The sequence below is a fragment of the Benincasa hispida genome, chromosome 2 (genome assembly GCF_009727055.1).
Source record: "Benincasa hispida cultivar B227 chromosome 2, ASM972705v1, whole genome shotgun sequence".
Taxonomy (NCBI): Eukaryota; Viridiplantae; Streptophyta; class Magnoliopsida; order Cucurbitales; family Cucurbitaceae; genus Benincasa; species Benincasa hispida.
Window position 1 is genome coordinate 18664556 of NC_052350.1, and position 72089 is coordinate 18736644.

Consider the following 72089-nt stretch of genomic DNA (forward strand, 5'->3'; position numbering starts at 1 on the left):
AATAATAAAAAAAATGAGCAAATTTGTCTAAAAATAACACTAAAACCCTTTCTTGAAAAAAATCAAATTTAAAGATATTTTTTAAATATATAGCCTAAAGAGGATGTTTTATGTAAAATCTCTATTTAAAAATGTACCAAAATGTCACTATCTATCAATGTCATTTTACTATAAAATCTCTATCAATATCTATCATTAATAGACAATGATATTTTACTATATTTGTATATATTTCTAAGAGCTTTGCTATTGAAAATAATTACCCATAAAATAATTGAATTAAAACTTATGGGAAGCAAATTGGGAAAATTGTTATTTCTAACCTGAAAAGGTTATTTAGTTGACAAAAATAATTTATTTTTCAAAAACTTCTTATTCTAACATCTTTCTTACTTTTTCAGATTTTAAATGTAGAGTCTCAAATAATAAAAATATTATTTTGTCCCTCATTCAAGTGCCTCCAATTTCACCTCTACCTAATATAACTTTCCTTACCCAACTTCAGTTTTAAAACTTAAACTTCAGTATTCTATTTTGTTTGAGGTAGATTTGTTGTTATTTTAAAGGAAAATTTTCATTGAGATTTCTCGTAATGGAAATTTTTTTTTGTAAATTTCAATTGTTACGGAAAATTCATGAAAGTTTTTTTTCGACACAAAACTAAGAATGATAAATAAAAAAAAAATTAAAAATTAAAAATTATTTTTTAAAAGAAACAAACAAATAAACCTAATCTATCCCTTGCGGGAATTCCCATAAGTTTAATTGGATTTGAAATTGGTTTAAAAAAATTAAACTATAACTTAAGGGAATTGGATTAGTTTAACCGAAACTAACAAAGTTTAAGTTTTCTTTTCTTAAAAAAGTTTAAGGGAAAAAATGAATTGGCTAAAAAAGATCATAGTATCCCATAAAGATGCTCATCGAAAATTTTCCAGTAAGCTTGTATTTTTTTTAATTTTAATTTTACAAAATAGATTTAATTGAATTGAATTAAATATAAATTTAATTCTTATGAAAAAAGCAATCTTTCCTTTTGGTTCAAGTCGAAAATTGTTGTCAAGTTTTGTTGATTGGTTTTCCTCCTAGAAGAAATCTTTGACTTCCAGTTTAAGTCAAGAACAGGAGTTGGAGTAGAATTGACATATCGATTCCTTTGACAATTCTTTCCTTTTAGTTTATATCAGAGGTGGTCAGGAGGGGTTGCAAAGCAGTTCTTCTTCTGGCACCATTCTTCCCCTTCTTATTATTATTAGCTACTTGATTATTCAATTGCTTTTGTTGCACTGTCTCTCCTCCATTTGAATAATGGTCGTTTGTTTGATGTTTTGTTCTTCATTAATTACTCATATATCTCTTCCTCAAAAATCTTCAATATAAACATAGATTCACAGTTAGGTCTTGTTGGTGAAAAACTTAAATGAAAGAAAAATAAGCTTTTGAGAAACCCCACATTGCTAAATTTGTAACTTGGAGTCTCCTTCATAAACCCGAAAAATAAGCTTTTGAGAAACCTCACATTGCTAAATTTGTAACTTGGAGTCTCCTTCATAAACCAGAAAAATAAGCTTTTGAGAAACCCCACATTGCTAAATTTGTAACTTGGAGTCTCCTTCATAAACCCCCATCTCTAGTTATGGGTTTGGGCCTTAAGGGATACCCATGTGAGAAGACAGGTCGATTGTGGCGGGTGTGTGTGAAATTATTTATAATAATAAATCAAATTTATTTAGTCTTCAGTTTTCATTTGGAGACAAATCTTGAACAGGATGAACACCAAGATTCTAATATTATGTAATTTTATACCAAATTTTACCTCTTTTCAAAATTTCTCCAAATTATGTTATGTTTACCAAATCTTATATCAAATTTCTTAATTAAAAGTGTTTTCGACATAAAAGATAGTAAAATATGGGTTATATTACATTAATGTTTTGAACATTCAATTTTTTACCAAAAAAAAAAACTATTGTACTTTGTTTTTCCATTAATGTCAATGGGTATCTACAATTTTAGTTTGGGGCTTCACGCCTATTTATGTTCCTTTTTAAAAAAGAAAAAAATGTTGAAATTCTTTCACTTCCTCCTTCTTTCTCCTCCCTCTCTTTTCTCCTTTCTCCTCTATCTCTTTTCTCCTTCCGGTAAGAGCAGCAGGTAGGAGATGGATGGCTAGCGACGGGAGACGGATGTCGTGGGATGAACAAATCCAGCGATGGGCATGCAGATCCAACATCGAGCGAGTAAAACCAGCATCGGGCAAACTGATCTGGTGTGGGGAGAGTAGATCTAGTGCAAGGACGAGCAGATCGGCCATGTGGGCGAGCAGATCCAAGGCGGGATGAACCGACGGCGTGGAGTTCTGAAAAAATGACGGTCGACGGCACGGGTTCTAGACGAAATGGACGAGATGAAGATGGGGAGAAGAAGAGATGAAGATGGGGACATAAACCAAAAAATAAATATACATATAAAAACTGTGAAATATATAATCCTTATTTTATATAAACGATGATAGTTTTTTATTTTGCTTTCTTATTTTTATGATATATATGCTTATATATATGTTCTATGTTGAATATTAAGTCCATTTGTGATTTATGTATTGTGGTAGATATTTTTATTTATTTTTCGACTACCTTTAATTTATGATATATACTGTAATATAAATGAGATTTATGATATATACTGTGATTTATATCGTATTGTCAATGGATATGGTTATATTGAAACTTTCTAATGGTATATCTATTTGAGTATATTTATATTTCATATATTGGTTAGAATATATGCAACCATCTAATACAATGTTCTAATGTATATATAAAAATAATCATGAATCCACTAGAAAAACTAAAAAAAATTGCCGTGAAATCAGTTGTATTTGAGTACATATCAAATATATTTACCAGTATATTCATATATTTGTTATAATATTTCCAAATAAAAAATGGAATATAATATAAGCACAAGTGATATATCACATAATATTCAAAACAAACAGTGGAATATATCACATAATGTCAAAAAACAACATGAAAAATAAAATAAAAAATAGAATCATATTAAATGTCATTTTCTCTCCCCATTATAAAACGAATTTTCTCTCCCTGTCATTAAGGGAGCTTTGTGGATTGGGAAATTATATAAAAATCAGACGTAAAAATAATAAAAAAAAAAGGACAAATTTGTCTAAAAATAACACTAAAACCCTTTCTTGAAAAAATTTAAATTTAAAGACATTTTTGAAATAATGAAATAAAGAGGATGTTTTAAATAAAATCCTTATTTACAAATGTAACAAAATGTCACAATCTATCAATGTCACATACAAATAGATGTCTATTAGTGTCTATCCCTGATAAACAGTGACATTTTACTATATTTGTAAATATTTCTAGCAGCTTTGTTATTAAAAATAATTACCCATAAAATAATTGAATTAAAACTTATGGGAAACAATTTAGGAAAATTGTTATTTCTAACCTGAAAAGGTGTTTTAGTAGACAAAACTAATTTATTTTTCAAAAACTTCTTATTCTATCATCTTTCTTACTTTTTCAGATTTTAAATGTAGGGTCTCACATAATGGAAAAAAAAAATCATTTTGTCCCTTATTGAGTGTGTCCAATTTCACCTCTACCTAACACAACTTTTCTTATTCAACTTCAGTTTTAAAATTTAAACTTAAGTATTCTATTTTGTTTGTAGTAAATTTGTTGTTTTTTTTAAAGGAAAAAATTTCATTGGGATTTCTCGTTATTGAAAAATTTTCTATAAATTTCAATTGTTACGGAAAATTCATGAAAGTTTTTTCTTCGACTCTAAACTAAGAATGATAAATAAAAAATTAAGAATTATTTTTTAAAAGAAACAAACAAACAAACAAACCTAATCTATCCCTTACGGGAATTCCCATAAGTTTAATTGGGTTTGAAATTGGTTAAAAATGAAAGTTTTTTCTTCGACTCAAAACTAAGAATGATAAATAAAAAATTAAGAATTATTTTTTAAAAGAAACAAACAAACAAACCTAATCTATCCCTTACGGGAATTCCCATAAGTTTAATTGGATTTGAAATTGGTTAAAAAAAAATAAATATAGCTTAAGGGAATTGGAGTAGGTTAACCGAGACTTAAGTTTAAGGTTTCTTTTTTTAAAAAAGTTTTAAGGGAAAAAATAAGTTGGCTAAAAAAGATCATAGTATCCCATAAAGATGCTCATCGAAAATTTTCCAGTAAGCTTGTATTTTTTTTTTTTAAATTTTAATTTTACAAAATAGATTCAATTGAATTAAATTAAATATAAATTTAATTCTTATGAAAAAAAAATTACTAAAAATTTTGGCAAATCAACACTTATGAAATTGGACTTTGCACAAACAGTGTTGTAGTTGAAACAGTGATCCATATTTACTATTATAGATTTGTTCTACTTGTGTAACCAAAATTTCGTTTCAAAGCCCCCCCTCTGTTTCAGCGTGTCTACCAATAACCACTAAACTACTCAAGACAACTACAAATAAATATAAATTAACAAAAAAAAATGAAAATAATAAGCTATTAAATTTAGGGCATCAACCTCAACATCTTGACCTATCATGGGGTCAGTACTGCTTTATCAAGCTCACTTTAAGCTTCTTGTTTTACCTCAAGTCAGGAACTAGCTTAACTTGCTAACTAGGATAAGTCTTGTTTCTAATTGAGCCAAGACTATCTTTCCAACGTTCACCAGATGTCCACCAATATTCAACGATGTCATCCCAAACCTTAGAATGTCATAACGCTTCATCTCGCATATGGACACATCTATCGAGAACCGACTCTCAAGTCATTCATATTTACCGGGACCAATGGGACAATCATCAACATGAACATCGTCATGGCATGACGACACTTACGACCATACCGTGTTGTTTGAGGATATCGTGCTGGAACCCAAGCATATATGCCAACCTCCAATCTTCCCGAGAAGGCATAATGTTGGCACACCCGTGTCACCCAACACTATCCTTGAGTAACTCCTTCTCACAAGAAGTTGTCTGAGACTTTCATCCTGCGACACTTGCCCACGTCATGCCACACTCGTTGTCATGTGGTAGCTCACTTAGGCACCAAGGCCCAGGAGTGGTGGAGAGCCAATACCATACCTCCCCCATAGTGCATTATGAACATTTTCTTATTTTCCATCCATGCATGTGGATTATGGCGAACGGTCACTCATCAACATAGAGCTTTCATTTGAACTTGGATTGACATGAAATTCGACATGCTTGCATATTTCCTCACTATGCATCTAACTCTAGAGCCGCTCGTCCAAACTCACAACGAGACCCTGACTCCCAAGATCATGGCTCGGGACCCCATCTAACCCCTACTAAACTTGTCATTGACACCACCAATGACACTAGTGTTTGTCTTCTTGTTTGATGTTCAACCTGATTGTTTGTTCACTCCTCTTTGTATGTTGGATGATGTATTTTCCTCCTCAATCACATCATGAGACTTCACTTCTCTTGCTCTTTCTTTCGCCTAATGGATGGCACCCTTTTAGATGTCAGCATGCTTACTTCTTGTCTTGCCCACTTTGTGGGAGTCTCAACCCACTCTATCATACTAGGGTTGAGACACTCTCCCACTTAATATCGTCATCGTCCTTGATGACGCTCTTTATGTGTTGACATACTCTCCTCCACTTATTCTCGTCATCGTTCTCGATGACGCTCTCCCTTATAGTAAGGTCAAGACATTCTCCCCCACTTAATCTCGTCATCGTCCTCAATGAAGTTTTTCCTTTTAATAGGGTCAAGATGTTCTCCCTAGTTGATCTCGCCATCATCCTCAATGTCGTCTTTCTTCTTTAGAGGGCTAACTGACTCTATTCTTCTTTTTCCCACGCTTCAGACAACATTAAATTGGCACAATACTTATGAGGTTGCTCCCTTTTGTGGAATTACTTGCGCCTCACTCAAGGACTTGGCCTGAAACATCTCATCAAGACATTGAACTACACTTGGGCACTGTTGCCCTCGCTTCAAGCCCACTTGGCTTCAACTTTCCTATTATCCAAGAAACTGACAACTGAATTCCATGCTGAGATAGTTAACTCTTCTCCCTTCGTTCTTCTTCGAAGATGACTTCTTCTCTTCGAGCCAATCTTTGTTACTAAGCCACCTGCTATGGAAAAATAAGTTGCAAGGTCGCTTCAACTACTTTCTCTTCTTCGCTCGCTTGATTCGCTAGACTGACACTTCTTTACATGAACTTTTTCTGACTGCTTTATCTTCCTCTTGCGAAGCCAACTATCTATCTTACATGGATTAGCTTAAGGGACACGCGTGCCCATGCCTTTCGGAGCACACTTATGGGGTAAGTAACCCATGTTCTCGAGTTACTTCCCTCTTGATGGCTCTTTCTTAGCCGCAATCCACTCTTGGGACGTTTCTCTTCTTTTTCTTCCGCTTTTTCACTTTTCTCGATGTCGTCTCTGGCTCTTGACTTTTCTGCTTGCAACCATTAACATTATCCCTCTGACAGCAATGGTTTTTTCGAAGGCACCCTACTTCGTTCACCTTCTACTTCTTTCTTTTCTTTCCCTGTGCACTATAGGCACTTCTTTCGCATGGCCCAATCTCTTACTCTTTTCTCTTGGATGGCCTAGAGGCCACCTTGCCTCACTTGTACTCTTACCTTGATCGTCTCATCTTTGCTTACAGTTTCCCGAAGGAATCAACACGGATACTGCCAAGGCTAACCCAACGGTCTCCACTCAACTTCTTCTTGACTTGTATAAATGCCACCCATGCTTTTCTCTACCTCAAAAGTGACTATCTGAACTGTCTTGAAGGGGATTAAAGTCTAGGTATCACCTAACCCATCTCCCTTTAACTTCGCTTCTTCCGCAAACAACAACGAACATACTTAAATGTGCAACTTCTGGCTTATGAAGGAATCCAGGCAAGTGAACATCAGTTCCAAGACTTCCTCTTGAACTTTGCTTTACCACTATCTGAAGAACACTTTTTGGTTTATGTCAACTCAAGGCAAACAAACATAGACAGATTCTCTTCTTTTCTAACATTGCCCCACTTGATGTCTGACAACATCTTGCCACCTTTCTTTCTCTTACTTTTTTTTTCTAGCATTCAGTCACAGACCACTTCACATCAACGAGTCACTAACGTGCAACTTCTCCCTAGCAGTTCACTCGCAAATGAGCACTTTATGATAAGCTCTTCTTCACGTGTCGGGAGCATGGGCCACTTTGTTTATTTGAATCGATTTGTTTGTTTATTTTTTTTTCTAGGACAGAACACGAAACCATCAAACTCCTTGGCAACGGTACTTGGTTCTTACTCTCTAACGGGTTTGACTCCTCTAACCAAGTAACTTACTTTTGGCACTCACTGAGATTCAAAGTGTCAGGCTTCAACCCTTTTTCTATCTCTGATACGGACTAGCACCACTGCCTTGCCAAACTGACACTCTTGACACATTTGTGAAGTCACTCTGATAACAACCGGGTTGTCTTATTGAATACAAAGAACAAAATGCATTTCGACCCCGTCGTAGTTAGGCTAAGCCAGAAAGAGAGAAAGAGGTTCAACTCAACGCTTACAGCGTGGCTCTGATACCAAATGTCACAGTCATACTTCTTCAACCGTGCGGCTCCATAATCTTTTCCCCGAACATGGCCAACGTAGAGGCTAATTTTATCCAATACATTTTTTTTCTCGAGTCATCTTACTCTATCAGAATTTAAAGCGAGGTTCTTTCATCCTCATCCGAGCTTACATAATCATTGTCGTACGACTTGCATCGAACATCCATTCGACTAGTCATACCTGTGAGCATTCTTTCACTCGCCAGTGACATTGTCTTAACTGTGTGTTCTCAACTTAATGCTTGCAACTTAACTTGTCTTGGCAATGTACGTCGCCCCTTCGTACATTCCAACATCTCTCCTCCACTTTAGTTTTCGACCACTCGGTCACCCCACTTCTCATTTCGAGTCGGTACCTTTCCCGGATGAGTTCTGACCTATCACGGGGTCAATACTACTTTATCAAGCTCAATTTAAACTTCTTGCTTTATCTCAAGTCAGGAACTAGGTTCATTTTCCAACCGGGATAAGTCTTACTTCTAACCGAGCCAAGACTAACTTTTCAACGCTCACCGGGTGTCCACCGACATTCAACGATGCCATCTCGAACCTTAGAATTACATAACGCTTCATCTTGCATATGGATACATCTATCGAGAATCGACTCTCGGGTCATTCACATTTACCGGGACCAACTGGACAATCGTCAACACGAACATCATCGTGGCATGACGAAACTTGCGACCATACCGTGTCATTTGATTGCTATTTGATATTGAATGATTTTTATTGCCAATGATACCAATTGTTATCTGGTTGTTATTTGATTACTATCTAATACTGGTTTTCAATCATACATATTGCTATATGATAATAATCGTCGAACTGTTAGTGATACTAATTGCTACCTAATTCTTGATTACAACAATCAAATAGCAATCAATGATACCGATTACTATTTGATTGCTATCTAATTGCTATTTGATACTTTGTACTTTGTGATTACTATCTGATTATCATGCAATTTCTATTTAATGTGTGGAGCCATAATTGGGATAATTGATATAATAATTATTTGATGTAGTTTGATATGAGATTTGATAATTGAGGATTTGGAGAACTTGAAAGATTTGAAATTTAGAAATTTAGAATTGAATTAGAAAATTTTGATTTATTGGTTTTAATATGAAATTTGAAGTTTGAAACAATATATATCTAAGAAGAAAAAGGGTAAAAGCACACGTGTTTAGAATTGATACACTTGGAATATCATGCTTATAAAATGAAACACACATGTTTTACTTTAAAGTAAGTTACTGAATGAATGTTGATTGATATTAGATATATTATCGACACACTCGAAATGTTAATTATTATTAGATATACGGTTAATATATCACATTTTATGTGAAACGCACATGCTTTACTTCAAGATAATATACTAAATGCACATTGATTGTTGTTAGATATACTAAATTTGAGAAAGTGAATAAAAAAAATGAACAATCTGCCAAGTACGACAGAGAGAACAAAATCACAAAGAATTGTGAGAAAAAGAAAGGACGGACCGAGTAAAAATCACACCGAATTAAGAAAAGAACATAATACGATTCACGCAGGATCTAGAGGAGAGAAAAATTATGTAAAAGAAAACCACAACAATAATTGAAGAAAAAAAAACATTCATGTATGACATTATAAAAAAATAAAATAAAATAAAAGGAGAGAGAGAGAAAGAGAGAAATAAAGAGAAAGAGAAATGCAAAAAAGCAAAAAAAAAAATATTAAAAAAAAAAGGAAAAAAACTACGCAAATGATAACAATGAAAGGAAAAAAATCTGACATTTTTTTTCCCTACAGATGCAGAAGTTTAAAAACTCAAGCTACAATTACAAATACATAATTTGATTACCCAATATAAATACTCTAATAAATTTCTAAAATTTTAATTTTATGCTAATAAGTCATACATATCTAACGTACACCCACAATTTTGTATACATTAGATTTCACACAATTTTAAATTGTGTTACAATTATTAGTTGAAGAGTTTTAATTAATACAACCCAAAATTTAGGGATATAATTTGATATTTGCAATATAATTTATCTACCATTTGTAATGATGAATTGAAGTTAACAGAATTACCATTTTGCAAAAATCTGTTGGCATTACTCATCTTAAAACAACTTTTGCAAAAATTCATGTTTGTTTTGTACAATCTAGAACTAATTTAAAACTTAAACCATTTCACTCGCACACTAAAAACCTAATTGCCAAAAATGAGGCTTGGTCAATATAATTGGCATAACCATCTTCTCTACAAGAATAGCTACATGTAATTAGAGAACTTAACGAGCAATATATAATGAGTAGAAGTAGAACAATATTGACCTAATTATAATTGCAAACTTAAAAGTTGAATATATGCCAACCATTGTACAAGAGTGGAACTCTAGATCTTTCAAAACTTGGTCACTAAATGAGAACTAATTTATTTAATTATTTTCCTTTTGCTTTTGCTATCAACCCCACCCCAAATGCATGAGAGAAACCTCAGAATTTCAACATAAAATGAATGCAGAATTTGAAAGCACATTCCAAATCCCATCACACAACACAAGAGGGAGTTAAAAGAACATCAGATTATGTGCAAGCAATTCCAGTCCATACGAAAAACTATTTTGCTTCTTCTAAACGGGACACTAAAACATGCCTCTGACCAACAATTATTTGAATGTTTGTGATTTCACACCTTTCAACGCCCTATTTCCTAACATTCGAATTGATTTTGGAGTGAAGTAAGAAAAGTTTGGTCTCAGGAATCATCAGCCCATGTATTGAAAATTTAAATCACTATTCTCAACACATCAACCCAAAATCAAAACGGTGGTAACAAAATTGAATTCATCCCCTAACCATATTATACTTCGGAAGTCCCATCCTAAGAAAACACAAAGGAGCCTATAAAGTTGTGAAGAATCGAACCCACCCAAATAGCTAGAGCTAGCTCTAGCTCGCTAACACCATTGGAGAGATAAGAAAACTGATACCAAAATACAAGGCAGAAAGAACTCTAAAATTAAAGTGCAGTTGGACCAAAAAAAATAATTTACTCTGGGAGAATTTGCTCATTATCTGCATCAGCTTCCGTCTCAATTTGTGGCTTTGTTGGACCTGCGCCTGGTGCCTGTTTCTTCTTAATACCACTAACAATATCGTCAATTCTCAGCAGCATGCAGGAAGCTTCTATAGCTGTCTTAAAAGTTTGCGCCTTTACATTATACACATCCCAAATCTGGAAAGGCCAACATGATAAAATTGAGTTAGGCCAGTCATAGAGTAAAACAATTCAATCCAATGATCAGAACATCACGGATATAGGAGAAAAATAAAACTCCTTTGGCATGGCTATCTTCTGAATTTATTATTAAAATTCAAGCAAGTGCAGGATACCAGTTACACTTCTCAAACTCAACAACGTGAGAACAATGGTTACACCACTATCATGAGTTGTTGAGTTCAGGTCAGCTCTCTTAAGAGAGCATAGATTCTCAACCAAGATAGTTGAAATGACGGCACTCCTATATTTACAATTTTCAAATCTCGTGAATTGTGTTCCCATTTTCAGAAAAGGGGCGATAAAGAGGTCTAATTATAACATCACTAAAGCTACCCTAGGCAGAGGGAAAATTGCCGGCCAGTGAATAGAAATCATACCTTACGCTCTTTCATGTCAGTGATTTCACCAGTGTTTCCATCTATGCCTGTCCATGCGTTTTCACCATTGGCATGCTATAAAAGTGGCAGGAAATTGGGAAAATCAACATATTGTTATTCTAAAAAATGAAGTGTCCAGGCTCCAGCATATGTTGTCATACACAAAAAGTTCAATACCTTTCCTTGCAATGCTGTCATGGTTCGTATTACATTCACCCCACAATTCTGAGCCAAAGTTCGGGGTATTGCTTCAAAAGCTAGGGCAGCAGCTTCGTAAGGCCACTGTTTTAATCACATATTCAAGAAAATGAAATTTAGCCACAAAAGCTAAGGCCGCAACAAACATCACAGTTAACAATGAAAATCATGCGGGGTGGAGGTGTGCAATAAATCATGTGAAGAATAACGACTCCCTAAATTTGGCAAAGTCATGGGCCGGGGCCCCACTTGGTACAAGGCCAGGCCAAAATTAATCCACAACCAACAATCATGATAGTTTTCTGTTAGAAAGGTAATAACCATATTATGCGTACCAAAAACTTAGATTATGAGTATTCCACATTCCAATAAAATAAAGAATTAGATACCCAAAGATGGATTAGAATTACCTTTTCTATGCCTTCAACAGAAGAACTCTTCTGCTTCAGCGTAGCAGATACAGTCAACTCAGTAGCACCACCTCCAGGAACAAGTTTTGGATTTTTTATTATGTTCCTTGCTACAGACATGGCATCCTGAATCAAGAAAACAAAAGACATGCTCAGTGAGGGGAAAAAACATCAAAAAGATCCTCCACAACATTGTATCATTAAATTACCTGCAAATTTCTTTCTACTTCATTCAAAAGATCTTTACTAGCACCTCTCAGAAGCACAGTACAAGCTTTTGGCTCCTTGCAATCCACTATAAACGCAAAGAATTCATCCCCTATCTTCTTAACTTCAAATAATCCAGCACCAGTGCCAACATCTGATTCCTGCAACTCATCGGGTCTATTCACAATTACAGCACCGCATGCCTTCGCTATTCTATTATTGTCAGTCTTCCTCAACCTTCTAATTGCACTGATGCCAGCTTTACTCAGATAATGGCAAGCCAAATCACTGAGGCCCTTCTCTGTGATAACCAAGTCAGGTTTGAATTTGATTATCTGTGCACAGATATTCTCAATGTATTCTTCTTCCATTTTCAGTAGGATTCCCCAATCTTCTTCTTTGACCAACTCAGCATTTGTCTGGTTTTCACCTTTTTTGTATTCTAGGGGGCAGTCAAGAAGAATAATACGTGGATTGACAATCTTCCTTCTCATTTTTCCAGGGGCGACAACATCTTTGTTAAACATCACTCCTTTAAGAACCTTTGAATCTTCTAACTGACCACCTGGAACCTTCTCAACCTTTATGTACTTCTTGATGTCAACTTCACGTAAGCCTTGGCCAAGATCAACACCAACGATTGTAGTGGCATCAATTGCTAAATCCTGGAGGTCGAACAATGACATAGCTGAATATATAAAACCACAATATTCCACTAGCCAAAACGTTCTTTAATCTTCAATACTATGAAAAGAGAAACCCTTGAAATAAAAAATAAAATAAATAAACTAGAAAACTTACACGATCTACTTTTTTTAAAATGAAAAATCAGTATTTCAGTGAGAAAAAAGATGAAATAATACAACTAATCCACAAAGCCATAATGGAGAAGGATCATCGTCCAACTTCTAATCATGATTCATGTGTAAGATGGAAAATATATAAACAAATGAAATCATACAACAATGTCACGAGGCAATGAATCAAGATTCTTACAGCAATCAAATCTCCAAATTGACTAGTGAACTTGGTGCCTATGCAGCTTTTGACAAGCCCCAACATAGCAGTGCCTGATACATGATAGTCATTAGTAAAGTAGGGATCTTTCCAATTAATGTTACATTAGTTTTTTATGGGGAAAAAACCACTAATTGTTTGAGAGGAAATATACTGAAGCATCTGGTTTTAATATTGAGTAACTGCAGCATCTGGAGTCTAAGTTAGTAGACATGAATACATGATTATATTGAAGGCCATTTCACTCAACAGCTCAAAGGTAAGGGCATTCAAGTAACTTACGATCCTTCACATCAATGTCCATTGCTATTTTATCAAGCACGGCAAGTGCATCCTCTAGAGCTTTATTATAGGCTATAACAAAAGAAATTCAAGTTCGTAAGGATCACGTTATGATCAATATCCGAGATGAAACCACTGGCTAGAAAACAAAAATTACCCCGGCAAATGACTGTTGGGTGATAATTTTTCTCAATGAAGGCCTCAGCAACATGGAGCATCTCCCCAGCTACAATGTTGAGAATTAAAAATTTTAAATCAAATAGAGCCAACTTATCATCACTAATGTACAGGTCAAACCATTGGGGGGGGGAGCTTCCCACGGGCATTCCAAATGAATCCCCCATATGAAAATAAAGTTAAAAACACCTCACTCAGAATAAATCAATGGTTAATTGTTCAGGGTTTGTTACAAAAATTAAAGCATTACACATTGGTCTAACACATACCAAGCACAATAACTGATGTAGTTCCATCTCCTACTTCCTCATCTTGTGTCCGGCTAAGTTCGATCATCGACTGTCAGCAGCAAAAAGTCATGTCATGCCAGAATGGTAAAGCATTAAACAGCAAAGTGAAAAAGGAGGGAAATAACATGAACAAGCCCTAATGTGGTAGCATAAAGAGAAGAATACAAAAGGAAAATAGTAAGAAACAGAGAAAAAGAACATTGATAGAAAACATGCTTTTGCTGCTGGATGTGCAATATCCAATTCCCGGAGAATGGCATTTCCATCATTTGTGACAACAATCCCTGTTGAATCCAGAGAGAGTAGTCAGGAACTGACTCGAAGCACATCAAACAAAATTAACAAACCCATGTACGCTTCAAATTTTCATAAGATGGGGAATCACTGGATGCGACTTGAAACAATTAAACAGTAACAAAACATTGACAACTTGCGACAGGAATACAAAAACAGCTTCATATAATCATTGGACGATTAAAAGAAAGGGAAAAAGAGGGGGGGGGAACCTCCTTGAGCATCAAGTAACATCTTCAACATAGATCTTGGGCCCAAGGTGGTACGAATAATATCAGCAACAGCCTGCAGGAGAAGTAGAAATGGTATGAAATGACATGAACTTCAGATAAAAGTAAAGCATACGAAGCAAATAACACAAACCTTGGAAGCCTGGATGTTAGCATGGTGAACCTTGCTCCCAGACTCGCGTTTTAGAGAATCTTCTGCTCAATTCACCGACATACAAAACAGTTAGACAGAAAAACAGAATAAAGGGGGACGAAGATGGATCGAACAGCTGGTGAAATCAACACAATCCCCATTTGATTTGAGATCTAAGAAACAGAAGACGATGTGATGCAAGAAAATGAAAAGAAAGAATGAGGGAAAGAGGATTAACTGAGAACGAGAACTGGAGCGTGCATGGTGAGTGGCTTGGATGAAGAAGATACAGGACGTCGAAAACCCTGCGCCAAAACCCTAGAAAAACAGAGGTTGAGAAAGAAGAAAGGTTTGATTGTTAGGACTGAGAGTGATTAAAACTCTCCCGACTCTCTTCGATTTTTCTGTTCCCTTCCCTCTCGTCTCCTCTTTTTTCTTTTTCTGAAAAAAAATAAAATAATTATTTGTCTTCTTTTCTAATTTTCATTTAGTCCTTACAATTTTAAAAGGTTATATTTTCGGTTTTTATTTTGATTTCAATTTGGTTATTTCACAATGTTATAATTTTACGATTGAGTTTTATTTTAATTTGATTTTTTTATATCTTAATATTTATATTTTGAATCTAGCTGCTTCCCTCCATATTCATTTCAGTATTTACTATTAATATAAATTAATTAATTTAAAATAAATAAAAAATAAAATGTTAAATTTTATTTTGATAAGAATGAAGAAGAGTGAAACTTAATTAATTATAATTATGTGAGCGAATATTTAATAAAAAAAATTGGGGTTACAATATCATGGATAAAATTGTAATATTTTGAAATATATGAACTAAAATCTATATTTTTCTTTTAAAAAAAATCAACACGCTCCCTTAAAAAAATACGAAACAACAAGTCAGATAAAAAATTTGAAATGTGTTTTTAGATCAAGTTTTATCGTAACCTACTTTCAAAAGTATAATACATAGTTGTTTCATATTTCTTTTTAGTTCTAAAAAACTTATATTCAGAGATTATAATCAAATATTGTCGAGTTTTATATTTCTTTTTGGGTGTTAAAGGTTTTCAATGTGGGGTAATTGCAATAGATAATATTTTTAAGGATAATAACTAAGTGTATAGCAATATTTTGAAAAAAAAATGTAAATATAGCAAAGTTTATCAACAATAGATTTCTATCGGTAATAGACTTTTACCAACGATATGACGACTCCTACTAGCTATATAGTCTATTATCGATAAACTATTTAAAATTTATCATATTTATAAATTTTTTTTACATTAGACTATATCTACTATTGCTTTAGATTAGTTGCTATATTTGTTATTGCCCCCTTAAATTTTAAAGTTGTGGCATTAAATAATGGGATCTTACGTTTAGAACCAAGTTTGATAGGTATACGAGAAAATTGAAACAAGAAATTCTTTATTTTTTTTAGAAATAGTTATTGATGTCACTTCAAAAACGGCAAAAATGGTCAATGTTACCTATTTAAAAAATGACAAAACATGGTCAATTAAAAAAAAAAACATTTAGAAGGTGTTTTTTTCAAAAAAAAAAAAAAAAAAAAGCTAAAAACATGGTTTATATTCATTAAACTTGACCTTCCTCCATTACAATGAAATCAACAAACGTTGGTCGCAGATCACTTTAAAACTTCTTGTTGGATTTCATATTTCTTTTTTTTGGTGTTGAAGGTCTTATTTTTAAAGATTATGGTCTTTAAAAAGCTTTTCAAATTGGTGAATGGTACCCTGATAAAAAGATAGAAAAAAATGGCTAGTGTTATCCCTTTAAAAAAAGGATCGAATAATGATTAGAGAAAAATGTTTTTGGAATGTGTTTTTTTTTATTTATTTATTGAGACTTATATTCACCAAACTTTAATATCCAATATTATGAAACTGACAAAGTTCGACTGTAGATCAAGTTTTCTCACAACGTATTTATTGATCAGTAGTTGAGTTTCACATTTTGATTTGGGAGTGAATGATCTTTTGTTTAAGAATTATGGTCTTAAATATTTAGGGTTATAGTTTAGAACAATATTTGATGAGTACAAGAAGAAAATAGAACAATAAATATGTTTTTTAAAATAAAAAAGACGAAAAAATGTTCAATACTAGCCCACCATTCAATAGTCAAATTAAAAATAAAATAAAAATAAAAAAAATGTGTTTTTTACTGAAAATTTGGGTTCATACCAAGCATAAACATCTCCAAAATGAAATTGACAACTGTGATCTGTTATTCCGTTTTTCTTTTGCACGACATGCTATCAATGGTCAGATGGATCTCGTTTCTTGGGTATTTATTTAAAGATTATGGTCTTAAATAATTAGGAGCATCTTAAGTTGGAACAATTTGTGATCAATGTATGAGAAAATTAAAATGAGTTAAGTTTTTAGAAATGGCCATTTGTACCACTTGAAAAGGAGTAAGAAATATTTGCCAATGTTACCCCTTTAAAAAAATAACAAAACAATGACCAAGGGATAAAAGGTTACTTAGTTATTTATTTATCTTTACTTAAGAAATGGGTCCATATTCACAATCTTAAATGTCCCCTACCATGAAATCGACAATTATTGATCATAGATTTTATTTTTTCTTTTTTCAAAATATGTTGTCAGATTTTTTTTTTAAGATTTTAGGTCTAAAATAATCCTTGATCAACACGAAAAAATTAAAATGAGAAAAAAGTATTTTAGAAATGGGCAATGGTGCCCCTTTAAAATTAACTAAACAATGGTGTCGGAGAAAAAACGTTTGAAATGTTTTTGTTTTTTTACTAAACACATGGATCTATATTCATCAAATTTAAACATTCCTTGCTATTAAATCAACAAATGTTGACTGAGATCAATTTTTTCCACGAGGTATTTCCAATTATTAATATCGTGTTTCATGTTTATTTTTGAATGTTAAAGGTCTCATGTTTAGGATTATGGTCTTAATATTTAGTGTTTTAGGCTTAGAACTATCTTTGATCGATAAACGAGGAAATTAGAATGAGAAAAAAGTTTTTAAGAAATGGACAAGGGGACCCCTTTAAAAACGATGAGAAAATGGTTAATGTTACCTCTCTAAAAAAATTGCTAGACAATGGGAAGATAAAAAAAAAAAAAACTTTTGCAATGTGTACTATATATATTTTTTAACGTAAAACATGATTTGAAATTTATCAAACTACAACGACCCCACTATGAAATGACAATTGCTGATCAATAACTTGGTTTTTTTCACGACTTGCTTCGATGATTGGTTATTGGGTCGTTTCATACTTCTTATTAGGTGTTAAAAGGTCATATTTAAGAATTATGGTCTTAAATATATGGAGATTTAGGTCTAGAACAATATTTGATAAACATACAAAAGAATTGAAATGAGAAATAACCTTTTTAGAAATGTCTAATCCTACTACTTTGAAGACAAAGAAAAATTGTCGATAATGCTACCACTTTAAAATATAACCAAACAATACCCAAAAAAAAAAATTGAAATGTACTTTTTTTTTTTACCAGAAAACATGTGTTCGTATTTATAAAACTTTAACATCCCTAACCATGAAAGAGACAAAAGTCAATTGTAGATCAAAATTTTTCACGACTTGCTTTCAATGACTAGATACTATGTTAAGAAATCGACAATACAAGAAAAACAGAAAATGTAATAACGATAGATAATTGACATGGAGATTTACGTAGTCACCAAAAGTGTGTTAGCTATGCCCATGAAGAGAGGGAGAGAGTAATTTTATATTAGCAAGATCCCATGCTTGATCATTCGAGAGCCAGATAATAGATTCAAGACATTTTCAACAAAGATAGCTGAGTTTTGTATTTCTTTTCTAGTGTTAAAGATCTTATATATAAGAACTATGATCTTAAATATTTACGGTTTTAGATTTAGAACCATCTTTGATCTGAAAAATAGAAATAATTAATAATAACTTTTTAAAACAGGATAAAAAAAATGGCCAATGTTATCTCATTAGGGGAAGGAAAAAAAAAAAAAAAAAGACAATAGCTAAAGAAACAACATTTGGAATGTTTTTTTTTTTTTCCACTTAAAAAGCTGGGTTAACATTCACCAAACTTAAACATACCACACAATGAAAATGACAAATATCAACCGTTTATTAGTTTTCTTTATGACGTGCTTTCAATTATCCATTTTTGGGGTTCATATTTATTTTTAAGAGTTAAAGGTCTTATAATTAGAGACTATGTTTGAAATATTTGGGATTTTATGAATTTATATACTATAAATTAAAACGAGAAAAATAAGCCTTTTCAAAATGACCAATGACATCCATTTGAAAACGAAAAAATAAATAGCTAACGGTACCACTTTAAAAAAAAATAACCAAACAACGGCCCATGAAAAACTTATAAAGTGTCGACAAATGAAGTTCACAAATGTCGACCGTAACTCAGCTTTTTCACAACTTGCTTTCAATGACGGTTGTTGGATTGCACGTTTCTTTTTGGGTGTTAAAAGAGTCTTGTATTTAAAGCTTATGATCTTAAATATTTGGAGATTTTTTCTTTTAAGAAATGGTAACTGTTCACATTAGGTTTTTGGAGAACCTTGTTTCGTGAAATTTGAACTTTATATTTGTATTGATTTCAATATAGCAAATACAATCAATCTCTAATATAATGTTTCTTTTATGCGTTCAAAATAAACTTTAATATTTAAATTGATAGATCTTATTAGATGATCGACTTTTGGACTTGTTGATCTTCTTTGATGATCAATCGATCAGTCTTCCAGTCTTTGGGCTTTGTTGATATCAGTGTTCGCACAAGGCTTCTGGATAAACTTATTTCATGGAGCTAGTGGAGCTAAACTTGAGTTGGTGTTGATATTGATTTTGATGCGATGTGAATCGATCTCTAATACTTGAACCTCTGATTCTCTCTCGATAGAATGCATAACGTGTGGATGTTCTTGAGTCTTGAAAGAAAGCTAGTTGGAGCTCCTCTATTTATAAAGTTCTTTGGTATGCCTCGTGGGTTTGGGCTTGGTTGGTTCATAGGCCTGGTTAGTTAGACTTGGGTTTGGTTGGTCCATGGGCCTAGTCTTTGGGTTCAATTAGTTGAATTTGGGATTGATTTGATATTTGAGTCAAATTCAACCCACTTAAGGCTTAGTTGGACTTTAACCCGGACTTTAACTCAAATAATAATATCAAATTTGGCTAAATTAATTTTATCCAATTCAAGGGTCAGATGAAAAATGTGGCGTCATCGAAATTTATCTTCAACTCTAATTTTGGACACATGTCAATTCCTAATTGATCCCAAATTTGATGATATAGCTCATTATTAAATCAACATGGTCGAGATCAAAAATCAATTTTTTTCCCAACATGCTTTCAATAATGGGTTGATGTGTTGTTTTTCTTCTATTAAATGTCTTATATTTAGGGATTATGGTCTTAAATATTGAGAGTTTTAGGTTTAGAACAATGTTTGATTAATATATGAATGAAGAAATTAAAATAAGAAAGAAGCATTTCATAGCATCTCAATATTTAAAGCATTTGACTGAACTTTTAACATGAACTTAATATAGATGAACAATTTTCTAATTATATTTTTAGAAAATTGTTAAAAGAAATAAGAAAGAACTCACCATCTCAAATTTTCCAAACTTTGATTATCTTTCATGAACTTTATATGGTTCAACATATAATTTAAGTGTATGTGTTAAAAGAAATATTAAGGTGAAGTTTCTTGAAAAAATCTAAAAATATAATTAGAAAATTGTTCATCTATTTTCTTTTTTAATAATGCATTGGGGATTAAAAAAAATGTTTCTTTTAACACATACACTTAATATTTCTAATTAGATGAACAATTTTCTAATTATATTTTTAGATTTTTTCAAGAAACTTCACCTTAATATTTCTTTTAACACATACACTTAATATTTCTTTTAACATGCTTTCATGTATGACTGAAGAGCGTCATACATGTTTTTTGTTTTTAAAAAATAGAAAAGAAAAAACAATAACTAAACATGTATGATTTTATTTAAAGAAAAACAAAAATAAAAAATCAAAAGGTTATATAGAGAGACTTTAACAACTAATCCTATAATTTTCTAAAATTAAATATTTTAATCTATAGACATTTTTAAGAGGAGTTCTTAATTATTTTTTTATAACGTTTAGGGGCATTTGGATTATAGATATTGTTTCACTATAGATTTTAAACATGAAATTTGAATGTCTAAATTTTAAATGTGATGTATGTGTTTGGACGTGCAAGATAATTAAGCCTGTAAGTTAAATATCTGTGTTCAATTTAATAACTTGTACATAGAAACTACAAGTAAATAATTATTTGATTAAATGTAAGAGAACAATTAAATTTAACATTGATTAATTTATTATTATGTTAATTAATTATGTAATTAATAAAATGAAAATAAATAAATAGTTTTTAATCAAGACAATTAAAATTAACTACTAATTTATAAGTTAATTAGAATATTAATAACTAACAATGATTTATATTAAATAGTTACGCTAACATAAATATTAATGGTTAAGATAGTAATTGAAATTTATTAAGTCTAAATAACATATTTATATTTAATAATTAATTAAAAATTAAAAAATTTACAGATAAAAAAAATGTCAAACTATTTATAGAAATAAATAAAAAAAAGATCGACAGAATTCTAAAATAATTGAATTTTACTCTTTATGTATAATTTTTGTTATTTTTCTACTTTAAAAAATTCTCTAAAATGTAATGAATACTTGATATTAATTTATTAATTAATTAGATTATATTTTTACTATTAATTTATCCGACATTAAAATCTTATCAGTCATGTCAGATGAGTTTTAAAAATCTCTAGATAATAATATATGGGTTTAAAAGTGAGATATTAAATGTCATTGAAATTTCATGGGAAAATCCTGAAGTAATTTATGTTTTTTTTTTTAATTTTTTAAATTATATATAAATTTTATCTTTTAAAAGTAATTGACGAATTCTTTACCTTCACTCATAATTATCAATGCGGCCATTCGAAGGAGAACGAACATGTATTTATTACATAAAATGCTGGGCGGTACGAAAGGGAAATTTGTTAATAGGACAGTGGAAAAAAAAAAGAAAAATAATGCGAATTATACACGTCGGCCAAGGGTGGTATCCACGTCATCCATCTCGAAGGTATCAGCTATGGCAGAAGTACGGAAAACTGAAACTACTAACAAACACAAGGAAAACGAAGCCATCTGCCGGGAAAGGGAAAACCCCTGCGACTGCATATTGACCCTCAACACGAAGCGAAGACGGATATACCAGCTGAAACCTTCGAGCTTCAACAAAGGAACTGACAAGAAACGGAATCAGTCGTTCCCAATTTTCGTTTTATGTTTTATGAATTTGGGGCTGCAATTTGGAGGATTAGTTAGCCGGTGATATGGCGTTGCTGCGCAAATTGTTCTTCCGGAAGCCTCCCGATGGCCTTCTCGAGATCTGTGAAAGAGTTTATGGTACCGTATTTCTGTCTTCCTTCTGTTATTTTTGGTTTGATTCATTCGCCTCCCCTTTTCGATTGTTTGTCTTGATGCGCAACGATGGGGTTTATGCCGCATCAGCTTATCTTTTGTTTTGTGGTGTAAATTCGGATGTGAGAAGGGAAGTTTAGTACATATGGGGGAACGGAATAGAAGTAGAATGTTGTTTGGAGATTCCGTATCTCACAGTCTTCATTTCTCATGCAATCAAGTTAAATAAGCTAGATGGACGAGAAGGCTTTAAGCTTGTACTTGCAGGAAACGTGTCACTCCAGCACTGGATGAGTAATTGATTAATTTAGAATCATTTCTAGGTGGGTTCTTTAAAGTTTAGAATGTTGCCTGATTTTGATTCAGAATGTCTTGTTTGATATATAAGCACGCAAGGATCCTGGTTCTATCCTCTTAACTTTACCCATTTTTTTCCTTTTCCAGAGAACTTGAAATTGAACTTCTGAACGAGTTTTATCTCCAAGGGCACTTTCATATTAGATTCTAATTTGAGAATTGTTACTATGTACTGGTTGACATGCATCTGTGTTTTCTATTACAGTTTTTGATTGCTGCTTTACCACGGATACTTGGAAGGAAGAGAATTATGAAGTTTACTTAGGTGGAATAGTTGCTCAACTCCGAGAACATTTAGCAGACGCATCGTTCTTGGTATTTAATTTTAGGAGATTAGAGATACAAAGTAAGATGGGTGATATCTTATCTAAGTATGATATGACCATAATGGACTACCCTCAGCAGTATGAGGGTTGCCCAGTTCTAACGATGGAAGTGGTTCACCATTTTCTAAGATCATGTGAGAGTTGGCTTTCCCTTGGGCAGAATAATGTTTTGCTAATGCACTGTGAACGTGGTGGTTGGCCAGTTTTAGCTTTTATGCTTTCGGCTCTCTTGATTTATAGGAAACAATATAGTGGGGAACAAAGGACATTGGACATGGTTTATAGGCAGGCACCTCGTGAGCTTTTGCATTTTTTGTCTCCTATGAATCCAGTTCCTTCTCAATTAAGGTATCTGCAATACGTCGCAAGGAGGAATGTAGCCTTAGAATGGCCACCTATGGACAGAGCTCTCACTTTGGATTGTATCATTTTGAGATTTATTCCAAATTTTGATGGAGAGGGTGGTTGTCGTCCTATATTTCGAATATATGGACAAGATCCTCTGCTTGTCAGTGATCGAACTCCTAAAGTTCTTTATTCAACTCCAAAAAAAAGCAAAAATGTCCGTACTTTCAAACAGGTAACGTGATTCCTTAATCTGTATTTTTCAGAATCACAAGTTGATTGAAAACATATCTCATATGATTGTTTCCAGAAGCATTATTTTTTCAAATGATAAAGGGTTAAGATTCTTAATATATTGCTTTCTTTGGCCAATATGAGCCTAGCTTAGCAGTTAAAGTATCTCTACTTTTCTAAGTGGTCATATATTTGAATTCCCCACACATTATGTAATATTCTAAACAAACGAGTAAATTATTTTCTTCTCATAGCATCAAAGCTGGTCAAGAAGTAAACTTTGGCTTTCGGGGACTGTAGTCTGGAGATAGGGATGGGCAGCAACACCATGTGTGGGGATTTGAAACCTAATTCTGAAGTGTAACATGATAACAACTACTCATGATAATAAACAATATGTTGAAGTGCAATGATCATAAGTAACCAGATTTTTTTTTTAATCTCTTTTGAAATTTAAAATTCTACTTGTATTAAATGGTTTTGGTTGTTCAGCGTGAGACACCCTTTATCCAGTAGGAGATTTAACGTTGGGGTGCTCCATGATTCATGGTAAATGAGCTTTTTAGGGAGTCAAATTAGACCATAAGGTCTGGAAATAATGATTTCATCTGGAAAGAGAAATTCATTTCCTCAACTTTTCCTATGCTGTTGCCCTCTTGGCCTAGTAAAAAATAAAGCTTACTGATTGGGAGTTGATTCTTTTTATAAAAACACTTAAGATCCATGACTTTATCTTGTACCCTGTTGCAGGCAGAATCAGAACTGGTTAAGATTGATGTTAATTGCCATATTCAAGGTGATGTTGTTCTTGAGTGCATCACCTTGCATGACGACATGGAATTTGAAGAGATGATGTTCAGAGCAATGTTTAATACTGCTTTTATTCGCTCTAATATTTTAATTCTCAACCGTGAAGAAATCGACACATTGTGGAATGCTAAAGATAAATTTCCAAAAGATTTTCGAGCAGAGGTATGCTTGTTTTCCCTGGCATGATTATCTTGTCCTGCTTTTCTTGCTTATTTTCTTTGCTCATCAATTGAATGTAGATTCTTTTCTCTGAGATGGATGCTGGAACTAGTACTGTTGCAAACGATATACTTTGCATTGAGGAGGAAGGTCTCCCCGTGGAAGCATTTGCTAAAGTGCAAGAGATCTTCAGTCACGTGGATTGGTTAGATCCCAAAGCAGATGTTGCCCTTAATGTGCTTCATCAGATGAATGCCTTAAATATAGCCAACGAGAAGTCAGACAATTATTCTCTTTGGAGTACGCAAGTTAGTCCTTTACTTCAGTGTACAAGTCCCAGAAAACTTCCGCAGAAGTTCATATTGGAGAACAAAAGTAAAATCTTAGAGAAGGAAGAATCTAGTCCAACATCTAAATTTTCTCCAGATGCTGCTAAAATTGAACAGAACAATGAATCTGATTCAGTATTCCAACGTGTGCCTCAATCTCCAGAGTCTTTTCCACTCACCTATGACATTTTGCAAGATTCTCCAAATTCAGAGGGAAGCGATAGGACCTCATACAGTGCTTCGGTTGGAAGCCACTCATTTATTGATTCTGAAGGAGAAATAGATGTTTCTCATCTGAAAACTGCATCTTCATCTTTTCCGAACTCAACATTGGATGTTTCTCTTGCACCTGAATCTCCTCAGACTAAAAATTTATATAGAGAAACAACCATACCACCACCTCCTTCTCTTCCCCAACTTTCCACGGATATTTCTGCTACAAATGTTCTACCTCCTCCTCCTACTTCAACTGCATCACCAGCTCCGTCTAATCACTTTTCAACTCTAAGACCAGATAAAGCTTCATTCACTGAGGAAATAAAAATCTATTCAAAGGATCAAAATCAGTTATCAACCACCAGCCCCCCCCTGTCTGTAGCCTCTGCAATTAGTCCCTCAATACAGTCTTCTCCACCACCTCCTCCACCACCTCCTTCAACACCTCCTTTGAAGGATACCATACCAGTTAGAGTTAAAGCTTCTCCGACAACATCCCCTTCTTTGTCATCGACAGTAGCTTCCCATCCTACAATTACATCCTCCGTGCCTCAACCACCACCACCTCCTCCTCCTCCCACATCCACTGTAAATCATAAAATTTCATTTCCAATCCCTTCACCTCCATCACCTCCTCCTCCTCCTCCAATGGTCGTTACAAATGCTAAAATTTCCTCTCCAATGCCTCCACCACCACCTCCTCTTCCTATGACGTCGAAACAGGTTGAAAGTACTACAACATTTGTTCCTCCACCACCACCACCACCACCACCACCACCGCCTATTCCTATGACATCCAGGCAGGTTGGAAGTACTTCAACATCTTTGCCTGTTCCTCCACCGCCGCCACCTCTTCCGTCTAGACAGGTTGGAAGTACTTCAACGTCTTTGCCTGTTCCTCCACCGCCGCCACCTCTTCCGTCTAGACAGGTAGGAAGTACTTCAACATCTCCATCTGTTCCCCCTCCTCCACCACCGCCTGCTTCCACCAAAGGCTCCTCTTCACCTGTTCCTTCTGCTCCCCCTCCTCCTACCCTTTCTGGAAGAGGGACTTCAAAATCAGGTGAACTGTGTCCTGGTTCTCTTCTTGGAAATGGTTTGTCTAGGTCTTCCTCTCCTGTGCCACCAAGTGGTCCTCCATCAGGTATAAAGGGACGGAGTTTGTCACGTACGATAAGTTCAAGAACACATATAACCAAGAAACTGAAGCCATTGCATTGGTTAAAGTTATCTAAAGCAGTACAGGGAAGCTTATGGGCTGAAGCTCAAAAAACTGGTGAAGCTGCCAGGTATTCCAACCCTCAATTCTAGTCAAGTCTTGAAACAAGTCAAACGATGCTTCTGGACCAATGAAGTTAATATTTTTTGTAGGGCACCGGAGATTGACATGTCAGAGCTTGAAAGTCTTTTTTCAGCGGCAGTTCCTGCTTCTGATCAGCACAAGAAGTCGAGTGGACGTGGTTCAGTTGGCAATAAACCTGAGAAAGTACAACTGGTAATTAAATTCATCTAGCAGTTGATTCTGGGCATCATCTAGTTTAGAACCATTACCATTCTTGTTATACTTTTGATACAATAGTTTTGTTAGTTGTTATCATGTCATTTTCGGTAGGTTATGAATTAAATTCATCTAGCAGTTGATTCTGGGCATCCTCTACTTTAGAACCATCAGCATTCTTGTGATACTTTTGATACAATAGTTTTATTAGTTGTTATCATGTCGTTCCCCGTAGGTTATGAATTATTGCTATAAAAAACTATTATAATAGAGGGATGAATCTGGTGACTGAATGACATCACATCATTTGAAGGACATTATGAAATTATATAACAAACCATTTGAAGGGCGCTATATAAACATTATGAAGGATATTATGAAATTATTTGACAACGCATCATTTGAGGGATGAATCTGGTGAGTGGATTTCATCTGCTGTCTGATTAATTATTTCCCATTTTCCCCCCTAAAAATATATATTTTTTGAAATGGTCATCTTGGTTGCTTTTCCTAATCAGTAGTTTGCTGCTGACAAGATATTGCTGTAAAATGCAAATGTTAGCATGGTTATCATTGCTTTCTGCTTCTTCTCCTAGTTATAATTAATATCAACTTTTTTGGGGATTCCTTAATGCTATGTTCGATTACCTGCTATTTGCACAGATTGATCACAGGCGAGCTTACAATTGTGAAATCATGCTTTCAAAGGTCAAGGTGCCTTTGCATGATTTAATGGTAAGATGGTTTATCTTTGTATGTCTTTCAATGAAGTTGAGATAAAAATATGCTTCAATTATCTAATCATCATTTCTACTTATCATGGTACTAAAGGAATGATTCACGGCAAAGCCATGGAGGCTTGTCTCTCCATTGTTGTCCATTGTCGTTGAGCATTGTTCTTGCAGTCTCAATTTGATTAGATTTTAAGATTTGTCTTATATTGTTGTCTAGTTTCATGTTAGCGTTGATGAAACAAAATGAAAACTTCTTGAGTGTAATAAGAACAATAGATATAGGGTCAAGATGTTTGTTTGGTAACATAATAGGGATGTTAATTCTATGCATTATGTTGTTTCTTTTATTAGTTTCAATTGTACTGTAGCTCTTTTTCTAATGTTTGACGTTTGTAGTGGAAGAGGATTTATTTCTTTGCATTCTTCAATAAAAAATAATTTGCTTTTTAAAAGAATGCAGCTAATTAGTATTGTCAATATTTTGTGTGTAATGCATGCTCAAGTTTGTTGGTAATTTATTCTTATTAACTTTAAATAGCATGCCTTCTTGGGTAATGGTGGCAGAGTTCTGTGCTTGACCTTGAAGATTCAGCTCTGGATATCGATCAGGTCGAGAATCTTATTAAGTTTTGTCCGACTAAGGAGGAAATGGATTTACTTAAGGTTGGTAAATTATCAAAATTGATAATCCTTGTAAACTTGAAAGGCCTTGCCTCCTCTCTTGGTGAAGGCACTGTAGGCCTTTTTAATGCTAATAATTTAAGTACTTCTAAGTTTGGGATAAACTCAAGTGGTAAAGCAAATTATGGATAACTAATGCTGGCTTGTTCATGTGCAGGGGTACACCGGAGAAAAAGAGAAGCTTGGAAAATGTGAACAGGTTCTTAAGGAAACTTTTTCCGCATTTCTTTAGCGAGGTTTTGATTGCTGCCCAATCATGGATGACATGTGTAACACATGTTTATATAACTGATACATGAAGCATATAAAATTGCTTTTTAACCACATTTAATGTAATTTTTTTTACTGCTCAGAAGATAAGGACATAATACTGAATTGTCTTGAGGCAATTTCTTAATTCTCCAATGACAGTAGTACAGAAGCATTGACAAGGATGAGGTTTTTCTCAAAGATGAGAATCTATTTATGTACTTCAAGATATCCTGAAAAGAACAAAGAAAATATTTAATTATTATATAAGCCCTAGTTTATTATTAACATGGTGATCTGTAAACTTTTAAGTAAAGATATCCTGAAATATTAAAGCTGGCTTTGAAATGTTTTCCCTGCAAATTAGTTGGAAATTTTACTGTTCAATTTGATTAAATTAATTCACGACTTAATCAGTTAGTTGGAAATTAGTTGATTATTGAGTTCAATTGGACCTTTTGGCTTCAGTTGCTTTGTTGTTAACCTTATTGTCACTCTCATATCATTGTAGTAGATCTATTCGGTTCAAATTTTCATATAGTGATGCTTGAAAACTTGTATTGCATTTCCATCTTTCTATTCTCATCCACGGTCTCTCATTTTAGTTCAAACTGCATCGCTTACCAATTTGGAAAGTTACATTCTTCTTTCATTTTTCTTTTCTTTTTCTTATTTTTTTTTAATAAAAACAGTTTAGGTTTTGATTTTAGAACTGACAAAGGGTTTTTTTTTCCCCCTCTCACAGTTCTTCTTAGGGTTGATGCAAGTACCTCGTGTTGAATCTAAACTTCGAGTCTTCTCATTCAAGATACAGTTTAGCTCTCAGGTCTATTGCCTTACCCACCACAGCCACACATACATACGAATATACATGGAGATAATCGGTTAAATAACTAGTTACTTCAAAATCTTAAGCTGATGGGTTACAGTAAATTTAATTACATCAACACTTCAACACTTATCTCCTTTGTAGGCTTGAATATTGTAGAAGGTCTTAGTGGAAATCAATATTAATTGAGGAAATGACATTAAAGGGGTTAGAAAACAGGACCTCCTACTCCAATAGCATGTTAAATCACCACTCAAGCCAAAAGTTTAAGCTGATTAGTTTTGGTGAATTTAGTTATATCATTACTTCGGCATAATCATTAAGCATCCCTCTTTAATTGTCATGCAGGTCGTGGACCTCAAAAAAAGCTTGAATTTTGTTAATTCTGCTGCAGAAGAGGTAATTCCTGCTCTGCAATTCGGAGCTCCTATGTGGCCAATCCACAGCCCGTGATTCTATGACATGGATTTGGAATTCTTATATCTTTTAATACTCTTATTACAGATAAAAAGTTCAGTGAAGTTGAAGAGAATCATGCAGACAATACTATCTCTAGGAAATGCTTTAAACCAGGGAACAGCAAGAGGTTAGTTGATGTTACATCTATATTCTCTGAAGTCAGTCCATTGCAGCCATTCATTTATCGTCATGAAGAAAATACATGAATTTATCAAAACATTTTAAACTTCTTGTTTTATAATCATAAAAGTTTTAAAATTTTGTCTTCCAGCAGAACCTTGTCTTTTAATCTGAACTCCTTTTCTTCTTTTGCTTCCTATAAACCTCGCTCACAATAATATGTTTAATCTGTACGTTTTATTAGGTTGAATTTCCTCTCTTCCTCTTCTCTCTCTCTGTGCATGGAAAGATTATCACGCTCATCCTAACTGAAATATCTCTTTTGTGATAGTCTCATTGACTTCATCTACTCATGGTTGTTGGCTCCTTTTTAGGCTCTGCTATAGGATTTAGGCTGGATAGCCTTCTTAAACTGACAGAAACTCGTGCACGAAACAACAAGATGACTCTAATGCATTATCTTTGCAAGGTGCAACTTGTTCTATCTATTTCCTTATGAGCATGATCTATATTTTGTTAGTTTACGACTTTGCATTGACTATCACCTGTTGAGGCGTAAAATACAATATGGGATTTTAAATATTGTCTACTAACAATGTGTATCTCACTCTTTAACCACATTTTCTCGTCTTTGTAAAAGTTGCTATGACACACTAACAAAATACACACAAAAAAACGATCTGCTATTGTTATGTATCTCACTTTTTAAGTAGGAATATAACTTGTGGCCAGAAATGAGAGAGGGGAAAAGAAAAAAGAAAAATAGGTTAGAAAACCATGTGGGTTGGATGACATTGACACCTTCTCTAAAATGATAAAAAAATGGACAGTGATGGCCACTAAAATCAGGAACAGGGGCGTGAGATCAATTGAGAGATGGTTATGGGAATTCAAAATTACGGTGATGCCTGAAATTTTCAAATTTACCATTGGTAGTCAAAATTTATAGCTGGTTATAAACTTACAAAGATAATGAATTAATTTAAGTGGTTCCATGTTGATTTCAAGCTGAATTTCTTGGTTCTTGCTTTAGAACCAGTAGATGGATATTGGAGAGAGTTAGGTCTCTTGTGTGCTAAAATTTGCTTACATTAAATATAGTAGTGTATTTTAGGCCCATTTTCTTTATCTTCATCTCAAGTTTAGGTACTCTATTTTTTTTAACTGGCGTAGTGTGGTCCTCTAAAACTAGTTTTCTGAGTTTATTATTTATTAACGAGTGTAGATACTTGCTGACAAACTGCCAGAAGTTTTGGATTTTTCTAAAGATCTTGCAAGCTTGGAGCCTGCATCAAAGGTACTCTCTCTTTTAGTTGGTTTTGGACTTGTGTGTGTATGTGTGCGGAGGTTGCCTCCTGGACTGAGAAAGGCTCGATTTCTGTCCAGGTACAATTAAAGGTTTTGGCGGAGGAGATGCAAGCAATTAGCAAAGGGTTGGAGAAAGTTGTTCAAGAGTTGTCTACATCTGAAAATGATGGCCCTATATCCAATAATTTCCGAATGGTATTAAAGCTCACTGATTTAGTGTGCACTTTTTCCCCCACTGTGAAGCTAATATTCATAGTTGTAAACTATCATCGTCTCTTATTCTTCTTGGGATCTAGGGAATATGGTCTTTAATGAGTTTATTTGAAGAATTTATCCATTCCAATGAGATTAACAATCTCAAGCCTCATTTTTCTTGGTCTTCTCTACTATGCAACATGGCCTGAACGTTAGTAGGTGGTTTTGGCTAAGTTTTGTTCATCTTTTTAGTTTTCTTTGATGTTCTTTCTTTGCTGTGCATATATCTTGATTGATCAAACTATATCACCGTAGCCCTGTTAGTAGTTTTCTAATGGGAAAAACTGTCCTTTTCATCTATTTTCTAAAATAATTCGGCCTACATGACATAGATTTGAATGTACTCTTAGTAGTCTGCTCTAATAAAAAAACAACCACATACTACAAAATATAAATTTTTATGAGAAATTCTCTATCCAACTTATTAAGAACCATAAGCCCAAACCCAAAGGTCTATATTCCTTGAGCTGGGAGCTTCTGCAGTGAATTTTTTAAAATCATTTTTTTAGATAATTTTACCAGTGCTCTCTTGACTTCATTTCCCTCTCCCTCTCTGGTGGTTCAGGTTTTAAAAGAGTTCCTTCGTTTTGCTGAAGCTGAAGTGAGAACTTTGGCTTCACTGTACTCTAGCGTGGTAGGTGCTGCTTCTTAGTGCAGTGTTCATACTTTGATCCTTTAGTTGGATTAGGTTATTGCTTATGTGGAATTTGATAATTTGCAGGGTAGAAATGTAGATTCTTTGATTCTTTATTTTGGAGAAGATCCAGCTCGCTGCCCCTTTGAACAAGGTATTTGTTCATTATAATTAAAAATATATATATAATAGATGTTAACCGGGAGATGGTTAACAGCATTAGCAAGCAGCAGCGGTCTGGATAACTCCTTACAGTGTCGTTGTTGATCTAACATTTTACCCCCAAATCATACTGCAGTTATGTCAACCTTATGCAACTTTGTGAGAATGTTTAACCGAGCCCACGAGGAAAACTGCAAGCAGATTGAGCTTGAAATGAAGAAAGCAACCGAAAGCGAAAAATCAAAGACGGGGCACTTGCACAAGAGGACGAGTACGAGACAGTTATCACACTCCCAGATCGAGATTGGCAATGTCAAGTGAAGTAAGTTAGCTTGTCATGTTCCTTCAAGTAAGCCCTCCAGATCTACAAACATTCAACACAAGAAAATTAGTTTTAGTGGAAGATTATCTACTTGTTGATGTTGAGAGAGGAGTGTAGCACATACCACATAATGACAAGTTAATTTGGCTTCACGAGGTAACATTCTTAATACGGTTCCATGGTGCTTTCGTCTATCAACGTCCCGCTTCGTTCTCTTGATACGGTTACCACATACTAATTGGTATCGTTATGTGCATTGCAGCAACACTGGCAGATCACGCTTTATCCTGTTGTTCAATGTGCTGAACAGGCTGCTTGTATCGAAACTGAACAAATTCTTTTGTGTACATAATTGTAGCAGAATAATACAGAGGATAGAAGAAAGTCAAATTTCCAAGGTTGCTCTATAATTTGAAGATCCTCTGGTATTCTTTTGTTTGGGAAAATTTTCATCCAAATGTATATTTACCTTTACCATTCAAAGAAAGTTTTGTGTTAAGCTTGTGTACTCCTTAGTTGCTGATCATTCATTTATTTTATTGACACATTTGGTCCACTCCCCCAAATTTACTTTCTATATTGGCACATTTCTATTGGGGTAAGAAAGGTCTTTTCTTACAATGTTTACTTTTTTTTCCCCCTATTTTAATTAATTTTAAAGTTTTAAGCTTAGACCTATATTTCTTCATACCGTTTTCTACATCCTGCCGACATACTGAAGGGTGTCATAACTTTTCCTTCTCCATGGGTGTTTTTCTCCTGTTGTTCTAAGTGGCTTAAGGTTCTATTTATGAGATTCATGTTTGCTCATCTCTTGAGACGTCTTTTTGGTTGTGTGAGCAACTAAATGATGGTTTTTTTGTCCTTATTTTTCTCTATTTTATTTGTGCCCTGATATCAGGTTATGAGGTCCTTTATCTTTAATGTAATTTGATATCTTTGGAAAATAAAAATACATTAAATTTGAAATTAAAATTTTAATTTAGATTGTTAACAAATGTTTATTTTGATATAGTTAAAGTGAGTTTAACTCAACGATTATTGACATGCGCTTTCTTTTTAGAGGTCGGAACTTCAATCATCCATCTGCGAAATACTACTAAAAAAGTCTTTACTTTGATGTCAACTATTAAAATAATCTTCTCTGTTCAAAGAACGTTCTTTGATTTAAGAGTTTGTTAATGATATATATATCTGGAATATTTATTTTATGGTCAAACTTTTAACAATATTAAAACTTTACTTACTCACTTTGGCATCATTTCTTAAAATTAATATAAATTTATCTTTTTTCTGTTAAATTATTAATCTAGTCCTTGCTCTGAAGTTTGTATCTCTTTGATAATTGAGTTTTTAAAAATATCCACTAAATCTTTAATTTTTTTTAATTTTACATGTCTTAATTTTTTTAGGATAAATTACAAAAACTACACTTGAAGTATTGTCATAGTTACAATCACACTTTTAAACTTCCAGCTATAAGAATTAGACTCCTAAACTTCTACAAGTATTAAAATTGAACCCTCAAGCTTACAATAATTGTAGAAATTGAACCCATAAATATTAAAAATTGAACCCTAAAACTTATATAAATGTTATAAATTATAAATCACGTAAGTTTGATGGTCCAATTTGATCTAATTTTATTGCTCATTTAAGTTTGAGAGCTCAATTTCTAAAATTGAAAGTTTAAGAGTATAATTGTTATGCAGTATCATATTTTAGGGGTAATTTTTGTAATTATTAATTTCTTAAAAATATCGAAATGAATCAATCTATTAAATATAAATTTGAAGTTTATGTTTACTGGAATTCAAAACTTTCAATTTCTTTTGTGTTATTTGATAGTTGTATTTTTTGTAAGTAGAAAGTTTAACTCAATGCCCATCCTGAATCGATATTTGTAAATAAATATTATTGTGAAATTGAGAAAAATATAACAAATAAAGAATTATATGGGTGTATATGTTTTTAGAGCCAATCTTAAAATTATTTTAAACAATCTAACCTTCTATTTCTTTATACCATAGGTATTGGTTTGGGCAGCTCAACCGGTTATCCAACAAAAATGTCTATGTGACCATTTTTTTTTAAAAAAATAAATTGCCATTATTTTTTACTATCTTTTAAAAAATATGCATGATATAGGCTGTAATTTAATTGATGTAGCCTAAACTGTACTTGATCTATAACGTCTCGGATTCATGATTTGAATCAATATTTGAAATTCAGATTTGACACCTGATAGTCCCGACAAAGTAATCCTTGCTTATTTTAAGCTAATTCGAAGAATGAAGACTATCCTCATAAACTAAGACGGAGTCTTTTTAGCATACTTTATCTTCACTCACGTAGACTATTCTCATAAACTAAGACTGAGCCTTTTTAGCATATTTTGTCTTTACTCACGTACTTCTTAGAAAAAATTTTAAGAGGCTAACTATGAACAGCTCCAAACTAATCACGCCTAACTATGAAGTTTTTATGATTAAGTCATTGAAAAGGAAGATGCACATTGTTGGTAGGTAGTAATTTTCAATTCTTTTAAACCTTCTTAACCATACTTTTCATATCCTCAAAAACTCTCTCATTCGGTTGTAATCTTGGTTCATTCAGGTCCCCTTTTAAATTTGGAGCATCAAACTTTTGGGTCAATATGTGATCTAAGCTTTTGAGTCAAGCTTTTCGTGGACAAACCAAATAAAAATTGGTTGACATGTAATGCCCCGAGTTTAAGAGGAGGATATGTACTGATATTTCGGTGTCAATGTAATTTCTTCCTTCATATGAGATGGTACTGAATGCTCATAATCCATTAGTATATTGTTCATAGTTTTTAAATCTATTTCTAACATCAACGTTCCAATCTACAGAATTTCAAGGTCACGAATGCGGGTGACATTCTCTGTGATATTTTTCTCTATTTGGTTTGGAAATTCTATTAAAGTTGAAGAATTAAAATTTCAGTTTAGCTTATTAGTAAAATTTTATTTTGATCTTTCAAAAAAAAAAAAAAAAAAAAAAAAAAAATGAAAGAAAGAAAGAAAGAAAGAAAATATTTTGACGAACTATTGGAACATTTTAATTTTCCATTATTCAGCGTCATTTATCTAATTTCGGCAAAAAGTAAATCGTTATTCTTTTATTTCCAAGAAAATCTTACATATGCTTGGATTTTTTAAATTAATATAAAATTATTTTTTCCATTTAAATTATAAATTTAGACATCGAACTTTGATGTTTGTAACTCTTTCATCATTGAATTTTAAAAAATGTCTAATAAATTTTTAAACTTTTAATTTTGTATTTAATAGGTCTCTAAATAATTTTTTTTCAATTTGAAATTAATTGATCTATTGAATGTAAATTTGAGGTTTATGTCTACTAGAAATCTAAATTTTCATTTTTTTATTAAAAAATATGTATAATTTTTTTTTTAAAAAAAAAAGAGAGAATGAGCACAACATTTCAAATATATAAGCGAAGATGTCCGTGGTTGGGATTTCTTATCCCAATTCCCTTAAAAAGAAGAACTATGCCCATCATTAATCAATATTTGTAAAATAGAGAAAAACAAGCATTCCACCATGCGGTAATAAGCAAATTTTGTTGCGATAAAAAGAAGATTAAATTCCATCCCTCAAAATATCAAAAGGAAAAAAAAAAAACATAAAAAATTAAAGGAACAAAAATCAAATTATATCCCTTTGGTTGATATGTATGTCTATATATATTACACACACTAAATTTTGAAATGATGTTTATTAAAATTCTAAATTAATAATTATATCAATTTAAAATTGAAGATTTTTTAAATATAAAAAATATTTAAAATTGTTTACATTTTATAGCAATTGTTATTTATAAGAATTACCTACACTAAATTGGGAATTTTTTTTTAAAATATATTACATACACTAAATTAATTGGGGATTTGTGTAAATGTTTTTTTAGATTTTTTTTATTTATAAGAATTTCTCTTTAAAATTTTAATTTTTATAAGTGTATTAATCTACATTTTCTTTCAAATTTCTTTAAAAATATTGTACAAAATTTATAATTGTTTCAATTAAGCTTAGACTTTTTGCTAAGATTATATTTAAAAATGGTTCCTACATCAATTCTTATATATATAAAGACTTGTTCAAATGTCAAATCAATCTGCATAAAATTCGTACTATTAATCTCAAAATTAGAAGTTCGATTCTTTCACTTCATCGATTATTAAAAAAAATGAAAAAAAATCAACAACAATTAGAATTGATGCATAGACTTACTTTTTTTTTTTTTTAAAAAAATACTAATAGTGAATTTAGTTGATTCATTTATAATAAATTGGAATTTTGGAATGTGGTTCCTCACATAAAACACATCAATGTCCTAGCAAAGAGAGAGACTACAACAAAACAACAAAGAGTAAATCAAGAATAAATAAACAAGGATTGTTAACCCAGTTCGGTGATGAACCACTTACGTCTGAGGAGCATAGTGCCCAAGAAAGATAATCCACCGATATATAAAAGTTAAGCAATTACAACTTTCTACTTATATGTAAATAACAAAAATTCCAGTGACATACGTAAAGCCCAACTTAACACTTCCACCTAGGCTCTCCTATAAGTGACTCCCTCTCATTCAAACTTAAACTCTCCATAAATATGTATATATTGGTGTTGTAACACTCAGACTCCCCCTTTGTGCGTGACACTCCCTTTCACTCAATGATATATTTCCTTATGTTTGTGAACTCCTTCATGTGAGATCTTAGGCTCCCCCTAAGTTTTGAGAACTCCCTTCTCAATGAATAATGTTTTAGGCTCCCCCAAGATTGAACAACCTTAGTTGCTATGAACTGTTCACGGTAAGAGCAAGTAGAGAACACGCCGTCACAAACAAAGTACAGAACCTTCATCTTAAATTTAATGTAATAAGTTATCGGTTGAACACACTAAACCGTCTCACAAAATAATATGTACAACAACTCTAGTTTGAGAACTTCTTAGGTTTAAATAGCACATTGGAATGATCGAAATAATCATCTCATGATATCGACAATCACCAAAAAGGAAAACGTCTCAGAGGAAATATTATGCATAATAATTTAGATAAAGAAAAAGAAATATTAAAAGAAATATTATGTAGAATGATTTTAGATAAGAAAATCAACCAATATATTTAGTCAATGTCACATTTGTAAGTAATATTTGTAACCAAAATTGTAAGAGTTTAATAGATAAAATTAAAGGGGGTGATATAGACCTATATTCAAAATTAAAATGCACTCACGCTGATGGCAGCAAATAAAACCCCGGTCGCTTCTTCTTCTTCCTTTTCAGCCACGTCACCGAATGCAACTGCTCGAGCATTTGCGTTGCTTTCATTCCAATGGCAGAGTTGCAGAGCTGAGGCCCTCTCCGTCGCTGCACATTTTCGTTTCATATTCTTCGCTTATCTGCAATATCTATCTCGATTCCTCGCACTCTGTTCTGCATTCAGGTGAAAGCGCTCTCCGAAAGGCTTCATTTCACTACTTTGTGCTTTCTACTTGTTTCTTCTTCCTCACGGTTTCTTCTTTTGGTGCTCCATGAATAGCGTATGAGAATCGACTTATTTGAGAAGTTTCGTGCATTTAGCAGACGATAACTGGACTTCCTCTTTGACTTTGGATGTTTTGAACTTCTAGTTAATGTTGTAGATTGCTTCATTGTTAATCTTTGCTTCTTTGTTCATGGCGTCGGAGAGAAACACTTGGATTAGCGGACGTATTTAAGTGTGAACATCGCGAGCATTTTGAACATTTTTGGCTGTTCAGGAAAACTGTTTGAAAAGGGAGAATGAAAAGAAAACAGAGGGAAAAGCAGGAACGGATGATTTCTTACTGAAAGAGTAGCTTAAATAAACTCAATATTTCGAAAATCAAATTTCATGTGGTTTACAGTTTATGCGTTTATATTTGATGTTCTTCATAGCTTTATCCAATCCACCATAGGCTTTTGCTTTCGGTTTTTCCATTAACTCTCTGATTGTCTTATAGAAAATAATTTTTTCAGTTCTGAGCATTTATTGACAACAGTTTTCTTAACTATACGATCGTAGGAGACAGAAACTTACAATTTGTGTTACCGATTAATTTGTAGTTTTTAATTGATTTATTGGTTATATGATGGTAAATCTGATGTTATCTGATAGCATTACTTATCTATTTCCATTTTAGTAGATGATATTTGATTTGACGAACAAAATGATCCATTGGTCGTCAAATATTTGATTCTTCATTTAACGCCTTCGTGTGAATTCAAATAACGTCACATGCCAATCCAAAACCGGACTTACTATTACTCTTTTTCAGTGTCAATGTGATTTCAGGGTCATGAATGCCGGAGATATTCCTTTTGATGTTTTATCCCGGTTGCCAACGAAGAGTCTTCTTGACATGAGATTCGTTTCTAAAGAGTGGCATCAACTTATTTCAGACCGATTATTTGTACAGGCTCAGTTACAGAAGACTGGATTGACATTATCAGGTTTCATCTTCCAGGAAAAATACCAGAAATGCCTTGACGATATAAAAACATTCAGCTATATGCCAGTAAATGCAGAATCTAAGGTACAGAAAATGGTCTTTGGTTTCCTGCCTGAGGATGTTGTTATTTTGGCATCCTGTAATGGCTTGGTTTGTTGTAGAAGTTGCTTCCCTAAACGAAACCCTACAACAATCTACGTCTGCAATCCTTTGTTTAAGAAATGGGTGAGTTTTGAAGTGGCTCAGTTGGACAGGTTCAGCAACTTTGCTCTAGTATTTGATCCCATACTGGACCCTGTAAACACTTCAACGAATTTCAAAATAGTTAGAATTCAGCAGTTGGAGAATGAGCAAGAGAAAATGTACTACACATTTGAAATATACTCTTCAGAAACAGGAACCTGGAAGAAAGCAAATGAAATTTGCCATTCAAATGGCAATTTGCTCAAGAACAAAGGCATTTATGCTAAAGGGTTCTTACATTGGCTTACTGATACGGATCAAATCCTTGCATTTGATACAGAGAAAGAACTCTCTCTGTTGATTTCATCTCCAATTCCTGGCCTGGAATTTTTCATCAACGTCCCTGGAACCTGCATTGGAGAATCTAAGGGCTTACTGCATTTCATCATGATCTGTGAAGATGGAATTATTGTATGGCGTCTGGACGACTATTTTGAGACAAAATGGACGCACAAACATTCAAAACAGCTCCAAGTGATTGAGGAAGAGAATCCAAAGATGTTTTTCAAGTTATACAAGAACATACAACAGAAACAGATTGCAGGTATGGATCCATGGATGGATCCCTTGGCATTTAAAGATGAGGTTTTATTGATGAGGGTGTATTCAACCATCTATTTCTACCACATCGAAACAGGTAAGGTGGTGGAAGTCTGTAACGTTAGCAGTTTGGGTCCAAACCCCTATGTCGATCCTTCAGCGATTCCTTATTCGTCGAGCTTGGTTCCATTGAACATTTCCCTCTCACAACCTGATTCAAACAGCCACTTAAACCCTAGCGAGAACTAGTAATTCTCTGATGTTTTCCCTTTTGGAGGACTATCTATCTAGTCTCTGATTTTGTAAATGGTTTTGATAGGGGACATAGTACATAGCAAATGAGCTTTTCACTCTTTTGATTGGAATACAATGGGGTAGAATTTTGATATTATAGATAAAGTTTAGGTTATAAACCACCTTTTATTGTTATGGCAGCTATGGGGCTTGAACTATCTAGCATGTTATTTCCCTTCTATCTTGGGAAGTTATATGAACTATTATGACCTTACTTGAACATACTTGAACAGGATCTGTTCTATAGATTGCGATTGTGTCCGAGTTCCAAGGAAAGTTATATGAACTATTCATAGGATGAATATACTGTTTACATGACCTTTATTTTCGGAATATCCAAAACCATCCATTCAACCTTTCCTTATTTTGTCATTCACTGAAAAAATTATTGATATCTACTAAACAATCATCGTTTTTGTGTAGTTCTGCCAGTACTGTAGGCTTTCGAATGACTACATCTTGATTCCTTTCTCTGCACAAGCTCAGAATTTCTTCTGAAGAGCCAAAGTTTTAGCATGGAATGAGCCTTGAGGTATGCCTGATTCCTTCATATTTACTACATTTTTGTTCCAATTGGTAAGCGGAATTGAAAGTTGATTACTATTGTTGGTGGAGTAATTATATGTGTTTGGGAATTTCTTGTGTCTTTGTGAATATGTTTATAAGGAAGGTGGTGGAAAATGGATTGTTACATTAGAAGATTTCCCAATTGCCCTTTTAATAATGCATTTAACTTTATTTTATGTGGTTGGTCATTTCAGTTGCTTATAAACTCATGAAGGATTTCTTTTTACTGTTTTTGTTTTTCCCAAGATGAGTGAGACGACATGCTTCAGAATGAAAAGTTTTAATTTATCTTCATGAGGTAACATTCTCAACTCTGTTTCCTTTTACCTATCCACCTCCCGAATTTATATCTTCCTCTCTCTATTAAATTTCGATTCAATATATTCTTTAGAGATTTCGATTAAATTTCGATTCAATATCTTCATGAGGTAACATTCTATTGAACTTCGATTCAACATATTCTTTAGAGATTTCTTATTTTTCCCCCCAAGAAAATGAAATGCTATCCCCCCGACCTAAGAAGATACTGATTCCGTTTTTCTTCCATACTTTCGAATGCGAAATCAGGTAGTGTGGATTAAAATTTTCCAATCGGTTTCTCATTTCGAATTCCGTCATGGTTAAGGGTGTGTTTCTGTTAATTTTCGATTATTTAATTTTGAAAATAACTTTTGGAAAAATTAACATCAACTTTTAGAAAAAGTGATTCATGAGTATTTACTGTTTAATGTTAATTTTTCCCTAATTTGTATAATTTACCATATTACTAAATAAGTTAATCTCTTGCTCGTTCAGATAAAAATGTTCTGAAAATTTAGCCATCTCTAAATCTTAAGGGTATATATTGGGATTATAATTAGAATGGACGAAATTGGCAAAGATACTTCAAAGCTTTATGTTCTTTTTGTTGATTCCTTCATTCTCAAATAAATAAAAGGTCTATTTGATTTTTAAAATCATTACATGGTTAATATCTCAACATTTACATAAATAATTACATACTAATCTTATTATTTAATAAGTTGTAGTAGGGGCAAAAGTCGATTTGGCTTTTGTAGTTTTGGGGTCAATTAAAAACTAAATCGAATTGATCGATTTTATAAAAAAGGTAACCAAACAGATATCCTATTAGGAACAAAATCAATGAATTATTTTTTTTGTTCAGTTCAATTTATTGTTTGGTTTTGGGCATTTTCTTATTTCTCTCTCTTTTGTTTTGAATTAGGCCTTTTTTTTTTTTTTTTTTTTTTTTTCCATATTGAAATTGGACCTATTTCGTTCTTTTTCTTATATTTATATATTTAAAATTGGTCATTTTTATTTCTTTTATTGTCATTTTTCTAAATAACATACATACATACCCATAATAATTAAAATACGAAAAGAGTCTTAGGGTTAGAGTTTATTTTTAAGACTATATTTTTATATCCTTAGTTTGAGTAGGTTTTTTATTGATTTTTTTCTACCAAAGATAGATTTGAGCCAGTATTTTTTTGTTTTTCTCCAAATGCAAACAAAGATGTTCAATATTTATACTAAAAAAAGCGAACCGAACAAGTGAATTGACTTGGTTCAATTTTTCAATTTTTTGTTGCACTCAAGTCGTAGGTTTGGATCATTTTTTAAATAATACAAATATAATTTTCTCAAGACGTAGAGTTATTCAAATTTCTCTTTTTAATACATAGTATATATTTCATGTTTCTCATCCAAAATACATACTATACTTAATTCATTTGAATTTTATTTTATCATGCACAAATTATGATTCGACAATTAATTGGGATGCCAACATACTTCGACTAATATTACTAGCAAGTGTGTGGAAGTATCTTTTTATTTATTTTTTATTCCGTCACTGAATGTTTTGACTATAAACAATAGCCGTTGGGCACATTTTTCATTAGAGTTTAGACTTTATGGGAGGTTGAGATCACGATCCCAATTTATATCCAATTCCAAAAGAGAGAAATTTTAGTTACACCTAATCTGCACCTATTATCCCATCTTCAAACGTATGAAAATTTTAATTGATGGTTGACTGTTTGGCCAATTGCATCCACCTCTGAACTTTGCTCCAATCTCAAAAATATTGATGAGAATCTTTCGGCACTTGAATTTTTTTCTTTGATTATTTTATTTTATATGATCTCACACTTCGATCTTCCATTATTGCTTCTTCATTATTATTTAATAAACTTTACTTCTCTCATAAACTCCTCCAAGACTTCACTAATTTATCTTTCTAAGGTCTCTCCTCTCTGGAGATAACTTAGGTATAGCAAAAAGTTATATTGAGCTTACTTGGTCAAAATTTTTCTTATGTCTTTTTTGGAGGTTTAAATGCTCCTATCTTTATTGAACTCTAAAAATAAAGTATAAAAAAGTTAATTAAATTTAGAAAGTAGATTTTGATGAACTTTCAAAATTAAGAATTACTCTTTAATTTAGATGGATAAAGAACTTTCATATTCATCCATAAGAGTTACAATTAAAGTCTCGTTAGAATTAAAATTACCGATTATCTTTGTACCAACCAATAAATCACATACAATTCTACCAATAAAATACTCCATACTATGGTAAAGAAAGTGCCTCAAAGTTAACGGATGAAAAGTAGTTGCAACTAATAAAGTAAAAAGCCACTAAATTAAAAAGGATTAAAAAAAACTCTAAATAACTTGACAACGAATTATAAGTAACTAAAACACTTAGAAAAACTAATGTATGCAAAAGAATAATCTTACCGATTCATCTACCTAACAACAATATATAAAATAGAGTGAATTATCCTTGAAATTTCATTAACTAACTCAATTGACATGAACTTGCATTATCAATCTCAAAATCTAAGATTGATCACTTACCCCATAAATTTGTTGATAACTTTTCTCGTGTTTGTTGTAGCCCCATGCTAAAAAAAAAAAAAAAAAAAAAAAAAAAAAAAAAAAAAATGTAATTGAGATTAGGGGCTATGAGTGTGTCGGTGGGGGATGAAATGGACAAATTTTGAGTGGTAGATAGAAGTAGAAATTAGAAGGGTATTATAATTGAAGTGATTTCCATTTGGAGGCACATGTTCAGCCCTAAAAGTGAAGGCCTCTGTCCCCTCGCTGCCCCCCGATGCCTCTCCTGGGATTCCTTCCTAAATTTTGGTAGAAGTAATAAGTATTTAAATTTTAGATGGTAACGATTTAGTTCTTGGATAAGTAATTATTTACTCAATGTACTTTAAAATTTATAACAATTTTATCTTTATTTTGAAAAAGGTCTTCAAAATTAAGTGTCAACTTTGTTATATATAATGACTTAATCTTTAGAGTTTATAAAAAAAAATTGTTTTTCGCTCAGTTTATTGTTGATCTACATATGTACAAAATTCCATTAAGTTTTGATAATATTTTTCATGATAAAAACTAAATTGTAACAAATTGGAAAGTACGTATATTAAATTGTTACTTTTCAAAATTCGAGCACTATATTGTTATTGTTCGCACGAGGTTTCCGGAGAAACGTGTTTCGTGGAGTTCTTGAGTTGGTGTTGATGTTGGAGTTGATTTGATGTGATGTGGTTTGATCTCTAATATTTGATCATCCGATTCTCTCTCAGTTGGATGAATATGCTTTGACTTGGAGAAGGAAAGCACCGAACGTTCTTGAAGTAGAAGTCTTGGAAGCTTGAAGTAGAAGTCTTCTTAGAAGAGTATTTGTGTCTTCAAAGGTCTTCTGCCTTATAAGAGTGTAAGTTTGAAGTAGAAGTCTTGGAAGAGTATTTGTGTCTTCAAAATCTTCTGCCTTATAGGAGTGCAGCTTCAAGAGTTTTGGAAGCTTGAAGTAGAAATCTTGGAAGAGTATTTGTATCTTCAAAGGTCTAAGCTGACTTGAAAGCTTGAAATAGAAGTCTATTTGTATCTTCAAAGGTCTGCCTTATAGGAGTGCAACTTCAGGAGTCTTGGGAGTCGAATTCTCTCTGGGTCTTCTGAGTGTAGAAAATGTTGCCCTTACAAATAAAGAGAACTTCTCTATTTATAGAGTTCTCATGTGGGTTTTGTGGGCTTGGTTGGTTCATGAGCCTGACCCTTGAGCCCAATTAATTGGTTTTGGGCATGATCTGGAATTTAGGTCCAATTCAACATTTTTTGTAGTTTGGACTTTAAGCCCAAATAGTAATATCAAATTAGACCAATTTAATCTCATTGATTCATCCGCGTGACGTCATCGAAACTTGTCACAATTCGAGACATGTGCCAACTTCTAATTGGACCCAAAGTCAATGATTTAGAAATTCGTCGATAATTTAGCAAACGACGTGGTGACTTGTGATTAGTCCAAAATTTCTCGTTCAACAGTTACGTATTTGAAAGTCGTAGTGACTAAATTGTTAGTTTCATTAAAGTTTAGTGATTAAAAGTGATATTTAACCAAATTCATTTCCATGTATTTTGGTCTTCAATAGAGCTATTAAGGCATGTATGGAAATGATTCTGAAATGGTTAAAATTAAAGATGTCCATGGGCGGGGTGGGGTTGGAGACAGCTTCTTCACTCCCCATTTCATTCCTTGTTCCCGTCAAATTCCTTACGGGAATTGGGGCTTGGATTCCACATAAAATTCGCGGAGATTGAGTTCTTTGTGGAGAATTTTTTTCCGTTGATTTTTTTTATATAAAAAAATTAATTAACGTAAATCATTATTATGGAAAAGTTTTAATCAAATGATTAACTTTTATATTATCAGTTTCGCATGGGCAATTAGAATTTAAAGCTCAGATTTTTCAAGTTGAAGAAAATAGTTATCTATCTAATTATTCACATATATAATCTAAATTTATTAGAATTCAAACATATATTTTTTTTAAAACGCAAATTCAAACATATTCATTATTTTGACCATTAAACAATAATCTTGAAAGTTAAATATAATATTTATATAATAAAAATAAATAACATAACATCAAGTTATTATAATAAATAATAAATACTAAATATAATAATAAATCTTGACGGGCAGGGACAGAGAACGGGGCGGCGGCTCCCCATCCCTGTCCCCATTTAATTTGTGAATAATTTTTTCCCCATTCTTTCCCCCATTCCTCTCCTAAATGGATATCTCTAGTTAAAATTACTATGAAACATATTTTAATTATTCAAAAATAAATTTGATGGTATAAAAACTACATTTAAAAATGTAAAATTTAATATTAAATTAATTTTTAATGACTAAAAATATGTTTTAGAGTGATTTTAGATGGTTTTAAAATTACTTTTAAACACAGCCTCAATCTAAAAATTCTCTGCAGAAATAATGCGACCATAGGTTTCCTTTTTCAGTATGTGCTTCTTCTTTGCTTCACATTAGCATTGTGATTCTACTTTTTAAAAGGTTTCAATTAAGTCTATTATGTTTTAAAATTTAAGAATAGAAAATGGTAAAAAAATCATACTTTATTAATTGTAAATATATCTTCAAACTTTCGATTATAAAAATTGAATCCTCAAATTTATATAAATATTAAAATTAAACTTTCAAACTTTAAAATTAATTTCGATATTTAACAAACGTAATATATTCATTATCTGACACCCTTCCCAGATAAATTAAACCCTCCCTATTTAATTAATCGCATCAATTTAATACAGTAGCTCTAACTTTATTCATCGATGTTTTTTTTTAATTTTATTTTTTAAATGGGAAAAGGGTGTCAATTATCGAATGTGTTTGATATGAATATCTTATTTGAATTCTATTAGAATATGCTTACGTCTTGTTTAAGTCTCCAGTATAAAAATTTGTCCAAGAGTTTTGAACAAAATTGTCTTTTGCTTGTACTGAAAATTTAGGTCTTTGTTTGCTTCTTTTATCCTTGAATTTGTCGTGTATTAAACTATTTGTGACAAAATTATTAGAAATATTTGTAAATATAGTAAAATATTATTGATGGTCTATCATTTGTCTATTATTGATAGACAATAGCATGTTACTTTATTTATAAATAAGTTGACTTATTTTTCTATATTTGAAAACAACCTTAAACTTTAACAATAAATCTCGATTTAAATACTATTTTGGATCATATACTTTCAATTCTAATTTATTTTGGTCTTTGTACTCTTAACTTTAGTTCATTTTGATCCGTGTACTCTAAAAAAGTGACCATTTTGGTCTCATCATTCTCATTTATATTTCAATTTTAAGAGGTCAAAATAGTCATTTCTTGAAAGAAAATGAACCCGAGTTAAAGCATAAGGATCAAATGAACATTTTGAAAGTTGAGAGACCAAAATGAACCCAAATTAAAATTATAGGGATCAAAATGAACATTGTAAAAGTACCATGACTAAAATGGATAAAATCTAAAGTTTCAATTTCATCGTTATAGAAACGTAAGGTTAAACATGTATTGTAATTTTTTTTATGTCTGTTCAAATATGAATTTGACTAAATTTGCTCACTAATTTTTCTTGGAGTTTCATTAATTCCATAAGAAACTTACATTTTGTATTGTAGCCTTTATCCCAGTCTAAGTAAATATTGCAACACTAATGAAAATTTGAAATTCGATAAAATTGAAAGGTTAGGATAAGAATTTATACTTTCCAAGTTCAAATTAAAAAAATTAAAAATGTCAAAAATATAAAAAATATCATTTTGGTTTGATATTTATTCAATTTCAATCACTGTAATTTTAAATGTTGAATTATAATTCTTGTATTTTTAATAATTTTAGTCATTATTATTAGTTTATTGATTTCTTCAAAATATTTTACTATTTATTCACCATAAATTTTGAAAAAAAAAAATCCCACATTCGATGAAAATTATTGTTCGATCTGAATCAATTTTGATAAAATTTGACTTTGAGAGATCAAATTTAAGATTTATTAAATATATATGAAAAAAAAAAATTGAACTTTAAAAATACATGGATTAAATTCCAAAATACATGTACCATCCCCATATTTTAACCTGGATAGTTTAAAAATATGATATATTTATTCTAATTTATTAATTAAGAAAGTGAAAAAGTCTATAATATCCTATCATTTTAGTCTGAAATTTTTTAAAGCAAAAACTGGATTTTGAAACTACATTCCATTTATATATATATATATCTTTTTAATAAATGAAACCACATTCTAGTACTACAACATGTGTACTTACATGAAACCTCTCATACCTTTGGTAAACAATTTTATCTTTTTATTTTTATTTTTCGTTTTTTAATAAGACAAATTGTAAAAACCAACCGTAAAGTATGGTGTTAGCTGTAATTACACTATCAAATTTTCTATTGTAAAAATTGGACCCTTAGACTTTTACAAGTGTTAAAATTGGACCCTCGAACTTATAATAATTGTAGAAATTGAACCCACGATTGATAAAATTCAACCCTCAAACTTATATAATTGTATCAAGGTCCAATTTAACCTAATCTTAACATTAATATAAGTTTGAGGTTTTAATTTTTAAAAGTAAAAGTTTAAGAGTGTAATTGTAACTACGGTCATATTTAAAACGTGGTTTTTGTTATTTGTCCCTTTTATTTTCTATAACCTAAAATAAACTACACCGTTTATTCTACGTGAAATTGTTATTTGTCTACGTGAAATTGTTGCTTAAAAAAAAGGAATAAACTAGAATGAGCATAGGATTACAAACGTAGATTTTGGTGCAATTAATTTTCACCGTTTGGCATTTTCTTCTGTACTACGCTGCTCGTTTCTTGGAAATTTTGATTTCTTCCTTTCAAACTACGGCGTTTATTATATTTATTGGGGCTTTCTTTTCAATCTCAATTATTTTTGTTCCTTTTTTTTAAAGAAAAATATCCCCACTCATTGATGATTAGATTCAACGATTTTAACTCACATTTTGTGTCTTACTATATTCTTAAAAATTGGAGCCTTAAATCACAAAAAAAAAAAAAAAAAAAACTACTTTTACGACTTAGTCAGGTAATTAGAATAAGGTTCAACTAACATAAACATTATTATCGACTTCGAGGTCAAATGTTTGATTCTTCACCTCACACTTTAATTACAATACATTTGCAAAAAAAAAAAAGAAAAGATAATTGTAATTGGTGACACTTTTATAGTTAATAATTAAGTGTATAACAACATTTTTAAAGAATTGTAAATAAAGTAAAATCTATCAATGATAGACTCTATCGTGGAAAGATTCTTATTAGTGATAGACTCTATTGGTAATGGTTTTGAGAGCTAATTTTGTTATATTTGCAAATTATTTTGCAATGTGTTATATTTATTACTACTTTACGTTTAATTGTTATATTTGTAATTATCCCTAAAAAATATCTCTATTTTTTGAAATGATGATGAAACTTTTCAAAACTAGTAAAAGTTCATTAGAATAATCTATGAAAATTAAGATTCAAACGTTGCCATGTTATTGTAGGTTAATATCATAACTAAATTCCAAAATTGGGAGTAAAATGTGTAACAATAGACACAATACTAACAACTGAAACTTGTTTGATGTAACAGAGCCACAATTGTCAAACAATGCTCTGCCAAAATTCCTCTCTTTCTCCAGCTATAACCACCACCATAAGAATCAACAATAAGATGTCATACATAGATGTTATGATGCTCCAAATGACAAGTACGGGACCTCGCTCGTAGGTTGTTTTCAAAACCTAATTCGTAATCATTTAAGCATTATTTACATTCTTGGGCTTAAGATTTAGAGAAGTGTCCTAAATAAATCCTCTAATTTCATTCGCCCTTGTATTATTAGATATTTTGCACTAATAATATACTACTTACGTAAATCAGTGTGTCGATTAATTCTTATTCTTTCTTCTTTGCTAATTGATTTTGTTTCCATGGTAACGATAACCATAGAAATTCTAGTCTCCTTCCTTTCCCAGTAGGTTTCTAAAGCAAGCAAGCAAAAAAAAGACACTGGAATTTGGGACTACTACTTAAAAAAGCACCAAACTTTCATCTGCCATTTGTTACAGAAGACAAAATGAAGAGAACAGAAGAGAAAGCCATTGTTTCCATCTCTCTCTCTCTCTCTCTCTTTCAAACCCATGTTCATTTCTACAGTTTAACATGCAGTAGCTGTAATGGCTTTGGAAAACAGTGCTTTTGAAGATCCTTACACACTTACTTTTTAATAAAATAAAAATACCCAACACCCATCATCCTAAACACACCCTAATCATTTCAACCCCACAACCCCTCCTCCCTTGCCTTTCTTTTTCTTTTCTTTATAAATCAGAAAAGAAAAAGCAGAAAAAAAAAAAAAAAAAAAAAGGATAAAGAGGAACCCATCTCTCTCTTGGATTGAAACTCAATCTTCTTCCCCCTCTTTCTCTCTCACTCTGCTTTTACTCTGCTTTTCAAAGGTATCCCAATGTCCTCCCCACCAACCGCCATTTCTTCATCTTAAAGCTTCATATCCATCAATGTCAATCTGTAATTACTAGAAAGAGAGAAAAAAAGGGGTTGGGGAATAAAAGGAAAGATGGATTTGGGTAGAAGAAAAGCAGGGGTTAGTAGTAGTACTGTGGTTTCAGGGTCTGTTTGGGAGAGCAGAATGAAGATGGATGAAGTCAAAGGTGGGATTAAGGTTTTCAATGGAGAAAATGGAAGTAATAAAGAAGGTAGAGCTGTAACAAGAGCAATGTCCAAGAGAATTGGTTTGGAGGGATCTGAAAAATCCCTAATTCAGATTGGAAAAGGGAAGAGCCCAATTCAGCTCAGGAAGATGAGATCTGAAGAAATTGAGAGAAGCCCAAATCAGCTAAGGAAGTCAAAATCTGAATTGGTTGAGAGAAATGAAAAAACCCCAATTCAACTCAGGAAGGTGAAATCAGATTCCATTAAAACGATCGTCGATGAAAATGCTAAAGCTATTGTTGTTGTCGGTGGAAGAAATGGGAAAAATTCAGAGCATCTTCAAAATCCAGAATCAGAATCAAATAAGGATTTGGATGAAGTCGAGAAGGGAATCCATGGATCTGTTAAGGAAATTGAGAAACCCCAAGTTGAGATTGAGACATCTTGTAAAGAATTTGGAGTCTGCCATATTTCAACCGTTTCGAGTCAAAAAGTTTCGATCAATGACAGTGATGTTCAAGATGAAAATGAAGCCAATGAAGAGGAGGAAACAGAGGAGGAAGAAGAAGAAGAAGAAGAAGAAGAAGACATTGAAATTGAGAAGGAAAGCTTCGATATCAAGGAGATCAATTTACCAGAACCCAAAAAAGCCGTGAATGAGGTGAAGAAATTCCACCAAATCTACGAAAAACCAGTTCCAGTTTCCACTAAATCCACTTTCAGTAAGTAAAATCCATTATTCTTCCATTAAAGCAATTCTTGTTCTTGAACATTCTGTTCTGTAATTGTCAGCTTCAAACGAATATCACAGCTTCCAAGAAAAAAGCAACAAATTGCAAAACTTAGGTACATTGAATTCACGATCCTCTTCTTCTTTTTCTTCATCTCTTGGATCTTAAAGATTTCTCAACCCAATTGTTTTTACTTTTTGGTCAGTGGACTTAGTAATGTGGAAGGAAGTATCGAGATCTGCTTTCGTTTTTGGGATTGGATCTTTTATTATAATATCATCTTCCTATACTGAGGACATCAACATCAGGTGAGAAACATAAAAAATCCCATCTGGGTAGCTCTGAAAAATTCATAATCAAACCCAAATTTCCATGAAAAAATGAAATCTAAAGTACTCTGTTTTCTGCAGCTTTATTTCTGTGGTGTCATATGTGGGACTCTTCTATCTTGCTGCCACGTTCTTGTATAGATCCATTATTTGCAGGTAATTTGATTAATGTTTTCATGAGAATCGGTTGTGAGTTGTGAGTGAATTAAGAGAAGAAGAAGATGAAGAAGAAGAAGAAGAAGAATGTGAGAGTTTTTTGTCTGTACTTGTTTGTTTGTTAATGGGAATCACAAAATTTCAGGGGAGCCATTGATATGGACAATGTAAGGCATGTGATTGGAGAAGAAGAAGCAATTTGGGTTCTTAAATTGGTACTCCCTTATTTCAATGAGTTCTTATTAAAACTCAGAGCTCTGTTTTGTGGAGATCCTGCAACTACAATGAAGGTAGGATTTTGCTCTTGTCTATAATAATAAATTTAATTATTGTAAGGTAAAAATACATTTTTGTCCCTATGTTTTTGTTTGGTTTTTTCCATCTTGTTCACAGGTTTACACCATCCGTTTTGATTTCAATTTAGTTTTTCAAAATATTACCATTTTATCATTTTTTTAAATTTCAAGATTTTTTCTTTAGTATTAATATTAATATCTTTTAATTAATTAAAAAACTAAACATTATAATTAATTATGTTTCTCTATTTTTTTTATCACTATTAAAATAAATTTAAAATTTTACTTCATAATAATTTTAAATTAATTAATAGATAATAACACCAATAATAGACGTTGCCATTAATAATTGAGTGAATATTTAGAAAAGAAAAAAAAAAGTTAAATGTGCAAATATATCTTGAAATTTAGAACCCAATTAAACACAACTCAAATCTCAAAAGTAAAATTGTAACATCTTAAAATTTAGGGACTAAATTGAAACCAAATTCAAAATTTAAAGATTAAAAAGTGTTACTTTTTGAAAGGGACCATATAAAAATTAAATCTAAAATTTAGGGTTGTATGTATAGGGAAAATAGCTTTCTGATCCTTAGATTTTGGATGTAATTTCTATTTAGTCCCTATGTTTAAAAATGTTACACATTTAGTCCCTTCTGGTAATCATTTGGTTTTTTGTTTTTGTTTTTTAAAATTATGCTTATTTCATCCATATTTCTTATAATGATTTGCATTTTTCTTAAAATACAATTGTTGAATTCTTAGTCAAATTTCAAAAATAAAAACAAGGTTTTAAAAGTTATTTTTTTTTTCAGTTTTCAAAATTTGACTTGGTTTTTTAAACATTGTGAAAATTAGATAATAAAGGAAGAAATTTTGAGATGAAAGTAGTGTATTCATATGCTTATTTTTCAAACACAAAAACAAAAAATAAAATGGTTATCAAACGGGGCCTTAGTCTTTGTTTTGAGTTTGATTTCAATTTAGTATATAAGTTTCAAAATGTTACAATTTTACCTTTGATATTTAGGTTTTGTTTCAATTTGGTCCCTATATTTAAAGATTCACACTTTTAACTTTGATTATTCACTAAATACTCATTTTTCCATCTTTAGTATTAATTTATGCTAATAAATTAAAAATTACTAAAGGAATTATAATTAATTAAGTTTCACTATTTTTAAAATTAATAATTTCACTTCATAACTATTTTTAAAGAATTAATAAATATTGACGTCAACGATGGAAAATGAATATTTAATGAAAAATCGTGATTAAAAATGTAAAATCTTGAAATTTAGGGACCAAATCGAAACAAAACTCAAATCTCAAGGGTAAAATTATAACATTTTGAAACTTATGGATTAAATTAAAATAAAATTAAAAACTTAAGAATCAAATATATGACGTTTGAAAATCCATGGACTAAATAAAAATTACACCCAAAATATAGGGGGGAAATATATATATATATATATATATATATATATATTGAAAAAAAATTGAAGAAGGTACAGAAATAATGGTTGATTTATTTGCAATGATGCAGCTGGCTGTACTGCTATTTGCCTTGGCTAGATGTGGCAGCTCCATAACCGTCTGGAAAGTCGCCAAATGGGGTGAGAATTATATTTTACATTAATTTCCCTTCATTTCACATCTCAATATAAACAATTCAACTTTCTTCCATCTTTTTAACCTCCAATTCATTAATTTTCTATTTTCTTTTTTCTTTTTTTCTTTTTGAAAATTAATTTATTTATTATATCCATTTTATTTTTAGATTCATGAACCTTAAAAATGTGGAAGGTTGATTAAATTTGTAGTTTAACTTCTTTTTCTAACATACAAATTTGAGCTCTTCCTCTTTTAGTCTAAAATATAATATCTTGAAGTTAAATTACAAACTTTCTACATTTTGGGGAAAAAATTGAAATTTAATCCTTAATTTGATAAAATCTAATGAATACTCTCCATGGTTTAATAGGAATTAGAATCCTCATAAATAGTCTCTACTAGAAATTCATTTTGAATATTAAACTTAGATGAACTAAATTCTAATTATAAATTATAACAACTAAATTCTAGTAATGAAATTCATACTTTAACGATATTTTAGTTTACTAAACAAATGAAACTTGATAAATAAGGTAGAGCATATTTATTTATTTATGTATACTAATATAATAAAGTCCTTTAGCATTTTAATTTATGTGAATTAAATTTGTGTGTGTAGGATTTTTTGGAGTATTTACTGTACCTAAAGTCTGCTCTTCGTATTCCTCGCACCTGGCTGCTTACGGTACATTTATTTATGTATACTAAAATGTCACTTTTGTCCCTTTCACGATACCGTTGAGTTATGTTCCCAATGTCACTCTTCAACACCTTTTTCGTACTTTTCTTTCTCCCTGCCCCACTCTTCTCCTTTCCCAAATTATTCAACATTTTTTTTTTCTTTTTCTTTTGGATAAAAAAAAAACCTTTTCTTTTCTAGGTTTTAGAACTTAATTTCTATTTGATAATTAAATTTCAAAGGTTTTATGTTTTTATTAAAGTTTTGAATTTGATTTTAATTTAGTTCCTATGTTTCAAAATATTATAATTTTATCCTTAAGGTTCATTTCATTTTCATCCTTAAGTTTCAAAGATTTACGCTTTTAACTTCGATTTTTATTAAATATTCTTATTTGACGTTAATGTCTATTAATTAATTTTCAATAATTATGAACTCAAATTATAAAATTCATTTTAATAATGATGAAAAGATAGTGAAACATAATTAATTATAACTCTTATAAATTAATTAATATACATTAACACATATTGAAAATGAAGGTTCAGTAAAAAAATCGAAGTTGAAAATATAAATCTCGAAACCTAGTGCAAATTGAAACAAAACACAAACTGCATAAATAAAATTGTAACATTTTGAAACTTGGGGACTAAATTGAAATCAAACTCAAAACTTAAGAACAAGATATGTAATAATTTTGAAATGTAGAGACCAAATAAAAACAAGACCCAAAACCTAGAAACCAAAAAAATATCTTTCAACTTTTTTTTCCCCCCCTTAAACAACCATTTTCTCGTTTAGACTATTATTTTATTTACATGGTTGCAAGAACTTTTACTTTCATTTTGGTTGATAAATGGTTTATTATACTAATATATAGTTTATACCATTGATTTCATGGTTAGATAGATGTTTGATTATCCACTAAAAAAAACTATTGATCTACAAAACAAACTTAACTTCACTAAAAATGTTTTTTTTTTTTAATTAATACAATATATTAAAGCTCATCTTCTATTGTGGATCCATAAGCCCACGGCACGCTATCAAGGTGGGCTCCAAGCTTTGGGCCGACCGGTCCAAAAGTCACAAGATCTAGTTTAACCCACCCACCCAGCAACATTGGGCCTTGATGGACCTTGGGCCCAATTACAATTCCTCAACGCAATTAACATTTTAATTGGGCCATTGCAGCAAAATTTTGGGTTCGACGGTTTCGTGATGCATGGGAGTCATGTTCTCATAAGAAGGGAGTAGCTGTGGCAATCTTCGTACTTGTATGGAACTTGTCCTCAGTAGTCGCTCGTGTTTGGGCTGGTAATTATTTCTCACTCCTTTCGAATTCAACAACTCAAAATTATTATTATTTTACATCAACCATTATTAGGGTTGAAAATTGACGTTTCACATCATAATTAATGCATTATCCACTAAACTATGTTCTTAAGAGTACATGTCTTTACGTCGATTAAGATACGTTTATATTGACGACTCGTTAGAATGTCCTTTTTCATGGACGTAACTAACATATTGTTAATAAATTATGTAAATCTCTATGCTAATTTTTTTAGTGTTTACTACTTGATAGTTGATTTCATAACAAATGTTTTTTTTTTTAAACTTTTGAAAATAATTATTAAGTAGTTTTATTGTTGCAGCATTTATGCTATTTGTGGCGTTTCGATATTACCAGCAATCTTTACAAACAGAGGAGTGGGAAGAGGATGAGGTTGAAGAAGATGGAGACACGTGTCAAGCTTCTATTGGAAAGGAAAAGTATGGCAGTGGGTCCCTTTTTGGAGGCATCGGCAGTGCCAAACAAAAGAAGAAATTTTGAGAATAAAATCAATTTTCTTAGAAAATAAATTTTGGGTCTTTATTATTATTAGCTTTCAACTTCAATCAGCATAGGCAGATGTTTGCTGTTTGATATTATATGGTCAATTTTTCTCGACCTTTTTTTTTTCTCTAAAAAAGAAAAAAAAATATTGATCGCTCGGGTTTTTTTAGTTTCTATGTAAATATTTGTGGGTTAGTTCAATAAAATCAAGCAATCCATTATAGTTTTATTTTTTTTAACAGAAAAAATAAAAAATTAGAGTGTAGGTTCGAGATAGATATTTGAGATCGTGGTTTTAGTTTTAGTTTTTTTATTTATTATTATTTTTTTGGTCTTAAAAACCTAACAAAAATAATACTATGAAAGTAATACTTTTTAGGTGGACTTAGGCCTACGTCCATTTTAATTCTGGTATTTTAAAATCTTCTAATTTAGTCTTTAATCTTTTAATAAATCTTTTAAATACCCCTTGCATTTAGCTTGGGGTTAAATTTCATTAGACTCGGGAAAAATGAGAAATAATGGTTAAATTAAGAATGGATGAAAAATATCGATATATATTTCTACACTTTAGGTTGTATCAATTTAAATCCCGAACTAATAATTGTATCAATTTAAACACTAAATTTTTGTAAGTGTATCCATTTACACTTCTATATATTACTTTCCGTTTGGAAAAATCACGTGTAAAACTTTTATTTTTTGAACAAATAACTAGAGAGGTGAGATCCGTAGATGCACCAAACTAAGATCCGTAGATGCATCAAACCATCTCAAGTAGGTTGACATGACCTTAGCACTCTCATCATACCCCAAGACCAGATAGATGCATTCATTCAAAAGGATAAGAGTATATGTAAATCAGAGAGCAATAACAAAGCTTGAACAAAAGAAGCAATAAAGGATGCTAGAGGAAAGCCTTCTAGTTTAATGTAATAGTAGATGCATCATAATTACAAAATAGATCAGATTTTGTAGACCAAAGGATCGCTAGTGATAGAACATTGTCCCACAAATGTGATGTGTGTTTATCAACATTTTGGAACCCCCAAACTTTCATGAATGGATTAATTTAGACTTTTAGTTGTTCCTTTATGTATTGTCCATCATTTAATCTAATCATCCATTTTGTAAAATCAACTTTTGAAGACATGTACATGTGTTTGAAAACTATGCATTGATGATTTTCAAATGTAGAAATGTAAGGTTAAATTGATTGACTGATAAAAATTTAGGAGTTTAATCGGCTCAAATTATAAGTTTAACACAATATTTGTGGAACAAAATTAGGAAGAAAGTGTAAATTGAAGCACTTACGAAAATTCAATGTTTAAATTGATACAATTATTAGTTCAGGATATTAAGTAAAACAATCTCTAAAGTTTAAGGGTATAGATTAATATTTACCTTAAAAATTTAGCCAAACTATTAGTTTGTTTGTTTATATAGTTGACCTATGAACTTTAAAAACTATATATTATTTCTATGAACTTCCAATTTCATGGTTAAGGAGTTTTGAAAGCATTTGATAAGTACTTAAACTTAAGTGCACTTTCAAATTTTTGTAATTTGGTCATTGGCATATCAACACTTTTTAATTTACAAAACTATTTGAAATAAAATTAAAATTTTAAGGATTCATGAGACAAAAATGTCAAAGTTATTAAAATTTTAATTTACCCATATATATCTTTGAAAAATAAATAAACTGAATTTAACACAAAGTATAGATGTCACACACGATTCTATAACATGATTATTGACAAAACATAATAACTTAAGATCAAATAATAACAACAGAGTTAGTGAGACACAGATATTAAAAACCTAGTTTGATACAATATCGCCTACGTTTGAGGGGTTATGTGTTTGATGGATAGAAATTTCACTATATAAAAAGTTTAACTACTATGACAAAGTACTTATTTAATAAACTCCCTCTTTAGTGACTTATGTACAACTTGTTCTTTAATTTCAACTTATGCTCCCATAAGTTTGAGCTCCCCTTCATTTCTACATAAATGCCTATACGAACTATATATGAGATCCCCTCAATACAATATACTTATGCTTTCCCTAAGGGTGACATCTCTTCACCTTCACACCTTCAAAAGCAAGCTTTTCCTAAGTTTTGACTGTGTAAGAGTATATTAGCATGCATCAGAAGTAACAAAGATCAATAAACATTCTAATTCATTAATTTTGGCAGAAACTAAAGCATACTCATCTAATACAAGAGGGTTTGTGGTCATACCTTTGTAGAACTCTTCAAGATCTTGTTCCTCAACAGTTATCTTCTCCAAAACTTACCGTGAACCACCTCAAGATCTTCCCCACTATCCTCTTGGAGCTTTAGAACGAGTTGTGGGACACAAGAACAACTTGAACCAACAGAAAACAAGGGAGAAGCTCACTGCACCAGTTTGTTTGAAGAACTCTTTCTTCAACATGAAATTTTCTCTAAAATCTTTTTGAATGCATGCCTCAAATTCACTCCAATCTTCTTTATTTATTGCAGGTGAACATGTAAAAAAGGTTATTGCATGAGATGCAACTCATGCTTGGAGTAAATGAAGCCAATGTAAGTGGTACTTGTGTGAGCAAGTTAAAGATGGTAATGGAAAAACCGTTTTTTCTATTTTGTGTATTTTCAAATTTTCCTATTTTTATCAAATGATTTCAATAAATCAAATTTGATTTTAAAACTGAAAAAATATTATTAATTTTTATAAAATTAATTTTCTAATAAAATTAATAAATAATCATTTAAATAATTCTAATTAATTTAATATCAAATATTAAATTATTTTTTTACATAAANATGAAATCTATGGGGTATTTATAGGTGCAGGTCTTTGACTCCAGCCTTGTGGTCCCCACTGATGGTTATGGTAATTCCGAAGATGGAGGGATATTATTCCTTCTGTTATGTAATTAGACTGTCAATTCTGCACAACCGTTAGTTGTACATGTGTTTCAATCCTCCGCTTTTGCATTGCTCAGTTGCATCTTTCGATCGTGGATTTGCATATGGTGTTGTTTTTATTACCGCATGCGGTTGAAAGTTAGCTCTAGATCGATTGTCGCATTGCACCGTCATTGCGGTAATCGTTTCTTCATTGTTGATTGACAGGGGTAATGTGACAGAAATGCGTTGATCAGTTTCTCCTGAGCCTTGAGCGCAAGTAGTGACTTGGTTTCCTTCAAAACAGAGTAAAACTCGGCTTTTCTTCCATCTTTATGGCATTAGTGGGTGTAATTGCGATCATTTATAATTATTGTAATTCTAAGCTAATCTTCATACAATCGATGCATATTTACTAACTTTTGGCCGCAATATCTAGATACGGTGGCATAAATAACTTGTATTTCTACAAGTTATCGTCATGCTACTCTAAAGCTAATCCATTTACGAGCTAGTAGGGAGACCTCGTGGACCTATAGATTATTGGCTCCAACGATCTAAGATTAATTGGCTAAACTCTTTATACCGAATTAACCCTCATTCGTTAACTAATGGGTCACTCCACTAAAGCCCATAGTTGAACTCCCCTCACTGTAGATATATTATGTTCACTCGATATAACCATGATCAGTAAGTCGATCATTCACAGCTCGTTCTTAATCACAGCTGGGTCAAGATTACCATTTTACCCATGTAAATACATCTCGTTCTTTAAGTTTCCATTGGGCCTCTAATGAACAATTTGATTCATAATACTTATGAATCAATCCTTTCTCTATCATGAGAAGATGAGGCCCTGATTGTTTAAGACCTGGAATTAGTACTTAAGGGAACAACCTATCTACTAACTCTAAAATGGGTAGGAGTGAATTTCATCTTGCAGGGCTATGTTCCCAGCTATTCATCCGGTCCTATCCCCAAAATGGGAGGCTTATTGAGTAGTGCTGTTGGACCACTCTCACCGTTTGCAGATCAATGGATAATCCCGAACAAATAGGAGTTCATAGCTAGCTTATGATTAAGATTGAGTTAATCTAGGTTACTTAATAAATGAAATAGTCAGTTTTAACAGTAAATGGTCATTATAAAGAAAAGTGACTATTTTATGGTCTAGTCTATATGCAAACTCATTGCATAGGATGCCCTTACTCACATGTCTCAACATGAACGATCTGTGGATCACATCGTTTGTAGCACTTTAAAACTCTTTGTAACAACTACAAAGTGGGCTGCATTGAATAGTGTTACCAGGATGAGATATCCAATTTCATCCATATACTTATTAGACCATTTATGCTATATACTGTTATATTGATCCTGTTTATGTCAGCACATCAAGTCAAAGTATTCATACTAGCCATGGATATGTTTATTGGTTTTTCATAATAGAATGCAAAATCAACAACTTATTATTATTGATAAATAGAATGTTTAACACAAACTGCGAGTTTTAGGACATTTCCAACAGACTGATCTCCCCTCAAGACAATATAAAAAACTCCACACTCATAACAATGCATCACACCTCATTGACAACTGAAACAAGCCCCCCCAATTGGAAAGGATAAAGCTTTTTAATCACGGTATATTAAGGTTAAGGCTTAGAGAATTCCTAAGTTCCAAATTCTTACACATTTTTCTAATAAGGAGGCTAACCTTAAAATTGAATGAAACCATAATATATGAATTGCTTGCTTTTAGAAGATCTTCAAAGAAAGAATAAATCTTCTCCGCAAGAAAAAAATAGCAACCCACGAAATCAACAGAATCTTGTCGATAGAGAAGGAAAAAAAATATTATACAGAATTTGCTGTCGATCACATGACAATGTCCTAGATAATGTCCTTGACATGTTGCTAGACATATCGCTGGGGATAGGAAGACATACTAGCAAATATATACTATACATATCAACATCTAAGGAAACAATCTCCATCAAGATATGTTGCTCAAGTTTTGTTTGTAATAAAATTAGTCAATCACATTGTTGTAACAAAAGTTGTTTTTGTGTAAGTTAATTGGCTCCAAATTAATAATAAAAAAAAAGAATCTTTTTAAATATTTATTGGAAATATGAAACAAATTTATACATTTAAAATGACTAAAACAAAATATTCGGGATATTATTAATAAGCTGACTACTGTGAAGATTGAATTTGATGATGAATTGCAGGCTTTTTTCTTGTTGAGTTCTTTGTCGGATAGTTGGAAAACCTTGGTTGTGACCATTAGTAACTCTGTTCCAGAAGGTGTTTTGTCTTTGAATGTTATTAAATACAACATGTTCAATGAAGAGATAAGAAGAAAAGATATGAGAGTTGATAATTCACATGCTCTTGTTGCTAAGAATCATGGAAGAAACAAAAGTAAGGAACCTAAAAACCATGGTAACTTAAAAGAGAGGTCTAAGTCTAGAAACAAAGAGATTAGGACATGTCACTACTGTAACAAGCTTGACCATATTTTTTTTCTATCGTTGGAAAAATGAATACAGTAAGAAGCAAGATTCGTAAAAAAATGAAGATGGCAAAAATACTACAACAATTATTTCTCAGAGTGATAATGTTCACCTTGATTTGTGCAACAATGTCATCATATAAAGAGTTCAAACATAGAGTGAGTGGTAGATTCACGTGCTTCATACCATTGTGGTCCCAAAAGAAAGTATTTCATGAACTATCAATCTTGTGATTTTGGTAGTGTGAAGATGGAAAACGAAAGCTCTGCTAGCATAGTTAACTTATGTGATATTCATGTGAAGACAAGTGTTGGGTGCATGCTTACATTAAAGAATGTGCGCCATATTCCTAATTTACGCCTTAACTTGTTGCCTGCAAATGTCCTTGATCAAGAAGGATTTCGACTTATCTTTTGTGATGGTAAGTAGAAATTGTCTAAGAGTTCAATAATAGTTTCTCAAGGTGAGTTATGTTACTCTTTGTATAAAACAAACATGAGCATATGTTCTTCTAAGTTGAATGTAGTAGAAGAAAAGAATTCTCCAAATTTGTGACATCGAAGACTAGGGCATATGAGTGATAAGGAGATTAAATTGCTGATAGGTAAATCTCTTATCCCTGTTGATAAAACATTTTCTCTTGATCCTTGTGATCATTGTTTGACAGGTAAGCAACATAAAATTTTCTTTTTGGGAAGTCCACCAGAAGACAAGAAAAATTGGGGTTAAGATATTGATATTTGTGGGCTTATTGAGGTGGATTCACTTAGTGACAATAAATATTTTGTTACTTTTATTGATGATGCTACTCGAAGAACTTGTATGTATATGTTGAAGACAAAAAGCCTAGTGTTCGAGATTAAGGAATATAGATCAAAGCTTGATTCGAAGACCAATCCATGTGTCTTTGTTGGATATCGGGATTAAGAGTATAGTTATAGGCTCTACGATCCAGAAAAGGAAAAGGTAATGCAAAGCAGAGATGTAGTATTCTTTGAGCACGAGAAAGATGCAAATCTTCTTAGTACAAGATACACTTCTACTTCAAAGTTGTGTTTTGATACTACTAATGATTCAACTTCTACTCCTTCTATTGTTTAGCTGACAAATGAGAATGTTGATGATGTACATGATGGTGTTAATGAGATACAACCTGATGGTAATATACCAGATCATGTTGATGATGATGATCTTGATAAGTCTTCATCTGATGAAAAAATTCATGAAGAAGATGCACATGAGGAAGTGATTCATGGAGAAGTTAATGAGTAGGGGGAGCAATCTATTCCCCAATTGGAGGATACTCAGGTTCGAAAGCCCACAAGAGTGCGTAAACCTTCAACAAGGTATCCAAGCTTAGACTTCATTCTAGTTAGTGAAAATGGAGAGCCAGAGAACTATCAAGAGGTTTTGTCTCATGATGAAAAAGACCAGTGGCTCGATGCAATAAAGGAGGAGATAAATTCCCTGGAAAAGAATGGAACTTATGAGCTAATGAAGCCTCCAAAGGGCAAGAAAATATTGAAAAATGGATGGCTTTTCAAGTACAAGAAAGATGGTGAGAAGATAGTGAGATACAAAGCCAGATTAGTGGTTAAGGGATACAACCAGAAAAAAGACAGTGACTTTGATGAGATCTTCTCTCCAGTGATCAAAATAACATATATCAGAACAGTGTTGGGATTAGCAACAAGTCTTGATCTTGAGATAGAGAAACTTGATCTACATGGAGCAACATGAAAGATTTGAAGAAAAATGTAAAGATAAACTTGTTTGAAAGTTGAAGAAGAGTCTTTATGGGCTTAGACAGGCACTAAGACAGTGGTACAAGAAATTTGATTTGTTTATGATAAACAATGATTATAAACGAACTACAGCCGATTCTTGTGTATATTTTAGAAAGTTCTCTACAATCAACTTCATCATTTTTCTTTTATATGTAGATGATATGTTGATAGTTGGACAAGATATAAGTATGATTCAAAATTTTAAGAAAGACTTGTCCAAGTCATTTGACATGAAAGATTTGGGTCTTGCAAAGCAAATCTTAGATATGGAGATTACTCGCGATAGGAAAGCTTTGAAATTATAGTTATCCCAGGAGAAGTATATTGAACGGTTGTTGGAAAGGTTCAATATGAAGCATGCTAAGCCTACTAGTACACCACTAGCAACTCATTTAAGCTAAGTAAGAGAGCTTGCCCGACAATAGAGAAAGAGAAAGAAGTTATGTCATCCATTCCTTACTCTTTTGCTGTTGGTTCTTTGATGTATGCTATAGTGTGTATTTGACATGATATTACATATGCAGTCAGTCTAATGAGTCATTCTCTATCAACTTAGGTAAGGCTCACTGAGAAGCAGTGAAGTAGATCTTCAGATACTTGTGGGACACCTCCAAATTGAGTTTATGTTATGGAGGTGACAAATCCATGCTTGAAGTCTATACTGATGCAAACATGGCAGATGATCTTGATAACAAAAAGTCTACCTTAGGTTATGTATTTATATTTTTAGGGAGAGCCATCTCATGGCATTCCAAGCTACAAAAATGCGTAGCATTGTCCACAACTGAGGCAAGAGTATATTGCAGTAGTGGAATCAAGCAAGGAGATGTTATGACTTAAAAGGTTCCTTCAAGAGTTGAGTTTGAAGCAAGGTGAGTATGTTTTATTTTGTGATAGACAAAGTGTTATGGATTTGAGCAAGAATCCAATGTATCATACTCGTACTAAACACATTAATATTAGATATCATTGGTTATGAGATGCAATGAAGAGAAGAGATTGAATATGAAGAAAGTCCACACTGACAAGAATAGTGCAGTTATGTTAACTAAGGTAGTTCTCGGAAGCAAGATTGTGACATCCTGAAATTTTACGTAATTTTAAGTTAACTATCTTGAATTATTTGTGTGTTATTTTAATAATTTGAGGCTAAAATCAATTTATGAGATAAGATAATTAGTTTAAGTGATATTTGTAAAGATTTGGAAATTTGAATTTAATTTAAGGAAAGTTGGATAATTTGTTTTGGAGTTTGAATTTATTTTGGTGGAGGTTTGAGAAATTGAAATTTTGGGAAGCAATATGAATTTATGCATATATGTATGAGTGAAATCTAAATAGGATTTGGATTTAAGAGTTTTATTTATGTTTTTCTATAAGGAGAAAGAAAAAGGTTTTTAGTATTAACATATTTGGTAAGTGTGTGTAGATTTTTTCTTCCTAAGTTTTCATCTTCTCCTTCTTCGTGAAGGCTCTCAACGCCGACCACACACAGACCACAGTCGAACCCATCTTCGTCCGTTCACCTAGTCGTCCGCCGGAGTTCTCTCTAGTCCGCCGTCTCGTTTAACCGTCAAACGTTGCTTATTCTGCCATGGTCTGGGTTACTGCTACCGGTTGCCTCCATTCTTTCGATCTCTTTCTCTCTCTCTCTCTCCTATGCTTTTTAGCTTCATCGACAATACCTCAATGCACCGTCATGTGTTTTTACATCTAATACGCGGTGTCATCGACCATTGGTACTAACGCCATTTGTGCTTGGATCTACTGGTTCACCGCATGAGTGTTAAGGAAAAGGCTAAAACGGTACATTTAGCCAAAGAAGAAAAAAAAATCAAAGGTCCCTGATGAAGCCACGTCGCACCCACAAGGAATAACAAATTCTGACTACAGTTATAGAATCACCAATAGAATGTGTACACTTGTTATTTTATTATTTACAAAATTACAAATATTATTATTCATTTGAAACCCTAGAAAGGGTTGACCTCTGTATAAAAGGGGAGCTCCACCCTCTGTAAAATGTATGAAATATAATCTCTAAAAATTTGCTCAGATTGTTTTTCAATTTCTTTCTTGGTATCAGAGTCTTCTTATGACAAACACCTCTTCATCTAGCAATCCTACCATGGCCTAATCGACCCCTACCTTTAGTAGCCCTCCTCTTAACCAATTGCTAAATCAAATCACCACAATAAAGTTGGTTCGTGGAAATTTCCTTTTATGGAAAAATTTGGCTCTTCCAATCTTGAAAAGTTACAGACTTAAAGGTTTAAAGGTCATTTAACCGATGAGCAACTAGCTCCACCGAGATTCATCCAAAGTGTCACCTCTGTTGAAGCTTTGATAGGTGAAAATGTTCAATCCGATCTAGAGGGAGCATCTAGCTCGACGGTAATGGCTGCTCCACCTGCAATCAACCCACAATATGAGAATTGGCTAACCATAGATCAACTGTTACTTGGTTGGCTGTACAACTTAATGACACCTAAAGTTGCGATTCAAGTTATGGGGCATAAAAATGCAAAAGATCTCTGGTTAGCCGTTCAACAACTGTTTGGAAGTTACTTTCAAGTAGAAGAGGACTATATACGCTAGGTATTCTAGAAAACTCGTAAAGGCTCACTTAAAATTCTGAATATTTGCGTGTCATGAAGTTGAATGCAGAAAATTTGGCTTAAGCAGGGAACCCTGTACTTGAGAGAGTCCTTATTTCTCAAGTTTTATTGTGAATGGATGAGGAATAAAACCTTGTCGTAGTATGATTCAATCTCAGAATGGAATCTTATGGTATGGCGCTTAGTTAGAATTACTAAGTTATGGAAAAAGGATGGAGCTACAGAATACTCACAAAACCAGTGTCACATTCAACAACAATGCTGCTTATATTAATATGGCCGGTAGGGGATGAGGTTCTCCCAACAATAACCAACGACAGAACAATGGGTATAACAGTCGCTCTCAATTTCCTCAATCTCAACGAGGTGGTGGAACAAAATGGTAGAGGTGATCGCCCCATGTCAAGTCCGTGGTAAGCTTGAACACATTGCTTACTATTGCTTTAATCGTTATAACAAACAATTTGCTAGCCTTTTTCAAAACAAGGAGGAAACTCACAACATCAAAAAACTGTTGAACGAACTCTTATCAAAGAGTACCTATGAGCGGAAGCAAGATCATTCCAAATTTATTGTGACAAAAATACCACATTCACAAACATACATATAAGTTATGCATTTCAGAACAAATTATGACATGCTTTGAAAACTAATTAAATAAAAGAACTGAAAGACTCACCTTTGAAGAGCCTTTCTTCTGTCTTTCTCTCAGTCTCGTCAAGGAACATCACCTCTCGCTGTCGCTGCAACGCCAAGCTAATCGTCTACCAAATCTTGTTGTCGCTCACCACCGAACGGTCTTCTACACGAACAAGTAGCAAGAAGGACATCACCACTCAGTGACCTTGGTATTCTTGGAGTGAGAATCCAGAAGGTATGGGCTCCATTGGATTTGGTAGAGGGAAGGAGGAAAGCATGATCGTATTCAACGACCAAGAAAGTGTGAGAGATTTTGTGTCTATCGTATAGACGGGTGCTTGATCGTTTAGAAAAGGTGTACAATCGTTTAGGTAATCGAGTATGATCATTTAGACGATCGTTTAGGTAATCTCGCTCTCGTGTGCGATCATTTAGTAAAAGCTATACGATCGTTTAGGTTGATTGTCCGTGTACATGATCGTTTGGGAAAACTTGAGCTATCGTGTAGGCTATCGTTAACTATACGATGGGCAGTGTACAACTTTGTGAAGCGATTAACCGATTCTTTGCAAAATTGAAAACTATTTTCATTTTATCCTTTCAGTTATGAAAACTGAATACAACCTCCCACTTTCACACACAGTTATGGAGAAAATCACAAATAATTATCTCATAATTATTTAATTATAAATAATAATAATAACTAACTTATCATATTATATTTATAACCTATAGTTTTAATATCACATCATATGCAACATATAAACCATAGTCTTTTTCTCCTCTACTAGATATAAATCATATTTATATTCTTTTCCCCCAATTAATGTATCTCATACATCATATCAACTATATCATATATAATCGACTAGTTTAATCATATCATATATAATCAAACTCCCTCTTGCTAATTTGAACACTTCAAACTGACCCAAAAACTAATTCTCAACTTGAATCAATTGAGCTACTAGGGGGGCCTTATGAACCTGTTGCTTGAAGCTCCAATAGTACGCGAATAGCTGACTAAACTCTTTAGCCACGAGATCCATCATCTGTTAATTGCTAGGCACTCCACTAATGACTGACAGCTGCACTCTTCTCACCACATATATATTTCTGTGTCCAACGGATATAACCAATCAACAGTACGATAACTCTTCACAAATGCTCATAAGTATAGCTGGACAAATTTATCGTTTTGCCCCTATAGTTATATCTAACTTCTTAAATACCACTGATCCCTCTAATGAACAATACAACATAGTCCTATTATGTGTGGACATCTCTCGGGCCATGAGAAGGTATGTGACATCACATCGTTCAAGCCCTAGAATTAGCCCTTAAGGAAGCAATCTATCTACTTACCCCTGCTTTGGGGAATGGGTGAATCCATCTAGTGTAGCTGAGTTCCCAGCTCTTCAATAAGACGAATCTTCAAAGTGGTAGGTTTGATTCAATGATCTAGCCACTCGCACTGATGCAAATCAAAGGACCGCCCTCAAAGGCAAGAGTTCCCAACTCACTCAGGATTAAGGTCATGTTACCTATGGTCATCCTAGTGAAGTGAAGTCTTTGTCATGAACGGTGTTATATAATGAGACATTAGCACTTCGTGGTCAGGTCTTATACAAACTCTTCGTGGTCTGGTCTTATACAAACTCATACGAACTCCTTTGTATAGGACATCTCACTTGCATGTCTCCACATGAATGATCAGGATCAGATCATCTGTAGCAAGTCACAACACTTGTAACTCTTCTATAAAGCGGGCCGCATTCGTAGTGTCACAAGGATAAGTTTTCCCTTCTATATCCATATACTACAGACCATTTTGGTTATTACTTAAGGCATGATCTACCTGAATGTATCCAAATACATGCTTAAGTTACAACGAAAACCAGGGATCTAAGTTTATTGGTTTGTGGTAAAGAAATTAAAACATCCCATGTTTCATAGACAATAGTGAAGAAAGTATCATATATTATTACATCACAAACGTTTGTTCAATACAATGTTTACAAACTATAGGACCCAACGAGAGTTTAGGGCATCATCCTCAACAATCTCCCACTTGTCCTAAAGAGAGTGGGGTGTACAAAACAATAAACTAGGGCACTAAGGCCTAATACAAAAACTGTGGCCATGAGAGCCTTGCAACGTTATGCTCTGAAGCGATTTTTGTGACTATTACGTCCCCTCGATGCACTATCTTGCGGATGAGATGATAATTCTGCTTTATATATTTGTCACGCTTGTGACTCTTGGGCTCCCTGGAGTTTTCCATAGCATCACTATTATATAATAGAGAGTGATGGGCCTAGACATGTTTGGAACAACTTCCAAATCAGTCAGGAATCTTAGCCAAATGACCTCCTTAGCAGCTTCACAAGCTGCTACATAGTTGGCCTCCATCGTGGAGTCAGCGATGTACACCTGCTTAGTGCTTTGCCACACTACTGCTTCTTCATTAAGAGTGAACAATGACCCTGAAGTGGATTTCCGAGAATCCTTATCAGTCTGAAAGTCAGAGTCCGTGTATCCAGTAAGTATCAAATCCTTAGTTCCATACATGAGCATGTAGCCCCTCGTTCTCTGAAGATACTTGAGGATGTTCTTGACTGCAGTCCAGTGACCCTGTCCTGGATTAGACTGATACCTACTAACTATCTCCACAACATAGCAGATGTCTGGTCTCGTATAGAGCATCACATACATCAAACTACCAACGACAGATGCATATGGGACCTGTCTCATCTCCTTAACCTCTTGAGGCGTCTTAGGACACATTTCTTTAGACAATGTAACTCCATGCCTGAAAGGTAGTAGGCCCCTTTTGGAGTTCTGCATCGAGTACTTGAGCAACATCTTGTCAATGTACGATGCCTGAGACAACGTTAGCACTCTGTTCTTTCAATTAGAAAGATCTGAATACCAAGAACAAACTGAGCCTCTCCTAAATCTTTCATTTGGAATTGGGTCGATAGCTAGTTATTAACTGTAGCCAGTAGTCCTACATCATTCCCAATGAGTAGGATATCGTCTACATACAACATTAGAAAAACTACTGAACTGTTGATGATTTTCTTGTCGACACAAGGCTCATCAACGTTTTTATCAAAGCCGTACGATTTGATCGCAGTATCAAATCGAATGTTCAAGATCGAGACGCCTGTTTCAGTCCATAAATGGACCGATTCAGTTTGCAAACCTTTTACTCTTGACCTTGGGCTACGAATCCCTCGGACTGCACCATATAAATGGTCTCATCAAGATTACCATTCAGAAAGACAGTTTTGACGTCCATTTTCCATATCTCATAGTCATAAAATGCGACAATAGACAGGAGGATGCAGATAGACTTCAATACGACAATCGGGGAGAAAGTCTCCTCATAGTCGACTCCCTCCACCTGGGTTTCCATCGACACCTTCCCATCGGCACCCCGTTTCCTCTTGTAGATCCATTTACAACCTATAGGTTTTACCTCATCAGGTTGATCTACAAGATCCCATATTGAGTTGAAGTACATCGACTTCATCTCGAGATTCATGGATTTCCATGAAACCCATATAGCGAACAAGTGGGTTCGCAACTATCCCACTACGTCGAGGTTCCCTCAACTCTTGAGGTGAAGCTGACCTACCAGATGAACTACCATCAACAACTCTTGCTGATGGAGCAGACCCTTCAATAACTCTTGTTGAAGTTTCAGCAGTTTCGTTGGAAAGTTCACGCAATACGATCTTACTACGTGGACTGTGCTCCTTGACATGATCCTTCTCTAGGAAGGCAGCGTTCGTCGACATAAACACTCTGTTTTTCGTGGGATCATAAAAGTAACCCCCTAGTATACAATTGGGGTAGCCTACAAAGAGGCACAACCTCGACCATGGTTCCAATTTCTTTGGATTAGCCTCAAGCACATGTGCTGGGCAACCCATATGCGAAAGTGACACAAACTAGCTTTACGTCTGTTCCACAACTTCAAAGGTGTTCTCGCAACATTCTTGGAAGGAACACAATTAAGGATATACATTGCAGTCTCCACTGCAAAACCCTAAAAGAAGTCTGGTAAGGAAGCGTAACTCATCATCGACCGAACCATATCTAACAAGGTTCTGTTTCTCCTCTCCGCTACACCATTCTGCTAAGGTGTACCTGGCGCTGAGAGTTGGGAAACGATTCCATGTTCTATCAAATAGTTCTGGAACCCCGAATCCAAAAACTTTCCACCCTGATCCAATAAAAGTGTTTTAATCCATCTATCCAATGCGTTTTCAACTTCAGCCTTGAACTCCCTAAACTTTTCAAAGGATTCAGACTTTCGTTGCATCAAATAAACATACCCATATCGAGAGTAATCATCAGTAAAACTGATGAAGTACTCATATCCTCCCTTGGCTTGCACATTCATAGACTACAAAGGTCAGAATGCACTAACTCTAGAGGCTTTTTGGCTCGATAACATATTCCAATAAAAGGTCTTTTAGTCATCTTGCCCTCAAGGTAAGATTCGTATAACGGTAAAGAACTTTTCTCTAACTCGCTTAAAAGTCCATTATGAAGGATCTCAAAACGAGAGTTCTATGAGCGGGCTTAGATCGCTTCAATTCCACAGTGACCGAAACCTAAACGATATACATTCTATACTAACAGTATGCATATTAAACTCAATAACAGCATGCTCAGAATACGATAAAACGTAGAGAAAGGGTTCATACCAGAGGAAGACGATCTTCGCTTATGTGAACCCACAATAGCGGAAAAACTCCATCGATCTACCAGCATCTGGCGAGTCTGTCAACTGTTACTGCACGATCTGAACGTACACAAACAAGGATTCGGTGACAACGCCACCACCAGGGAAACCCAGGTATCCTCGGTGTCAAAAACCCAAAGTGTGGGCTCTGGTGAGTTTGGTAGAGGACGGAGGAAAGGGTATCGTGTAGACGACAAGCACGCACGAGAAGAACTCTTCTATCGTATAGCAGGGACGCTTATCGTATAGTAAAACTACATGATCGTCTAGGAAAAATTGGATGATCGTTTAGGAAAGTGGTATATGATCGTTTAGGGAACGCGTGAACTAGACGATCGTTTAGACGAAAGAGAATCTATCGTATAGGCTCTCGGCGATCGATCTTTCACGGTTTCTTTTGTGGCACAGGATATCGAAATGGCACGAAAAAAAATTGATTCTCAAAATGAAAACCCTTTTCATACTTCAACCCGCCGGTTACCTTAACCCTCGCGGCTCCACGTTCCCCACGTTCATACGTGAATTAATTGGTTAATTATTAAATAATTAATCAATTATTTTATTTAATAAATATAATCATATCATATTTATATCCTATAGTTTGATATCATATATCTACTATAGTACCTCTCCTTCTCCTCCTTCTCTTCTGTCCCTCCTTCCCTTCCTCCTCTCTTGCCCCTCCTCTCTTTCTCTCTCTTTCCGCTCTTTCTCCTTTTCTCTCTTCATCTCCTCTCCATTTTCTCCCCCTTCTCCACCGCCCCCATCTCCAACGTTCATCGCATCGAAGTCCTTCAGGTTTCTCTACTTACCGTTTTCAGGGGATCTTATTCTCATAATGATTTCACTTTGTCTTTAAGAAAATGTTTCCTAAACGGCTTCCTCTAAGAGTTGTTTTTGCACTCGGATTGGATTGAGACGGTGTCCCATATACTCTTCTTTTTCGTTGAGTGTATATACCCATTTACTATGCTTCTATAATTCTTGTTCATCTAATTCCTAGCAAAAACATTCTTCTGCTTACTACTGTGTGGCATTAGTTTAGTATCTCATGGTATCTTTCTACCAGCCCAGTGGTTTCAACTTCGTATATCCCTCTATATGTGATCAAGAACATTCCTCAATATCTTTTCGAAGAACGACGGACTACATGCTCATGTATTTGTCTAGGATTTAATCCTTACAGGATACACGCGATTCTGATTTCAGAAACTGATTAAGGACTTCTCGTATTAGTCCATCATAGGAGTCTCAGTCGTTTTCACTCCTCTCTCTAACGAAGGAGTTCTTCATGCTCTGTAGCTGTGTCGAAGCACAAGCATTC

At 33.0% G+C, this 72089-nt stretch overlaps 4 protein-coding genes across 6 annotated transcripts; 3 read left to right on the plus strand and 1 right to left on the minus strand.

The window, feature by feature from the left end:
• Positions 1-10411: 10411 nt before the first annotated feature.
• LOC120071706 (T-complex protein 1 subunit gamma) lies at positions 10412-14992 on the minus strand. Its single transcript, XM_039024086.1, has 13 exons — positions 14797-14992; positions 14559-14620; positions 14408-14480; positions 14118-14185; positions 13881-13950; positions 13592-13660; positions 13435-13506; positions 13132-13205; positions 12138-12800; positions 11929-12054; positions 11498-11602; positions 11321-11395; positions 10412-10898 (listed from the first exon to the last, which is right to left on the minus strand). The coding sequence occupies exons 1-13, from the start codon at positions 14819-14821 to the stop codon at positions 10713-10715; spliced, it is 1668 nt and encodes a 555-aa protein (XP_038880014.1). The 5' UTR covers positions 14822-14992; the 3' UTR covers positions 10412-10712.
• A 6687-nt stretch (positions 14993-21679) lies between these two features.
• On the plus strand, positions 21680-32690 carry LOC120070991 (formin-like protein 13). 2 transcript variants are annotated; one of them, XM_039022964.1, is made up of 18 exons: positions 21680-22092; positions 22670-23370; positions 24120-24341; positions 24419-26172; positions 26255-26378; positions 27045-27116; positions 27680-27778; positions 27954-27995; positions 28791-28871; positions 29223-29273; positions 29379-29460; positions 29828-29922; positions 30679-30750; positions 30840-30956; positions 31582-31650; positions 31738-31804; positions 31949-32290; positions 32397-32690. In XM_039022964.1, exons 1-17 carry the CDS (start codon positions 22020-22022, stop codon positions 32131-32133), a joined length of 3906 nt encoding a protein of 1301 aa, XP_038878892.1. In that variant the 5' UTR covers positions 21680-22019; the 3' UTR covers positions 32134-32290; positions 32397-32690. The 2 variants fall into 2 exon arrangements, with proteins under 2 accessions (XP_038878892.1, XP_038878893.1); XM_039022965.1 differs by lacking the exon at positions 22670-23370 and having other exon boundaries at positions 21681-22092.
• Positions 32691-37424: 4734 nt separating this feature from the next.
• Positions 37425-39689, plus strand: LOC120072000 (F-box protein At5g49610-like). Its single transcript, XM_039024426.1, has 3 exons — positions 37425-37630; positions 37947-37953; positions 38484-39689. Exons 1-3 carry the CDS (start codon positions 37425-37427, stop codon positions 39687-39689), a joined length of 1419 nt encoding a protein of 472 aa, XP_038880354.1.
• A 9672-nt stretch (positions 39690-49361) lies between these two features.
• LOC120071930 (reticulon-like protein B21) lies at positions 49362-55766 on the plus strand. Of its 2 annotated transcripts, none has more exons than XM_039024367.1 (9): positions 49362-50613; positions 50684-50737; positions 50828-50930; positions 51033-51107; positions 51253-51397; positions 52953-53022; positions 53640-53705; positions 54894-55016; positions 55344-55766. In XM_039024367.1, the coding sequence occupies exons 1-9, from the start codon at positions 49797-49799 to the stop codon at positions 55562-55564; spliced, it is 1674 nt and encodes a 557-aa protein (XP_038880295.1). In that variant the 5' UTR covers positions 49362-49796; the 3' UTR covers positions 55565-55766. The 2 variants fall into 2 exon arrangements, with proteins under 2 accessions (XP_038880295.1, XP_038880296.1); XM_039024368.1 differs by having other exon boundaries at positions 49400-50613; positions 55358-55762.
• The last annotated feature ends 16323 nt before the right edge of the window (positions 55767-72089 follow it).

Coding starts and splice junctions, on each gene's coding strand:
- LOC120071706 (XM_039024086.1), bottom strand. CDS start 14,821: ATGCACGCTCCAGTTCTCGTTCTCA. Junction 12,801..13,131: donor AATTTGGAGATTTGATTGCT/GTAAGAATCTTG, acceptor TTCGACCTCCAG/GATTTAGCAATTGATGCCAC. Junction 10,899..11,320: donor CTGACATGAAAGAGCGTAAG/GTATGATTTCTA, acceptor TGGCCTTTCCAG/ATTTGGGATGTGTATAATGT.
- LOC120070991 (XM_039022964.1), top strand. CDS start 22,020: ATGGCGTTGCTGCGCAAATTGTTCTTCCGGAAGCCTCCCGATGGCCTT. Junction 31,651..31,737: donor CTTCACTGTACTCTAGCGTG/GTAGGTGCTGCT, acceptor GATAATTTGCAG/GGTAGAAATGTAGATTCTTT. Junction 31,805..31,948: donor TCGCTGCCCCTTTGAACAAG/GTATTTGTTCAT, acceptor ATCATACTGCAG/TTATGTCAACCTTATGCAAC.
- LOC120072000 (XM_039024426.1), top strand. CDS start 37,425: ATGGCAGCAAATAAAACCCCGGTCGCTTCTTCTTCTTCCTTTTCAGCC.
- LOC120071930 (XM_039024367.1), top strand. CDS start 49,797: ATGGATTTGGGTAGAAGAAAAGCAGGGGTTAGTAGTAGTACTGTGGTT. Junction 50,931..51,032: donor ACTGAGGACATCAACATCAG/GTGAGAAACATA, acceptor TGTTTTCTGCAG/CTTTATTTCTGTGGTGTCAT. Junction 51,108..51,252: donor TATAGATCCATTATTTGCAG/GTAATTTGATTA, acceptor ACAAAATTTCAG/GGGAGCCATTGATATGGACA.